This window comes from Rhipicephalus sanguineus, chromosome 6 (genome assembly GCF_013339695.2).
Source record: "Rhipicephalus sanguineus isolate Rsan-2018 chromosome 6, BIME_Rsan_1.4, whole genome shotgun sequence".
Lineage (NCBI taxonomy): Eukaryota > Metazoa > Arthropoda > Arachnida > Ixodida > Ixodidae > Rhipicephalus > Rhipicephalus sanguineus.
The window spans coordinates 22,670,222-22,742,310 of record NC_051181.1 but is presented as its reverse complement, the minus strand read 5'-3'; positions in this window follow the sequence as shown (position 1 = coordinate 22,742,310).

Below are 72,089 nucleotides of genomic sequence, written 5' to 3'. Positions count from 1 at the left end.
TTTTATAGACATGGTCATCGTTCTCACCTGGATGGTTTACAGACGTGACTGTGATGCACTGGGCGTTCCTACCAAGCAGTGGATGGACCTCCTGAAGTTCAAGGTCTACATCGGTACATGTTTTCTGAAGCAGGACAAGGACACTGTAATGAAAAAAAGGGAAAGGCCGTCCTCATCTGTGGAATCGCACCTTGAGTGCAAGAACAAAAGAGGGCCTATGAAACCTGTGCCAGTCGCTATAGTGTCCGCACGGATGTACGGGTCACTGGCCAACTGTCGAAACCACACGCCAGCGGTGCAAGCGGCCAGGATGCAAGGGGCAAACCTTTTTCAAATGCACAAAGTGCGACGTTCACGTGTGCTTGAACAAGAATGCTAACTGCTTTGTGGATTTTCACCAGCCATGAAACAAGATGCTGCTACTAAATCCTGGGTAGAGGATACGTTTTGCTGAAGATTTTTGATTGCACGATTCAGTTTCTGTGAAATAAATGTTTGCCAGAGACGCCAAGCTCCGTCGCCTTGGTCATACTCGGTTTATTGTTGCGGCGATGACATAGTTGCGTTGCTTTGAACGCATCTCTCGATTGGGCCACAATTTGACTTGAGTGCCTGTTGTCGGGGATTCGCGACAAACCTGAACGTATGCGATAAAGTTGCATTTCAGATAATATAATTTCCGAATGAAGTAAGGATTGCTATTGAAACTGAAAAATGAAAAACAAATTTTGTTCTTCAGCGCTTTCATAGTTCAGGCATTAAAGGATTAAGCATTTACCTAAGACGACTGGAAGGCGAAAGCCATCTTATTCTCCTCAATCGCTGTGTCGTTCCTTCCCCGCCACTCTCCGAAAACTTTCTGTACCTAACAGGGCTTTCCATTAATTGCCTCCATGATCGCAGCCACCTCACCTAGTTTTGCACTGCCTGCGTGATGTGGCCAGCGTAGACCAAGCTACGATGTCGTGCGATAACGTTATCACGTGATGACACGTGACGTTACGATGACTTCATTCTCGTGTTTGATAAGGCATTTAAGGCTGTTGCAATAATAGACATGCGATATTGGTTGGTTTGTCAAACTTTAATTATAGTCCTGAGAGACGCTACTAGCGCGCAGTGACTCCTTGGGACGGGCAGGCTAAGCCTGATGGCCGCATCATGGGCTGTTGGGATTCTGATCACACACACACACACACACACACACACACACATATATATATATATATATATATATATATATATATATATATATATATTAATAATGTTGATTGAATGTCTTGTGCTGCGTCCTTAAGCACACACAGCCTACAGCTAGTATATCCTACAGCTAGTGGGGTATAGTACTCTTGGTTAACATTTTTGATAATTCATTCTGAAACACAGGTGCGCACCGCTACCAGACATGCATCTCCAAAGTTGGGCCTATAAGTAATCCGGGAGTGGCGTAGTGAACTTGTTCTAACGTCTGCGTATTCTTCTAGTTCGAGACGCTGCATGCAAAATTGGCCGAAGTTGTGTCGTAATGTGGCAGTATGAAGTTTATGAATGGGCAAATCATGCGGGAAAACATTCTGGGGACTCTTGAGTTTCGCCTTCAAGAGCAGAACGCGACAGCATAATCGGACCCCGTTCGCATCGCCTTCTCAATCGCTACATCACTTCTCTATGGGTCTCAGCCGTGCCGCAAGCAAGGTACGTCTGTGCGCGTAACCTAGGCTCTTCGAAACTATCTCAGAATGCCTTCATTAGGGTGGCTTGTTGGGCAAGTTGGTACATAGTTCTCCGTGAGGAAATACCGGCAGCACCAAAGAAAGCAGAAGAAACTGAGCCAAGAAAAAAGAGACAGGGACAGGTAGGATGCTGGACTAACATCATCATCATCATCATCATCATCATCATCAGCCTGTCTACGCCCACTGCAGGGCAAAGGCCTCTCCCATGATCCGCCAATCAACCCGGTCCTGTGCTTTCTGCTGCCACGTTACACCTGCAAACTCACCTAATTTTCTGTCTCTGGACTAACAACTAACTTTAATTCGATGAAGACGCGAACAACAAACCGATATGAGCATGCGCAGCAACACCGTGAATCACTGAAAGGCAACCTATCACCTAGAATGCCTTGCTTGCTTCCCTGCTTACTTACTGCAAGCACAGTTGCGAATCGGTCACTACGCCACAACTCTTCTTTTATTTTATTGCGATAGCAATTATATGGACACTCTCGGCCGATTTTTGTCGTCGCCGCCATGCCCCGGATATTTATATATATGTATGTATAAATAAAAGCCACAAATAAAAATAATTTAGAAGAAAAGAATTCCGAAGCGCTCGACTGTGGTGTCGAACCTGCGACCCCTTGCTCCGCAGCTTGCTGCCTCAGACAACTACGCCATGCCTCACTCGTTCTCCAGGCTACTAATGACAGAATACAAGCGCACGCGCCCTTGGGTGAAACGCACGGGACGCCACACGTGGCGAAATTTAAATTATGCGAGACGCGGGCTATGCTGCATCGTCATCCGCGCTGCGTTTGCGTCCTATTGCTGGCGACTCACTCTAGTTTTCCATTTTGGGGTTGTAGCGCCACGCCACTCGTGGCTAGTCGGCCAGGGGGAAAGAAGAGCGTCCCGTGACTCGTGGTAGCGCGATCTAGTGGGAGCGCTTTGGCTCCTCTAGACTTATGCCACAGGAGGAAAGAACAAGATGGCTGAACCGAAATCGCAGTATATATGTTACCAGAATCATGAGGCTAAAATTACAGCGCATACGAACAAGACACCCGCGAAGAAAAGAAACGTAGAACATAAGCGCTGACTATTAACTGCTTTATTCTTTCATAACCAACCCATATATAAGCCCAAGGCAAACATACCGTACATGCGCACACAACAATACCTCTAAAATAAAACGTGTAGCACGGATGATAGTGTATTAGATACACGGAGACATGAAATTATATTCAGATGGGTGCAGGGACAAAGAAGTAAACAAGAAGTAAGAAGGACAAAGAAGTGCCTTTGCGCTGTAATTTTAGCCTCAGGAATATGTACGAACTAGAGCGCAATCAATATTTATCTTAGTGACCAGAATCGATGCCCGAAGGGAACGCGAGCCGTGGCTTCACGTGGCACTGCCAAACGCCGTTTCTATTTCCTGCTCTTGAGGTCGTGCGCTGTGCGGTTTTGTTTGCCGCGCAAAAGAAGGCGCTGCAAGGTCTTGGGACAACGCGAGCGCAAGAGCCCGAGAGTGAATTGCCTACTGCTCATGCTTCCTGGCGGCTCGCATATTTCTTGATTCCCCAACTCTAAAACTGTCTAGTGTGTCGCCGGAGTGGGGATGTGCGCCTTCGCCTTGTACTTTGACATACAGGGCGTGGTCGACCATGCTCGCGCGATTATCTCTCGCGGGGGAGTTTTGCATGTCGTGCGCTTTCACCGCAAAGTTTGCGCTGAAGCTATACACCACACGAACGTCACATTGCTCTCTGAAGCGGCCGCGTTTGCGAAAGGAGTGATCGGATAGCTAGAAGAGCCAAAGTGGGGGTTAGTTGAAGTAACACCTCTGACAGTTCGCGGTCGTCCTATGTATACCTGTGCGTTCTTTTCGTGCCTTCTTTGTGTTTGAGCAGTGCGCTGCAAATGTCGAGCTGTGACAGTTATTAGTTCGCACTCGCCTTGTGTTTTTTTCTTTTGCTGCGTCCTTTGTGCTTGAGCAGCGCGCAGCAAGTTTCTAGCTGCTTGCCGCTCTTCCTGTGACATTCCAATTTCTTGCTATCGCATTCATCGCTTCGCCCTTGAGGCAAAACTGTGACTTTTTGCGAATTAGCAGAGTACCCAGTATGCGTTCGTAAGGCAATACGAACACTTGCGCATCTGACCACTTTGTTGATTCTGTTGCTGCTGATGATGATCAATTATGCCTGATCGCTCTGTCATAAGCACAACTTTAAACCGCCCATTCGTTGCGCAACTCATACGTTTCGACGGCTGGTAAATTCTACGCTTCCGCCACGCTATGTTACAAGCGTCAGTGACACTCCTCGCACTACTCAACATTCATAGAGTGTTTCTTTCCGAAGAAATTTCGAGGGGGTGTGGCCCTGTGGTAGAACACCTGCTTGCCACGCAGAACGCCTGGGCTTGATTCCCATTTGACGGCTGGTAAATTCTACGCTTCCGCCACGCTATGTTACAAACGTCAGTGACACTCCTCGCAATACTCAACATTCATAGAGTGTTTCTTTCCGAAGAAATTTCGAGGGGGTGTGGCCCTGTGGTAGAGCACCTGCTTGCCACGCAGAACGCCTGGGCTTGATTCCCATTTGAATAACCGAAGAATTTCTTGTTATTTACTTACTTGCATTTATTTCGATTTTTCGCTCACGAACAAGGCTGATTTTTCACTCAGAACCAGTGACGCCGACATCGGTATTTCTGGGAAACGAGCTCTTTAAGGCTATCGCGTTAAAATGAACACATTAGTATCGGTTACTACCTTTCTTTTTCTTACGAACTTTATTTTCCTACATATGGTTAGTAACAGTTACTAAATGCTGCTAGCACGGTGTTAGAATAGTCTAGGTGGAGCGACGGCGCGTTGAAATAAGGAGAAATCGGGGACCTCTTTCTCTTTCTTGCCGAAAGGAGGCGCGCGCGGGACGGTGGCCACCTGGCTGTACCCAGCGCTAACCTGATGCTTCTAACGTTCGGTGTTTTAACGTGTTTAGCAATATCGCCAGGCCCTGTGGGCATTGTGTGGCATTGTAATATCATACACATATGTGAAATATAAAGATTTAGTAGTCTTTTATGCATGACAGTTCGGCATGAGGCGTGAGGCTCATAAACACCACCTTCGGCCTCGGCAACACCGTGGCCTAGGCGATCGTGCCCGCATTTTGTCTACAAAAGTAAATCTGCAGTTGCGTAACGCGTGTTGAATTCACCCTTCATTTGCCCTCGAAAGATTAATTGATGTATTTACGGTCAGCATCATATAAAGAGCAGGTATCATGCAGGGGCATTTCGCATATGAGATCAAGTGACCCTAGAGAACCTTTTACTACGAACCGCTTATTTTCAAATGCCGTAAACATTTGCGAGAAGACGAATGCTTTAATGTAATGGAATAGAATAACTCTATTTAGGTCTTTCGGGGCGTGCACTAGCACGTGATGCGCCGCTCCCACGTCGGAAAATACGGGATTGAAAGAGAATGCAATAAAGTGGGCGCAGCTTGTGACCGATGGCTACGAAGCCGCCCTTTGATATATTCAAAATAAATAGAGTGCAATATATATACGTTATGGTGCGCCAAGAATTTTATTCCAATATTGGCAGGATCTACGAATTTTACACATTTTTGCCTGAAAAAGCTGCTTTAGCTGGAGTATTGTATGGTGCGGCTAAATGAGACGAAAGAATGGCACTCAAAAGAGTTGGTGGTAGTAAAAAGAGAAAACACTATCCTTTGGAGCAGCGAAGAGGGAAACTTTCTCCGTGCACGATTTGTAGCCCGAGCTGCATCGCGGCACAAAGCACTCCTTGCCCATTTGGACAATATAAGTTGTGTAAATAAGGACACGATGAAAAGGATAAGCTATTTCAAATAGGCTAGCATTTGGGGTTTCGACTGGCGAACGTATTTGCACGAATGGGGCCCACTCTGGTTTGGCGTGTTAGTTTTAACGGTTCAGACAGTGACGTCACGGAATATGGTGTCACTCTCAATTCCTATCATTGCCGAAAGGAAAAACTGGAAAGCAAATGGTTAGGATGCGGAAAGGGAACGAGCACGACCATTTCACGTTTGTTCATCAAGAGCAGGGCACAAAGTTCTACTTCTGCTACTGCAACAAACAGCATGTCTGCGACGAATAACGAGAGGCACAATAAGAATGGCACATGGTGAGTTATGATAGATTGGTCGTTAAACGGACATTAACCTTCATTGCCACGCGCCAGCCAGCACGTGCAAACATTGGAAAGGCGGCTGCTTGGATCCATCCAATATGGTGCATGCCCAACGAAAACCCGTGAGAGGAATTTCTAACCTACCATTGTCAAATGCGTTGCTTTCTTCCGACATTAGTGAAACCGCACCGCTCCACCCCCTCGCCCCCGGTTTCGCACCCACTACTCCATAAATCACAATATTTGTGAAGTTGGGAAGCACTTACAACGCCATTATTCGTCATTGTGTGCAGAAGCGAGGTTCCAGCTACACATATGTAAGGCATTAGGTGCACTTTGTTTACGTGACGACTGATGACGATGAAGAATTGTGGCTCTGCCCTTTGTAATGGGTTGGAAGCTTTAAACGGCTCACCAGTTACGTAATTCGCATTGTGTGACGCCCGGTCGCTATTTCACTCTCCCACCATGCAATATAACATACGTTGACGTGAGAAAGAGAGACAGAGAGAGGGGGGAAGAACTTTATTGAGACCCTGAGGAAATGAATGATGGGCTTATGGGCTTCCTTGGCAACCAATGCAAGTGCTCTTGCGAGGAACCCACTACGCTATAAATCATCATAATTTCTCTGAAGTAGGGAAGCAGCCACTATGCCATTTTTCGTCATTCAACGGAGAGCCGTGGTACCCGCTAAAAACATGTAATGCATTAGGCGCACATTGTTGGTGTTGTGCCTGATGACGATGAAGAATTATTGCAGAGCCCCTTGGATGCTTCCAACCCATTAGGGTTGGAAGCATCCAACAGCCCACTCGTTGCACAATACGCATTGTGTGACGCCTGGTTACAGAATTCGCATTCTGTGGTGCGTGGTTGTTATTTCACTCTTCTACCACACTAAATAACATATGTTAATGTGGCCTTCTGGACATGAAACCTCTATAGCGTCTTTTTGCAAGGCAGTTCCAAGCACCGGCAGGGCTCTGAAAAAAGAAGAACCGTGAAACTGTTTGCCATAGATAAAGATGTACTAATCCCAACCCACCCTCACTAACTGGTCTGAAAATGTTGTCACGACGCATGGGCTGAAAAGTCGAAGACCATATGAAAGTAGCAAAAATTCGATGAAAGCGTTGTATATAAAATCTTGCGCAATGGATAAGTTGCAATACGTAGTAAAGCTTTGTTGCTAGGAAAGTATTGCAAGCTTCATCTCTCCCAAATATTGAAAGTCGATGGGGAACAAATGTCTGGGCCTGTCGTTCAAGCTTAGGAACGCGCTCCTTCCAGTAATGCGCACTGAATCTATACGCGTCCAGTGGTACACCGAGGTATTTTGGCGGGATTCGTGTCCAAATAATGCCTGCGAACTGACTCGCAGTTCGGTTCCTTAAAGCTCGGTTCCTTAAAGCTCGCTTTTCCATGGAATACCTGTACACAGTCTCGCGCAAGGTACTATATAAGGATTTACTAACTATGCTCTTCGCGCCTCCGTTGTACCGTTCATTGTACTCCGATCTTTCAGGCCATGATGTGTTGAAACGTGTGCGCAAAATGTATATTCCTCCTAATTCAAAAACATTTTTCTATACACTCCACTCTGAAACACTTCCGGTTGAAAAGAAAAGGTATTTTATTGCGATAGCAATTATATGGACAGTCTCGGCTGGAAAATGTCCGTCCCCGTCGCCGTCATTCACCGTATATGTATAAGTATCCATATATATAGAAAAGCCATAAAGAAAAATAATTCAGAAATTCTTTCCGACGCGCGGAATCGAACGGGCGACCTTCCGATTTGCAGCCCGCCGCATTAGACGTTAGGCCACGACAGCACCGTCTTTCAGCCTGCTTTCTTAGTGGCTACATAGATGGCGCGACGTGCGCGCGCCGCTCCTGCGATCGCCGTTGCTCTTCGCTCTACAGGGCGTGGTCGCTTTCGTGCGCTTATCTGGAGGAAAGAAGGGGTGGCCGGTGGGGTGCTTCGCTTCGCTCGCTGCAGCGGCCGCGTTTGCGAAAGGAGCGCGCTGTTCAAACAGAAATAAGTAACAACTGTGACAATTAGTTCGCGCTCGTCTTGTGTGTACCTGTTCGTTCGTTTCGTGCGTCCTGCTTTATGTTTGAGCAGTGCGCTTCAAAGTGTCAAGCTGTGACGCATTAGTTCGCGCTCGTCCTGTGTGCGTTCTTTTCGTGCGTCCTTTGGGCTCGAGCGACGCGCTGGCAATTTTGAGCTGCTTTCCATTCTTCGCGTTACATTACAGTTTATTGCTATCGCATTCATTGCTTCGCCGTTGCGGCGAAACTGTGACTTTTTTGTTTCTTCTGTTAACTGCCGTCTATGTGATGTGCCGGAAACAATAGAACATTGCTTTATTAGCTGCAAAGACGCTATTCGGTTCTGGGATGTCCTTCAGAGAGCACTGAAGAAAAGTTTTTCCGTCAATTCTCACACCATACGTTATCTTATACCAACATCGCTTGATGAAGTGCCATATGATATGTTTTTCCTCATGGGTATGCATACCTTATAGAAGACCCGTATGCAGGACCGTAACGCAGAACCCACCATTTCTTCAAGCATGCACTTCATTCGCATGACTATTCAGCTAAAGGATATTTATGACGACCTGGACTTTAGACCGGACTGGTACCCCCTCTTGGTGAGGTGCTCGGCCTCACCACCTTTCCAGTATAACACGATGTGAATAACTCTCACCGTTCTACTGCACGTTGTGTTAGCCATCGAGTGTGCACTTAGTAACGCTTGAGCGCCTATTGTCGCAAGGTGTTTCTTCTCGGGACATGAAAACCTCTATAGCGTCTTTAGCAAGGCAGTTACGAGCACCGGCTGGCTCCTGAGGACAACTCTGGGCTCCCACGCAGAGGGCCCAGGTTCGAACCCCGTTCCATCCTGGAATTTTTTTCTTATTTCGTTTTTTTTTCCTATTTCGAGCGATAGTGCTTACGGATACCGGCGACGGCGGCGGACAAGTACGGCGCCAAAAACGGCCGTTGAAATGACCTCATAACAGCTTTCGCTGTAAAACGGACACCACAAGAAAAGAAGACGAGAACACAGCGCTACTCTCAACTGACATGGTTAATTGCGTCACTCGACTCTTTATAGCAACCAGATACCGGTAGGGCGTGCGCCGTGCACCCTACGCGCACAACCACCACACATTGGACACCTGAGCGCAATCATGAAAGCGAATCCAAAAAACAAAATTCAGAGAAAAATAAGGTAATGGAAGGCACACTAATGCGCTGCGACCCCAATGATTGAATGAAAGAAGCTTTCTGATAATTCTCGGGCGGTGGTCTCACGACTCTTCTTTAAGATAGTGGTTAGTCTAAACAAGGCTTGACAATTGCATTTTTTGCAGTGTTCAGCTAAATGTGAGCCTGTACCAGTCGGCAGGGATCGCTCTTGTTCCCTTAGGGCCCTCATTCACACAGCGGCCTGACTGACCTACATACACTTTGCCACAAGAGAGTGGAATCTTGTAGACCACCCCTACACTGCACTCGACAAACTTCTGGTGTCTCTTTTCACATGGCGGCTTTTTGTTTTCTTACCGGTATCTGGTTGCTATAAAGAGTGGAGTGACGTACTAAACCATATCAGTTGAGAGTAGCGCTGTGTTCGGTCTTCTTTCTTGTGGTGTCGTTTTTTGCGCTAAAAAAAGCAATATGGATTCTCACCAACTAGCCCGCCAACGCATTCTGTTGACCTGTAAACTCATTATCGCTGTTCGCAGAAGCTATATTTCCTATGTGTTTCTATCTGTTGGCTACCGCCACTGAATTTTCTTGATGTTGTGCATTTACTTTCAAATCAGAGTGATATGTGCGGTTTTCCTGATAAAAAATGAATGGTCAGCAGTTGAAGATTTGTCGCAATTCGCAAATGCAGCTTTTGTAAGCAAAGCGGCCCCCGTTTAAGCGGTTGACCTGAAGTTTCGATAGACCCAGCGCAGCGTGTTGGAAAAAAAATGCGAAGCGCGTCTCCGTGTTCGGCGGGAGGCTGTGCGGCGGAGGCGGCGCGTCGGTACACCTAACCTATTCTAACACCGTGGCTGCTAGTAACGGCAAAGCTAGCAACAGTTACGACTTGCCGTTATTAACGGCACTAACAGGGTAGTAACATATGTGACAAGTGGTTACTACCCGAAAGTTAGGAAGTACTACTACCCTTTTTGAAATGTAACGCATGTCTTAGCGAACGTCTGCGACTTTACGAGCATCTATCTATCTATCTATCTATCTATCTATCTATCTATCTATCTATCTATCTATCTATCTATCTATCTATCTATCTATCTATCTATCTATCTATCTATCTATCTATCTATCTATCTATCTAGCCGCCTACGACTCTGTGCTCTCTGACCGTTTTGTTAATGGGAGGTATACCAAAATTGGCTCAACATGACTGTATGACGAACATAAATGATAGGTCATAACATTAAAATCATGACATGCATGTCATGAACGGCGAACGGCATGATATACATGCCACGGCCTCGGCGCTCTCGCGGCCATTTCGTTAACTTGATATATACCAAGATTGGTAGGCGTCACAAGATTGCCTGACAAACATAACTGACAGGTCCTATCGTGCAAATCATGACACGCATGTTATGTACAGCATGATTTACAGGACATGGTCTCGGGGTGCTCGCGACCGTATATTTATATGCATATATACCAAAATTGGTACGACGAAACGTTTCTGTGTGGTGAACATAAATAACAGGTGGTAACATGAAATCATGACAAACGTGTCATGTACGCTATGACATATATGCCCTGCTTATGGTGAGCTTGCGGCCGTTTCGCTATCTTGACATGTACCAGTTTGGTATTGCGTGACGTGACTGTAATGAAGAGCATAAATCACAGGTGGTAACATGAAAATCATGACATTCATGTCCTGTAAACATGATTTACATGCCACGCTCATGGTCGCTCCGGCAGTTTCCCTACTTGATATACACCAAAACTGGTAGTGCGTGACGTGACTGTATGACGAACATAAATGACATGTACTAACATCTAGCACGCAAATGAGAAAGTGCATGTCATGTGCGGCAATACTTTAACACGAAACTGTCTTGGTGCGCTCCGGCCGTTTCGTTAACTGGATATACACCAAAATTGTTGTGGCATGAAATGAGTGCGTGAATGAACATAACGACAGGTTTGCATTCCATATACATCAATATATTGCTGCATTCTTTCATTATGTTAAAGATTGTACATGCAGGAATGCATGAAAAACATACAAAAAAAACTACACGTCATGACATAAATGACTTCATTTGCCTCAAGTCAAACAAGGCGATGTATGTAGCTCTATGTTGGTAGCTTCGCATTAGATCGAGGCGCCCTGTAGGGTCTCTCTAGTAAGCTAGCCAACACATGGCGTGGTGGTCGCTCACAACATTGAAGGGCCTGTCGTTGATGTAGGGGCGCAACTTGGATGTAGCCCAGATGATGGCAAGACACTCCTTTGCTGTTGTTGAATAGTTGGCTTCCGCCTTGATAGCAATCGGCTAGCATAACTAATGGCCCTTTCCAGTCCGTCAGTCCTCTGCACAAGGACTGCGCCGAGTCCATCGCTGTTTGCGTCGGTGTGTATTTCCGTATCGGCGTATTCGTCAAAACGTGCGAGTATCGAAGGCGTCTGCAGGCGTCGTTTCAGTTATTGAAATGCTTCGACCTGCATCGTTCCCCACTTGAATTCCACGTCGGTCTTCGGGAGGTGAATTAGTGGCTCGGCGATCCTTGGAAATTCCTTGACGAAGCGTCTTATAGGCGCACAAACCCAGAAATCGGCGTACGGCCCTTCTTGTCGGTGGGCATCGGGAAGGCAGCGATGGCAGCTGTTTTCCGCGGGTCCGGGCGAACTCCCATACTTGCCTAATGACGTGGCCCAAGAACAAGAGCTCCTCGTACGCAAAGTGGCACTTTTCTGGCTTCAGGGTGAGTCCGAAGGTCTTGATTGCTTGCTACGCCTGTGTCGTGTTTTCTTCCTTAGTCCTCGTCCATTTTTAGCGCTGTTTTTTCCTTCACAATGATGAATCACCAAATAGCCCAAGTTTCTCTTCTAGTCCGATTGCTTGAAGTACAGCTTCAAGGCACCGGGAGGTGTTCATCGGCAAGCACGAGGCACGTCTGCCAATTGAAGCCACCCAGGAATGGATCCCTCTGGCATGTGAACTTTACTTCTGGTATAAACTTTACGTGCGCCCCGTTTTGGAATTCGGTTGCGTTCTTTTTTGCGGATGTGCCACTTACAAATGAAGACCTCTAATATTGTTAGAAAGGCAAGCGCTGCGCCTGTGTCTTGGGCTACAGAGATGGGTTGCTAATAAGAGGCTGTTTTGGAAGTTCGAATCATGCCAATTGATGCAAGATTTAAAGAGCTTGCTTTACAGACGTTGTTAATGCTCTAAGAAACGCCTCTCTTCCGTTCCCAGACAGTTTTTACGCGATAGCGTTAAAGAGCTCGTTTGGAAGAAATTCCAATGTCGGCGTCGGTGTCAGCTGTCGTTGGTTGTGAGCGAAAAATCGTCTTGTCCGTGACCGAAAAATCGAGAATGATGCAAATAACATAAATAATAAAAACATGGTTGATCCCTCCGTCATAAGAATCGGAATAACACGAAAAGTAAAGCATGTCCTTACAGAAGTAACTGATGTGTTTACTGTACATTGATATAAGAGAGTTTGCACGATGTATATGCTGTCTGGCAGCGTTTAACGTGTATGCACCCACTTTGATGATTGGTGCTACATCTCCATCCCGACGACTAACATCCATGTTAAATGATTAAAGAAACCCTTGCGGTAGCTGTAGTAGTTAACGGTGAAAGCGTAATCAGATAACGAGGTGTGATAGCCAGAAGAGCGTCGCATATTGGACGCAGAACTTGGACGCCATCCCGCGGCATGTTAAAATGTGATTGAACACCACGGCCGGACTAGAGGTAAACGCAAAGCGCGTCGTGCCGTCCCGGTAGCCCAGCCGCGATTTTTCTCGGGGCGAGCGCGTGAGCGCGGAACGCGGTGTTACGGCCAGGTGAGGCAGGCGCGCGTCGCAGAGCTATTTTAAAGACGATAGTCTTTCTTGGAGAACTTAAACGCCGAAATTTTGGTCTGTCTTCCTGTCTGTCTTTCTGTTTGTCAGCACGTCCCTCGATTCAGCCACCCGGCCAAAGTTGAACCACTTGCCCAAGGGCCAGCCACCTTGAACGGATGACTAGGTTCACACTTGTGTACATTGTTGATCAAAAAGCAAATATTACGCATATCTGAGGCGCAACATCACTAGTTAAGTATTAGGTGCTGTGTTCCTTAATAGAAAATACATAGATACGTAATTCTAGAGACCCTAGTTTCTTAAGCTGCGCTGAAAATGCGACCTGCGCTGAACTTGTCTTCCTCCGTGCCCTCGCACGAGTCATTGTTGTGTTTCGGTTGCGGTTCCGTATTGCACTGTATGAATGCATGGGGCGCACCTCTGGCATTCCTGGTTTTACCCAGGCGACGTGTAAATAAAAGAGTGTGTGGAGAGCAGTCGTTGAGTGCGGACGTTCCTTCTGCTTCGGCGCTTCCCGCAAAACCGCGTGTTCGGGCTGGCTGGCGTCCCCGCCGGGTCGCGTTGGTCACCGCCGGTCCTTCGCCTGCTGCTGCGCCGGGACTACCAGCCCGCAACACAGCACTCATGTTTCCCGACCGTATTGCCAGATGGGCTCCTATCTCACGCAGCGCCTCTTCTATCGTCTTTAGACGGACATTTGCAGCCAAGCACGCAGATACGCGGCAATTTTTGGTTTGCATTAGCGTGATGCATGAGCGATGGCTCGACCTTTGACGACGCTTGGGCGAATTCGCCACCTCGCAGGTGTCCTTAAGTACATTGGGAAAAATATGCACTTCTACTTGAAAACGCGCCGATGAACACGGACGTGTAAACGCGGTTGCAGGATTCTAATCGCGGAGGGCCACATAATGACGAATTACTTTCAGAGGTAATGACGTTGGAAATGTTGGTAATGATTGGTTGATTTTCTCATTTGCGAGAGTAATATGTGTAACGCTCCTCGAAATAAACCTTGTTGGAAAGTTAAGCGTCCATCGTGTTCGTACCTCCTCTTGTCCAATGGTCAAATTTTGCGCTACGTGATCAGTTATGATTACTTTACTTTACCCGCTCTCAGAGGGCAAAACCACCCGCCGACCGGGAGAGTGGTAGTTATAAAAGGCTACGTTTGTGAAGGCTCTAGACTCTGTGACCGTTGGCGCAGTGGATAAGGTGCCCGGTATCTGTTGTTGTGGACCAGCGGTCGTGGGTCGATCGATGCCCGTCGACCGGAACTTTTTTTCTTTGCCATCTGATCATGTACCATTTTTCGCCGTCATTTCCGTGACGGCAATACGTCACTCAATTTCTTGGTGTTGGACCCCGGTAAAAACACTTTCGTTGTTAAAATATTCGAGGTTCAAGCGAGAATCGAACTCCAGGGCCGTCTGTGTGGCAAGCAGGGTTTCTAATACAGCCCGAGGCTATTTCTTTTTGTTTGTTATAGAGAAGGAACCGATTGCACTTAGAGTGATATTATAAGAAATAAATTCAGGCATATGAAACAACAATGCAACCACAGAAAACCAGTCATGTTGGCGTCACTAGAACGTTCATAACTCCCCGATATTGAACCACTTGTTCCTGGCATATTTGTTTTTGTTGATCGCGGAGGCTCGGGCATTTCTGTCAATCAGTCTTGCACTCCAGAGAATATGCAGACCAACGAGAAATATAAGGTCATAGGGTAGTGTCCTGTCCTTTGTCACATCACAGTACTTAATGTTTACTGTTTTGATCTCAAAGTCTTCTTTCAGTGTTCGCTGCAGAACATCGCAAAAGAAGACTGCATCACAAGAGTCAATGAAACAATGATCAATAGACTCCGGCTTTTTTGCACAATCGGCAATTTACGTCCCAGGGAACAAGAAGTCTTTGAGTAACTTGCCATGTCTTCACAGAAAGAGTGTGTGTTTCCCGAAACAAAGAGTTCATTTTTTAATATGCACGCCATTTCATGAAACTGTTCAGGGAAAAAACGCTGTATGAATAACGGAGAAAGATGCAAATAAAATAAATAAAAATGTTCGGGGTCGAGTGAGAATCGAATTCAGGGCGTCTGCGTGGCAAGCAGGGTTTCCACCACAGAGCCACTCTATAATGAAACTGCTTCGGAAAAAAAAGAAATATATGAATGTCACGTAGTGGAACGAGTATCCCTAATGCATGTAATATTGCGTGGCAAAAGCGTAGAATCGCGCCAGGCGTCAAAACATGTGAATTGCGCAACGAGTGGGCCTTTTGAAGTCCCACCTACTACAAAGCGCTCAGATATATTTAATCATCAGCTGCAAAAAGCATCACTGAAATAAACGGCTACGTATAATCGCGTGTTGCATAGTGGTCCCTTTGCTGACTCACAAAAGAAATAATTATGGCGCTGTGGGCACTTAACCACTATACTTTCAGTATACTATACTATACTATACTATACTATACCACTATACTTTGAAACGGCCAATGTTATGCGCACAGTCGTTCGTTTCCTCACGGCACGCTGGAGGCAAGCACCAAGAACCGAAGCCAGGCTAGCAATTGAGAAGGCAATGTGCACGGGGCCCGAGTCAGGTATCGCATTTTACTTTTGGAGGCAAAGCTCCAGCGTCCTCCAAGTTTGTTTTTATTGCGATAGCAATTATATGGACAGTCTCGGCTGATTTTTGCCGTCACCGTCGCCGCCGTCACGCATCGTATATATATATATATATATATATATATATATATATATATATATATATATATACCAAAGCCACAAAGAAAAATAATTCAGAAAAATTTTCCGACGCGCGGAATCGAACGGGCGACCTCCCGCTTTCCAGCGCGTGGCGTTAGACGGTTAGGCCACCAACAGCACCGTCTTTCAGCCTGCTTACGGCGAGCTATTTATATACACCACATACATCAGCATGCTTTCTTAGTTACCACATAGATGGCGCGATGTGCTCAGGTGGCGCGCTTTAAAGATCGTCGTCCCGTTCCTGCGAACGCCGTTGCTCTTCGACCTACAGGGCATGGTCGCCTTCGTGCGCTTATCTCGAGGAAGGAAGGGGGCGGCTGGCGGAGGGGGTGTGGAGCGGGGGGTTGTATGTCTTGTGCTTTCCCCGCGATGTCCGCGCTGAAGTCACAGAGCGTACGTAGGTCGCTTCCCTCGCTGCAGCGGCCGCGTTTGCGAAAGGAGCGCGCTGTTCAAACAGAAATAAGTAACAACTGGGACAGTTAGTTCGCGCTCGTCCTGTGTGTACCTGTTCGTTCGTTTCGTGCGTCCTGCTTTATGTTTGAGCAGTGCGCTTTCAGTGTCGAGCTGTGACACATGATAGTTCGCGCTCGTCCTGTGTGCGTTCTTTTTTTGCGTCCTTTGGGCTCGAGCGACGCGCTGGTAATTTTTTTATCACATATCCCTTTCCTTTCTTCAAGCAACCTCGGCCACGTTATCGAAGGCCTCAAATCATTTCTTCGAGTCTCTGTTATCGGACCTACAAGTGTCTCTGTGGAGTTCAACTTCCCGAAAGTCATGTTAGTTTCAGCTCAATTGAGTGTTCGATGATATTTTCCCTAGAAATGCTAAGTTACTTCCAAAGCACATTCTCGGAGGTCTACTTCAGGATAATCTCGGTCAATTTTCTGCTCACTTTGTAATTTCTACGGACGCAACGCAGTATCTTCCGAAGGCCAGAGCCAGCATATTTTTGTCAGCCTAATTGATCTTTTGCTCTGCGAATGCCTTACTTCACCCGAATATTTCTTGCAGAATTCATGGCAATCACATTGGCACTTAAAAAACTCAATTCTCAGAAATGAAAAGTTATCATTATTACACATGCCTTGTCTCTTTGTACACATTTAACGTCCGCGAAGCAATCACATCTCGGGATACTTTCGGCTCTCGTGCCATGTAGCCTATCAGAAGTTTGTGTGGGTCCCTGGGCATGCTGGAATTTTTGCTAAATGTAGCAAGTGAATCGCTCTCTACGGCGGCTTTGGAAGATCCGATGTTTCAGGTAGTACCACATTTTTTTTCAGTGCAGGTAAGCTAAGCAAATGCCTGTTATTTAAAAAAGGCACAGTTTCGCCGCAACGGCGAAACAATGAATGCGATAGCAATAAACTGGAATGTAACGCGACGAACGGAAAGCAGCTGGAAATTGCCAGCGCTTCGCTCGAGCCCAAAGGACGCACGAAAAGAACGCACACAGGACGAGCGCGAACTATCATGCGTCACAGCTCGACACTTGAAGCGCACTGCTCAAAGATCAAGCAGGGTGCACGAAACAAACGAACAGGTACACACAGGGCGAGGGCGAGCGCGAACTAACTGTCACAGTTGTTACTTATTTCTGTTTGAACAGCGCGCTCCTTTCGCAAACGCGGCCGCTGCAGCGACCGAAGTGACCTTCCTACGCTCTGTGACTTCAGCGCGGACATCGCGGGGAAAGCACAAGACATACAACCCCCCGCTGCACCCCCCCCGCCCAGCGGCCCCCTTCTTTCCTCGAGATAAGCGCACGAAGGCGACCACGCCCTGTAGAGCGAAGAGCAACGGCGTTTGCAGGAGCGGGGCGACAACCTTTAAAGCGCGCCACGCGTGCGCTTCGCGCTCTCTAAGTGGTGTCTAAGAAAGCATGCTGAAGTAAATGGTGTATATAAATAGCTCGCCATTAGCAGGCTGAAAGACGGTGCTATTCGTGGCCTAACCGCCTAACGCCGCGCGCTATGAAGCGAGAGGTCGCCCGCTCAATTCCGCGCGGCGGAAAACAGTTGTTCTCAATTATTTTTCTTTGTGGCTTATATATATATATATATATATACTGTGGATGACGGCGGCGACAGCAAAAGCCAGCCGAGCCGAGACTGGCCATATATCGCAATAAAAAAAACAAAGAAACAGCTCTCATACAATCTGAGGAGTTCCGGCACTTGCACTTCTCATTCGACCACTACCAAGCATCTTTCACGTCAATGTGAGGTGACCCTTGCAAGCTTTCGCTGTAGTGTTTCCCGGTTAAATTATTGCCTTCAGAAATCTAGCTTCCCATTAAAGGGACCGAGAACTCATTTTTCTCGACCCAGTTTTTTACGGCGCAACAGGAAGCTCACCCTTCGTAGCGTTGGTAGCTGCAGTGGTTTATCCGAAAAGCACGTAGTTATTTTATAATCAGTATTTTTTGACCTGAAAGGCCCCAAACACGCATGGAGGCTTGCTCCAGCAACGCTGAGAATTGATAGCGATGCCGCTAGCCCTTGTGAAAGCTGTCGTTGTTCTGCTTTCGCAGGAGTTACTGTATAACTATGCTTAACCACCTTTATTTTGAGCTTTCCAACCATTTTTGAAAATAGCAAGCTGTTACAATGAGATGTGTGGCTTCATACACCTTCCCGGTATTTGTACAGCGTTGTGTGCGCCTGCGCCCAAGGTTGCCTGCGTCTGTGTCATGGATGGCTTGTCCCGGCGTCGTTACTCTGTCGATACACGAGCCAAGCCAAGTAATCGAAAACGTAACTGTGCATATGCACGGCCGCACCGAGTAGTAGCGCGCGTCATTTCTGAGACGAAATGTAGGTAGCAAAACTATGCCGCTCCAAAATCTTAGCGACCTGGAAACTGCGTGCACGGTTGCATGAGCACGCTGAAAAGTTGCTGAAGACGCGCTGACTAGCATGGGATCATTACGTCACGCGAACGCAGCGCCACTTTAGTGCATACTACTAACGCAGGCCTATATGTACATTATTATGGAGTAATACCTTTTAATACAAAGAAACGAACAATATTTCAATACTAACAAAAAAATCGCCGACCGCGTACAGCAATCAACGGTCACGTGGCCGTCTTCATCGGATAATTCATGTTTTTGCCGCCAGAGGCGCCACAGGTCATTTTTCACGACTTTAAATGAAGGAATAAAAATATAAATCCATCTCTCACGAAAAAAACCGGGCTGGTTTGAGTCAGTGTAACGGACAATCTTTACATCGGTGGAGTCAACTCTTTTCATATTCTGGGCAGTTGTCGGTCCCTTTAACTAACTAACCTCTGTGCAGTTTGCAATGAACCGGAAACGATAGATCACTTTTGCGCTCATGCCGCCGTTTTGCCTCATTCCGCAGAAAGTTTCTTGCAATGCCGACTGGTAGGCCGGGATTAATATTTAATACTTCTAACCTGTTGTCGGTTGAGCCAATGAGTTTGGTGCCAGCCGCAGTGCAATCCAAACTGCCCTACATAAATTCATTCAGGCAACCGTAAGGTTCCGCTGCTGGTGCTACCGACCGCTGGACACACTGTTTTTTTTATTTTTTGCTATCTTTCATCTATGTTTTTTTTTTATCCTGTTATCTCTTTCACTTTTTATTTACATCGCGTTTCTTCGTTCCCTTTATCTTTAATGTTACATAGCTCTTACACTTCCCTTAATAATTGACATTGTGGCCAATCCCCCTCATGGGAATGAGCCAGTTTGCCCTAGGCGACAAAACAAAACAAAAAATTCCAGCAGCTTGCACTAAGACGCGCAAAGCTGGTCACAGCAAAGCACGGACCCGTCGCCGCTCGTACTCCCAGCCGACTGACACGTCTAGCTTCGAGATGCGAGGCTTCCTCCTTGGGAAGTACGCAGTCAGACTATGTACTATAGAGCGGAGGTTGAGAGCAATGCCTCCGTCGGTGGGCATGGCATAGCTACTGCGCATGCGCGGCTTGGCCAGATTGTGCGGCATCTGGTCGCGTGACGACGTGATGCATGCTTCCGCTTTCTTTCTATCTTTTTTTCTTGCTCTCTACTTCTTCGTCCCTCTTTCTTTGATTTTCTCTCTGCGTTTCTTTATTTTTCATTCTGCATTTCTCTCTATTTCCCTCTTATTGATTCTTTCTGTGCTAATACTTACTCTGTCCTCTGCTCTTTTCCCTCCTCCTCACATCATACTTCTCCTCCTCACGCTCACTTCTTTTTCCCACCTCCTTGCTGCACTATACTACACCGGGCTCTGCTAGCGTGCCTGGAGAGCATTGTGGTTAGGACGCTCGCCTTCGGATCGAGGGTACGCGGGTTCTAATCCAACCTAGTGAAAAAACTTTTTTTCGGGAAGAATTTTCTCCTTCTCTTTCTTTATGTCTCTCCGTCCGTCTCTCTCTCTCTGTACTCGTTCTCACGTAAGCCGCACAGTGGCACATACAAGCAAAGATGCCGATAGTTTTCTGCGATCGACTCACAAGGAACGATTTGCTAAACAGCTTGGCTGTTAAAAATTCATGGAACACGGAGTGTCGCTGGAACCAACATTTTGACAAGCGGGCTGGCCTTCTCCAAGGCTGGCACCGCTTACCTTAGCGCGTCCATGCACACGTGCACGTGCGGAGGTAGGCAGTGCCAGCCTTGGAGAAGGCAAGTGCGCTTGCAGCGACACCTCGCGTTCAAAGTATCTGTCATCTCAGTAAAAAACGTCGACGTGCAGCTTTGAACAATTAATGTTGGTCCCGTATGGCAGACGGTGACTGTTTTGCCTTGAGGGCGTTCAAATCGTTAGTTAGGCCTCTCATAAATTTAATTAGATTGGTTTGGGTTCCAGGTCATGCGGGTCTATTTCTGAACGAAATGACGTATTACCGACAACGAAATTCATTATATGTGCTACATTTAAGAGTGAAATTATGTTAAGGGATTTTCGGGCACTGTCACTAACAAACATCTTATAATTTGAGTACTTGAAACATCATTGGAATCGCGAAATTTGTCCAATACGAGCAATTGAATTCGCAATTACCAGACTATATATATGTTGCCAAATTCGAGACCTAAATCTTTATTTACACAGAGGTGGTCTCGCATCTACCCATAATTGCTCCTTTGCAGCGAAAGCTGTTATGAGACCACAACAACAGTCGATTTTGGTGGCGTAGTTGTCTGCCCCCGCCGCCGGTGTCCGTAAACGCTATTGCGCAAAATACGAAAGAGTGAAATTAGAAAAAAAAAAACATCCAGGATCGGACGGGAGTTGCACCCGGGCCTTCTGCATAGAAGTCGAGTATTATTGGCAGCGAGATCGAGCAGAGTCGGCACCTAGCGGCGAGCGGACGAAACCCCGCGGTGTACATGCCTCCTTGCGTCGTCTGCTAGCCACACCGTGTTCGCATGTGTGCGTAGGTCGTGCACGTTCTCAAATTACAGCTTATTCTTTTGTGATAGCACAGTATGAAATGCTTGTACGTATGCCTACACGATATACATAAGCATTTCGCGTTACGAGACTTATATGCACTTTAATAAGTGAGTACACGCCCGTGTCGGTATGGCGCTAGGTCTAACCATCGTACCGTCCATTCGCCAAAATCATTTCAATGTGGGTACAGCTTTCTCGTTCAAGCACGTCACATAGTTCATTCGGCGTCGTCCTAAACGAAAAAAGAAGTACTAAATGTCGAGGTGTGAATGCAGAATTTTAGCGGCACCATCTCGTGATGTGTTGGCGATTTGGAAATTCTTGCGATACCACGAAGCATGAACTAGCGTCTGCAGAGGATGGTAGCGGTAAAAAAGACCTGACGCCACGCATTTCTACAGCAATACACGTATTCATGCAAGCCGAAAAGCAGAGTGCGCAAAGTTCTACTTCATCTAATTACGCAAAAATACAGGTTCTCTTTCTTTGTAGCCGCTAGAGCAACAAGTAAATACTTCAATGGCTCAGTCGCGCAACACAGTTTATATTGTGGTATAGGCAAAGCACAATTTAAACACGTGCAAATGAAGCAAGAAAAAAAATCACAGCATATCCACGGAGTGAATGATGATGAGTGGGCGAAGCTGCGGAGGTTCATCGGTAAACCGTGAATCTTCCGTAAATTCTGCCCAGTACATCATCACTGACGTGAGAAACACTCGCTCAGGCGCGTTTATACTAAAGGTCCGATGAGAGTTATGACGACTTGCAGCTCACTTTAATTTTACATGTACACTGTGCCTCCAATTTTCATTGTTTAATCACGCACAGGAGAAATCGCACACGCGCACTACCTTGGAGGTCAAAATCCAGTGCCTATATATGGCAGCCTGGTGGTCAGTGAACGGTTGTGCAGCGCGAGCGGTCGGTTTTTTCAATCAAGACGCTGCCGCGACGCTGCCTGCGTCAACGCCGCTGCGCCGCGAGGCAAGATGGGGGGGGGGGGGGACCCTGCAGAGGAGAGGAGAAAGAGGGGGAAGCGTAGGAGACTTATTGGAGAGGGCGATACATATCACGTACTGTCGCAGCGCATTGTCTTTAGGGAGCCTTCATGTGTGCACGCCCCCTCCGTTTTTAAGACTGGTTATGGGAGAGGGGAAGGGGAAGTGGAGAGGGGGAATGGGAGAGGATGAGTGGAGAGGGAAATGGAGAGGGGTAGAGGACATGAGGAATGGTGAGGGGGAGTGGAGAGGAGGTGTGTGGAGAGGTATGCGCATGCGCAGTAAGGGTGGTCACGCCGCACACCACCACCACCACAGGACAGATACTGCCGTTTACTGCCGGCTGCCGGGAGATACGCCGGACAACGGAGACGTGACAAGGTTAGACTAAGAGGAGCTACGCCCCTAAAACACCGAGCACAGGGCAAAACACGAAAGTGAGTGAAGGGCAGTACCCCATTGACTGGCAGATTGCACTTCTCTCACATGTAATAGGTACGTTAGGACGGTTGCGTGCATTGATGTGGCAATGGAGGACACATACACCACCATTAGGCTGCAGTCAACGCGCTTTACTCGCCGAAAATGGACTAAAACCTCATACGGCGAAGCGCCGCTGCGTAATTTGTATACGCGCCGCCGACCGCCTATCCACACAAACGCGGCGACGGTGCTGCCACCTATAGCCCGATCTCGCGGCGAATACCACCGAGCCACGTTGGTGCTTAAAATTCCTTCGCAGAAAGACCCTCTACAGACGTCTTGTCTGGCTGGGAATTACGTTAACATTATGTAGGTATGCGTCGTAGAGTAGTGAAATAACAACCAGACGTCACACAATGCGAAAAGCGTAACGAATGGGTCGTTTAATGCGTCTAACCCGTTACAAAGGACTCAGCCATAATGCTTCATCCTCATCAGCATCAACTAAGTGCACATAATGCCTTATAGATGTACTGATTTATGGCGTAGTGGGTGCTTCGCAAGTGTGTTCGTGTGATCTTTCGCCTTTTCGTCTTCCTTGTTGCGCCGTTCTGAAGCCATGCATCTGTACCAACTCGCCCAATTGTCCGTGCTACTCAACGTGTACTTGTATTAGTTGCCCCAAGAGAGTTTACAACGGCCTATACACCAGAGCACGCCTGTCTCGCACCCAGGCTGCTGGCGAGCCGATCGTATACTCTCGCACCCAGACGCCGGGCTTTCCGGAATGCCAAGGCGCGCGCGGGTTGCACCAAGGAAACTGGGCAAGCTGCAGTTATGAGGCTTTAAAGTGCGGAAAAGCACCCGTTCACGCCACTTAAGCGTATAAAAGCTCGTCTGGGCACTACTGCGTCGTCTTTGAATGCCAAAACAAGCATCGCAACAGGAGGATATTACCTAGCGCTGTCTGCGACGATCACGACGCGCCATAGAAATAGTGCCGGTGCGGTGTTTTCAGCTTCGCCGCGAATGGATAACTGTGATTGCAAGCAGAAAAACTAGGATCCGAGTGAAAATGCGCGAGTAAGTACACTAACTGCGTGTATTCTGCAGTGTGATGCCCACCTATTTCATCTTACGAACCTATTTTGCGTGGCACGCAGCTGGGTTGAAGGCAGGCGCGAGCTTTGTGCGGGGGTGCACTTCATACCTTTGAGCGTTTCCTTTGACGAAAACGTAGTGCAAGGTAGTGCTTTAAAGCACAAGCAATCAGCATGCTTTTCCACTTTCAACGTAGTATCAAGCTTTAGTGCTTTTGATGGCATCCACGCCTTCAAGAATTAGTCTTCAAAAGGTAATAAATGGTAGGTTGTTCCTCAACAGCTGGCCATAATTTCGTGCTTTCATTTCACTGTTTGATGTCCCCAAATTTATTTGGACATGAGGCATCCATCTGCACATAATACATATATTGGCACGTAAGTAAACAGTACTCGCGCCAGTGTCCTTTACGTCGCAGGCATAGCGCTAGCTCAAGCACCTAAATTTTTAGCATATTTAAACAGCACACACCTAATAAAAGGCTGCTGAATTCCGCCCATTTCAATATCGGCTTAACTAAGAGTAGCACAGTTTCGCTTGTAAATCATCATCGTTACAAGATTAAAATCGCGAAAATATAGCTTCCAAAAGGGATCGATGAACGATACTGCAGGTGATACTCTCTGATAGCACGCTTCTGTGAGCAAGACGCATTATTGTAAGAGCGATCGTGAAACAAAAATTATGTTCCGCGAACCTACCCGTAAAGCGTACTCTAATTATTACGCGATGCATGTTGAAATGATGAGCTTTCATGAAACTTTGTGAACAACTTGTAATATGGGACAACAAAACATCGTTTAACTCTTTCGCGAGCGGCACTGCAATTACAATTCACGCGTACTAGAGCGAGGACGTTTTTTTACAAATGTAACAGCGTACGTACCTGACAAGTTGCTTCCGCAGCCTGATCAGTACGTACTGTATACACTGTGGACTTGCACGAGCAAGGTGTTCTTGATGTTCCAATAAAAGCAGCGAAAATGTCCAGGCTAGAAAAGACGCGAAACATGCTCTCCGACGGGCTGAGTTTCGGGAGTTTCACGTTTGCTCCGTGTAGCGTCTGCTGGCATGGCAGCCCGCGCATGTTGTTTCGTCGCGTGTGCGATAGATGGCGCGATGCGCGAGGGAAATATGGCACTCCGCATGGAATTCGCTGTGTTCTGGTCTATAGAAAGTCCATTGTTCCAGCTTTCGCCGTGATTGTGCTGCGTGTTCCGCGCAGGTCTGGCAACTTCAGGGGCAATAGAGCAATGTCACTTTTATTTTTGTACTAGGCATTCTTCTTTGTGAAAAATCATCTAAGATACCGTGTTCCGAGTGTTTAGATTAGATTTAAAGGTATCGCATTTACTTTCTTTGTGAGTTTCGTGCCACGGACACAGCGACAGGAAGGTTGCCGATGCCTAACAGGTGTTCCTTAAAAGGTGAGTTGATTTATGCTATCGATTGACTGCTTAATCGTTATTTTTCTGTCTTTCTGATTTCCTTATTCTTGTTGTAAATTATTCTGTTCCTTATTTTTATGCCCATTTTCCTATTCATCTAGATTTAATATTTCAAGTTTTCTTCGTTTTTATTTTTCCGGCTTATTTTATCGATAAATTATAACGTAATATATGCTAAGGACCTCCTTAAAACTACGCGGCTCTTGAGGAAGCCCCGGTGTCCACTAGTTCAAGGTTCTACTCTACTCTTCTCCGTATACACGCAATGAATACATTCTGAGCAGGTATGAACCCAAGCAAAATTTGCGAGCATCAAACAGTGAAGCGAAAGTTATTAAGTGCAGAGATATCGCCCAATTGCGTGCGTGCTAGAACCGTCTCTCTGCTTACGCACTTTCTCAGTCGATTTATTTGCGCGGTTACGTTCAAGGATTGAGTGAAATAGTTTGTTCGATGGTGCTTTATCATCCATCTTTCCGACCCTCACGTTGCACGGGCGCTGGAGGATTCTATGCGGGCTGAGTGTAAGGCCCGCGTATTTCACATTTTTGTTGTTCTTGATCTGTGAAGTTGTGTCGTCGTTACGAGCCAAATTAATTGAACCTAACCACGCCGTTTTTTTTCGTAGGCGGCCCATTCGAATGTTGCGATTCTGTCACACTTTCGTTTTACTGTTCTTCACTTTTCCCCTCGGTGTGTATGCGCCAATTCTTCTAGGCCACCGGCACAAGAATCATCATTGAAGCTGATCACGCACGAGCTGCTCGAGCTCCGTCAGCTGATTGCTGCGCAAGCATTTTTTTTTTTTTTTTTTGCAGGTGCCATTAGAAGAGAACGTGCGGTCCGGCCTTCTCGTCTACAGCGTTCCTGACGCTACCTCTTTGCGACTCCGTCCAGTCCACGGCTGCCACCCTCTGCCCCTTCGTTCTTCCACTAGTGAAACTTTCATTACCGAGCAGACATGGGTGAGTGACAAAATGCCCTTTTTTCATAGACAGCTGCTACCATCTGAGATTTAACTCTAATGGCAACATTGTTACATACAGTACGTAGTGCGCCGAGAGTGGGAATACTAATCGGGGCCTGCAATATTTCTCGTTTAAATGAGGCTTCAGAAATGCAGATTTGTCGCTTTGACGTGCGCTTTGCGTGGGCTTGGCGCTGGCGCGAAAGCTATTCTCTCTTAAAGGGACCGAAAACCGCTCAGAACACGAACTGAGATAATCCCACTAATAGAAAGATTGCCTATTGTATTGTCTAAAACGAACCCTGTATTTCTTATTAAACGCGGATTTATATTTTTATTAGGGGTGGGCGAATATTCGAGTTTCGAATTCGAATTCGAATCGAGTAATACCTAATCGAATAATTCGATTCCACTTTCGCATAGCTAGTATTCGACGTTTTGAATAATTCGACAGGACGAATATCTAAAACGCGACAAAGGCCAACGGTGCAACTTGGTGAGGGGGGGGGTGCCTAAAACTGGCGCTAACGCCTGTACAGTACGCGTTTCGTTAAAACTTTCAACACGTATACTTCTTGCGTAGCTCGGTCGCGTATGTCGCAAGAGCCGTGAAACATCTCGAATTTCTCCCTCGAAACGCTTGGGGATTGGCTTGACATGTGAAAGTTTGTTCACGCTGTGCAGCTGCCATTGCCGCAATGCACCACTCGTTCAGAAACTCCCATCGTTCCGGGACGCAGTTAAAGCGCTTCTGTGAACGGGCAGCCGAAGATTTTTCGGCCTGGAGCACTCATGACGATGAAGCACAGCATTACCGTTCTTTCTTTCAATTTTCAATAAAATCCTTTGTATTTGATATTCGATTCGCTACTTGATATTTTTGGCCATTATTCGGCACTATTCGATTCGAGATTAAATTTCGCTATTCGCACACCCCTAATTTTTATTTCTTCACTCAAAATTACTTTTGGCGCCTCTCGCGGCAAGAAAGTGAACGTGCACATCTATCACGTGACCTTTCACTGGTGTACGCTGTTATTTGTCTCTATTTTAGTGTTGAAGTACAGCACACTCTATTATAATAATTTCTAACTTAAACCTTGCATATCTGCATTCGTTTGCACTGAGCAGTACAGTGGCGCCAACTTCACTTGACCTATGACCCGACTCTCACGAGCGGCAGGATGAACGTTCGAAAAGCGGCAGCAAGGGACGACAGAAGCTTGCGATGAAAAATCCGTGAACAGAGGGCGGGTGCTCGAGCCGACGTTTCGACAAGTGGACTTGTCTTCTTCGAGGCTGGAACCGATTTTGGATGAACGTTGTTAGCTTAGAGTCACTGGAAAATTTTGAGAGTATCGCATCTGTTTTCCGCGCGCCACCGCCGACGCGATTGGCTTACTGGCATCACGTGACCTCTCCCCACCATATCCCTTCCTGTCGCTTTGGGTGTGCGCGCGTTGAGCACACAGCGTGGCCGAACGTGTACGTAGCAGTGCCTAGAAGAACTTCGTCGCTTTTCCAACGCGTCGTACAGATGCGAGGAAGTATACCTTAGCAGCAACCGAACGTGATCTGGGAATCTCGTTTATTTTTGCCTTCAGTGCGGGAAAAACATCAAAGAACGACGTCCGACGTGGCTGCATGGAGTGAAAGAATTGTGAAAGGCAAGAACGGCAATGCGGCTCGGCTGCTTGCGCGAGGAGCGGGGAAAGCACCAAGGAAAAGAAAGAAGAAGCAGACAATAGAACAGCTGGCCCAGGAACGGGTGCTGTGTCCGTCTCTGTTCATTACAATGGCGCAGCCGTCCGACGGACCTCTGCTTGACGACCTGCAGTCGCACACAGTGCTACGGAGCGGACGCACAGTTTCGCGTTCAGCGGCTTCCGCTATAGCGGCTTCGGGCTCCGAGCCCAACCCCGCCCCTGGACCAACTGACTCGTCTACAGGCGTCACCACAGCTCCGGTCTTCGACTTCACTGCCTTGCAGGTGGACGCTACCTCAGTCCCAAGGGACGCTGTCCATGCTCCCTCGGACTTTATTTCGCACACCGCCGCCCATGCGACCTCCGCATCGACGCCAGAGGTCAACACTCCTACTTCAAATGCGGTCTGCAGCGACTTCGCCGTGCTCACGCGGGCAGTCTCTACCATCATGAAGTCCGTGGCAGACACCAACGCATGCATTACAAGAGCCTTGGCACGTACAACACTGCCTCCGCCATCTCTGACTGAACTTCCCGAATTTCGAGGATTTCAAGACAACCCAACGATCTGGCTGCAGACCATCGATGCCTTGGCCCGCCAACATTCTTGGCCTGACGACGTCAAAATGTCTTTCGCCGAGAACCGACTATGCGACTCGGCCAAAGCTTGGCATCGGTACGACGGACATAACCACACCACTTGGACCTCATGGAGTGCAGCCCTAGTGTGACATCACGTGGCAGTCTCCAGCTGCGCGCCAGTACGTGGTCGACGGAATGTGGGACGCCACTCATGCGGCCATCCTGTCCTCTCAGTTGCCTGAGATCTCACCCACCGTCTTCGCTCACAAGGCCGCGGAAGTGCAGCAGAGTACCCGACGCCGTCTTACGTTCGGCACGCCACAGCAGGCCGGACAGTCCCCACCCACCTCCGCGCGACGGGGTTGCTTTTTGTGCGGACGTATTGGGCACAACGCCAAGGAGTGCCGCCAATCGTCCCAACCCCGGATTCAGTACCAAGCATTTCAAACCCCAGTGTTACCAGTGCATGTTGAAGGGATCGGCGACTTGTCAGCGCTTGTTGATACCGGCGCTGAACGAACGGCACTGCACCGACGTCACGCTCCCGACGCCATTTCCCCATGGACGCAGCCTCCACTCCGCGGACTGGGAGGCAGCGTGATGCCAGTGGGCATGCTCGACGTCTCTGTCCGGACGACAGCGGGGACAAAGTTTCTGCCAGCCATTCCTGTCTTCGAGGATCTACCTGCCGACATGATTCTGGGCACAGACTTCCTGCTGTCGGACGACATCCAGATCACCATCGATCGTGGCCATGTAGAGCTCCGGCCTTCGTCAACCGAGGCTGCGGCGCCGGCCCTGCCAACGCCGAGAGGTGAGCCGCCGAGTCCGCTTACCTTAAGTACTATACTGACTCGGCATAACGCAATATTCGCCGACACTACGGCAGATCTCCCGGGTACTAAGATGCTTTTGCATCGAATACCAACGGGGGACCACTCTCCGATATGCGTGCCGTTGAGAAGATACGCTGAGAAGGAGCGCGCCGTTATCGCAGATCAAGTACGCGAAATGCTCTCCGCAGGCATAATTAGGCCTTCATCAAGTCCGTGGGCAGCACCTGTCGTGCTCGTACGAAAGAAAAACGGGTCCATGCGGTTCTGCGTAGACTACAGGCAGCTCAACAAGTGTACGACGCCCGACTCGTACCCATTGCCTCGCATCGACGACGCCATCGATACAGTTCGCCACTGCAGATTCTTCTCCTCACTCGACTTACGCGCAGGCTACTGGCAGATTAGCGTCGCAGAAGAGGATAAGTGCAAGACCGCCTTTCGCACTCCGTCAGGCCTATATGAATTCAATCGCATGCCGTTTGGGCTCAGAACGGCCCCTAGCACATTTCAGCGCGCGATGAATTCCGTACTAGGCTCACTGAAGAACCGAGCCTGCGTGGTCTATTTAGATGACATCCTCGTCGTCGGCACCACAGAGGATGAACACCTTCGCAATTTAAACGAAGTGCTACACAAGCTCTACGAGGCGGGGTTCCGCTTAAACCGAGAGAAGTGCCAGTTTGGTCTGTCTAAGATAGCGTACCTTGGACATCAGATTTCTCCCGACGGCATACAGCCACTCCCGGAGCGCATCGCAGCAGTGTCGGAATTTCCCACACCAGCCAGCTTGAAGCAAGTGCAGTCGTTTATGGGCATGGCATCTTACCTGCGGAGGTTTATTCCCCACTTCGCTTCGATTGCGGCTCCCCTGAGCGATCTCCTCAAAAAGGACGTCCAGTTTGAATGGGGCGCCGCGCAAGAAACTGCTTTCCGGACGATAAAGCGAAAGCTCACTGCCTGTCCTGTATTGAGTCACTTCAATGATGACTGGGCCACTGAAGTGCACACCGACGCTAGCCAAGTCGGTCTAGGGGCAGTGCTAGTCCAGCGTGATCCAGAAGACGTCGAGCACATCGTCGCTTATGCCAGCCGGAAACTCTCCGAGACCGAGCGCCACTATCACTCCAATGAGCTGGAATGTCTGGCAGTGGTGTGGAGCGTGGACGATAAATTCCGCCATTATCTGTTCGGACGCAGGTTCACCGTGGTAACCGATAATGCCGCGTTGACTTGGATGTTTTCCAAGCAACAGCTCAAGCATAAGTTTGCTCGGTGGATTATCACGCTCCAAGAGTATGACTTTGACGTGCGTCATCGCGCTGGGGTCTTGAACAACATCGCCGATGCCTTGTCACGCAACCCACTCATGCGCGTTGAAGGAAGCAAGCAAAATCACATCTATTTTGCCCAAGTAAACGTGCGCAAAACCCAAGAAGAGGACGAGGACTTGGCGCCAATCATTGCATCTGTAACGGGCACGGAAACAAATCCGTTGTTTGCAATACGCAATGATGTACTGTGCCGTCGTCAGTGGCACCACGACCTCTCGGAAGAACGCTACCTCTTGGCTGTTCCGAAATGTCTGCGTACCGAAATACTACGGGCCATTCATGATGATCCCGAAGGAGGGCACATTGGACAACGAGCCACGCTTCGCAAGCTGCAAGAACGCTTCTGGTGGCCGAAAATGCAGAGTAATGTGCGCTCTTACGTAGCCAGTTGCGAAGAGTGTCAACGGTTTAAACGACTGCCGGGGTGTCAGCCTGGACTGTTAACACCAGTGCAGATACCCGATCAGATATTTCATACGGTGGGCATCGATTACATGGGGCCGCTACCCACCACCACTGCTGGAAACCGCTACATCATTGTAGCTGTGGACTATCTGTCCAAATACGTAGAAGTGGCAGCCGTGCCATCTCTTGCCTCCGTTCATTTAGTCAATTTCTTGCAGCGCAGATTTGAATGGAGGCATGGCTTGCCAAAAAAACTTATATCTGACCGTGCCACAACATTTCGTAGCCGGGAACTGCGAACGTATCTTTCCAAGGCGGGTGTACAGCACCATTACGCATCAGCGTTCCATCCGCAGACGAACGGCCTTACTGAGCGTACTAATCAAAGTATTCAGGCAAGACTCGCTCCGTACACCAAAGTCGACAAGAAAGGAGAGGCTGATTGGGACGTGCACCTTCGGGCTGCTGGCTATGCAGTTAACACGGCGCTGCAGACGTCTACCGGTGCGACACCGTACGAAATCGTATACGGAAAGCTGCCCCAGCTGAAAGCGGTCCTCAGCCTAGACGCTCCTGTTAGCGTCACACGCCATGACAGCCGTACAGACGCCTGTCAGAAGATCAGAGCTGCGGCCAGGAAAAGAGCCGCACGAGCACAAGAAAAACAAAAGCGCTATTATGACCGCCGCCGGCGCCCTGCACCGGAATATAAAATTGGAGACGAAGTGTGGGTGCAAAGGGGCGGCAGCTGCCCGGGCAAGAAGTTACTACCGAAGTTCGAGGGGCCCTTCACGATCACCGAACGGTTAGGACAAAATACCTGGCGCGTTACCACCTCAAATCCAAGCTTTGAACTCGATCGGCGGAAAAGGAACAACTTCGCAGTGCATGTGTCACGCTTCAAGAAACGAGTGCGTCCCTTGGACTGAACTGTTGTTTCTTTTTGTTTGCCAGGTCCGCAGCGTGGCCGAGTGTGAAAGGCAAGAACGGCAATGCGGCTCGGCTGCTTGCGCGAGGAGCGGGGAAAGCACCAAGGAAAAGAAAGAAGAAGCAGACAATAGAACAGCTGGCCCAGGAACGGGTGCTGTGTCCGTCTCTGTTCATTACAGAATATAGAATTCACCCCCTCGAAGAGCACTCGTTTCTGCAGTTACCCACGCGGAGTTTCCTGGAAAAGCTCTCGTGCGACAGGATATTTCATCTTTTCGGTTCGCTCTGTTCAGCGATTGAAAGAAACGTGCTACATACTTTTGAACTTGCTTGCATCTTTACATCTCTATTTGTTGAAAAGATTGCACATGTATTTCGAGTAAACGTGTCACTTACAAGGATGAGGTTAGGCGGCTGCATTCAGCTGACTATCCTAACTATGTCGATGTATCCGTTGCCGAAACCCTCCTTCAAAAGTTGAAGGGCACAAAGAAAGCAGGCAGCGGATGGTCAAAAGACCTATGGTGGTACCTTATGTTCATAAGGTAGTGCACAATCTTAAGAACGCGGCTAACAGGTACAATGTGCCTGCAGTTTTTTCTGCGCCACGTAAGTTGGCTGGCCTATGTCTACGTATCTCTAAACCACAGAAGGCTCCACTTGTGGGAAAAAAGACGCTTCGAACTATGCGGATTGCTGGGTGGGCGTGGTGTATGAAATCCCACCTAGTTGTGGTCGGTTTACATCGGCCAAACTGGTCGGTGTTTGAACGTCAGTGTTAGGGAACATGAGCTGTCACTTCAAAATGATTCGGCAGCACATTTGCCTGCACATTGTTATTCCTGTTCTTGTAAGGCGACGTTTTTAAGCGTTTCTGTTCTTGCCCAAAGCTTAGATGTTCTCGCCCGGGAATTAATGGAAGCTTTTTGGGTAAAGAAGAAATGCGACTTGTGTGTAAGTGACACATGATTGGTTTTGCGCATGTCTGAGTTCCAATTTTGCTCGTCGTTGCTTGATTAGACATGCCTTTCTATTGACCTCGTGTATTTCTTTTGTGTGCATTGACTAGCTGACGCAGTGTGGTGTGCGCATGTGTGGTGTGCGCATGTGTGGTGCGGCATATATATTTTCTGCGTTTCCTCTGAGAATAAATCAGTTGCGAGTGACGTTCTTTCCCTGTGCTTCTTCGTCCTTCTTACGGTGGTTTAGGCGTCTAGTTCTTTACCTCGTTAGGAATTAATACCAAGGCCAGCACCGCGTTGTGCTGGCCTTGGTATTAATTCACAGCAGCGGTGCCTTGAGTATTCTGGCTTTCACCTGCTCTATGTTGCGCACAGAGACAGCTTTTGTGTACTTCACGAAGCAAGCAAACGATCAGCTGGAGCAGATCAATTCCCGTGCAATACAGATTTAGAAAATGCGCCACCGGAGAGCTGTAAAGCGGCAAAGCAGAAAACACGGCAAGAAAGCTACATGGTCTGTGCCACAAAGGCCACATGGTATGTCGTGTGGGATAGCCTGGAAAGCGGGAAAAAGTATAGCTTTAGATTTATGATGGAGGCTAATTGAAGGGTGCTTGTGCTGCGGGGACGTTGACGGTGCTCTAAGCACTCAGCACTGCCTCATAGGAGCTACTTTTTTAGGCCCAGTATTATTGAACCGCATAAGTTCATGCAAAATAGATGACTCGCTGAGTCGCCAGTAATGTTACATCTTGTGTGTAGCCATCGTTTCCGTCAGTGTTTCGAGAGAGGTTCTTCCAGGATTGCAAAAAGCGGACAACTCCTATTATAGACAGTATTAATGCCTGACTAAAAGGGAAGCATTAAGTACCTAAAGATCACGCAGCGCAAAAAGCACATGGACGTTAAATGCTGTTTCCTCACACCAATACGTTTTAAATACCATAGTCCCCTCCCAAAGCAACCACTGAAGTTAGATAAAGCCGGAAATGAGATTGTGGCAGGGAAAAAGGCTTTAAGGATAAAAGTACGGAATCTCGAAGCACGACATACAGAAATCCTTAACTCAGCTAAAAACCCAAAACGCTTCAGCTTGCACGTATGATGCGAGTTCGCATCATACTGCCACACACGCTCCTTTCCTTCTATGTTTTTGTTACCGGCCCATGCACGTGTAGCTGCTGCCTTGCGCAAACCGCGCCAGAATGTCTGGGAACATGCGAGATTGTTGTGGAATCATCTATTTTGGCTTGAGCGCGCAAACGCGACAGCTGAATTTATTCACGAACTAACGCGGCCACCAGCGATGAGGCTGGATTGTTTGATGCCGCATGTACAAATGCCGACGTGGCTTGCCGCGGATGTTTTTCGACGGCCGACGCTCTGTTCGCCAGTATCAGTGTACAATGTGTATGTTGCAGTTATACTTTGCTTTCCCCGGCCACAAGTTCGGCCAAATAAAGAGTTTCAGCTTGGACGCTCTGACTGCTGCATTCGTCGTCGTCACGACCCCGTGACATCTGGTGCAGGTGCTCCCCGGTCAATGTACCGAACGCCCCCTACAGCCGTGAGCCAAGCCCGCGTCGCGAAGTAGACACCAACACCATCAGCGACAGAAGCGCCAACCGCAGACCGAAAGGACTACCCTACCGGACAAGTAAAAAGCCACGGCGACAAAGACCGCAGCGTCCCCTGCCAGGATAGTGATGCAGGCCGCCCAGGGAGCCGAGATTCCGTCGGTTGCCATGTGAAGAGCGCGAAAACTGGCTGAAGACGTTCGAGAGGGTCTAAACGCTTAACAACTGCGCAACGTGTACTTTTACCTGGAAGAAGCAGCAAGGATGTCGCTCGAGATACAGAAGTTCACACTTCGAACTAGGGACCTCTATTTGCAGGGTTTTTTGCGAGACGTTCACGAGCGTTGTCCAAAAGCAAAGGACCGCAACCTTTCTGGAGACACGGTGCAACTCCCGAATGAAAACGTGACCATCTTCGCGGAAGAAGTGACCCGGCTGTTCCGGCACGTTGTCCCCAACATGCCTGAAGAGAAGAAGCTTCCTTTCCTCATGCGAAGAGTAAAGGAATAGCTCTTCGCTGGACTTATAAAAAATCCACCGAATACCGTCCGGGAATTTCTCTCGGAGGCAACAATATTAGAAAAGACGCTGGAAATGCGCATCTGGCAATTCAATCGCCGTTCGACGCCAAGCTACGCAGACATTCAATCACTCCGCTCAGACGGTCTCCGCGAGACCATAAGGGCCGAAGTACGCGAGGAGCTTCGTCTAATGTTCCCATCGTCCCTACCTCAAGTTTCCTCGATCGCAGTTCTTGTTGGAGAGGAAATCCAGCAGTCGTTGGGTGGTACCCTTAAACCGCCGCCGCTGCAGGCCGGCGCAACGCCCCCCTCCGCGCCCACATCAAGACGCCGCGCAGCCGCAGCAGTTCCGCCGCCTGGCACCACCGTGGCTACGAACAACGTCATACGGCCCGCCAGCCGGTGAGGAATACGCGCCGAGAAAGACCGACATTTGGCGCGCCCCCGACCACCGCAAACTCTTCTACTATTGCGGAAATACCTACTGCCGCTGCCAGTACCGACAGATGGCATTGCGTGGGTTCGCCATTGACGCGCCGCGTCCACAGCGAGGCGAACAGCCACGCGGCTTCGCCGACTACCTCGCAGGAGCGCAGTGGACACCTGGACAACCTTCCCGTTCGCCGTCGCCAGGCCGCTATGTCTCGCCGCAAGTGCCGCCAGTATACTGGCACAACCTGGGGCCGGTCGCCTAGTCCGTATCCGGAAAACTAAGCGCAGCAACCGATGGAGGTGCGGTTGCTGTACGACGAAACATCGAAGACCCTCTGCCGCCGACGACGACGCCCCGACGAACTCTAAAGAAAAATCCGAAAGCCGAACGGAGCCCTGACGTCGAAACTTCGCGGCCGGAAGAAGACCTGACGACGCAACGTGGAATCATCGTAGCAAACCGATGTAGCCGTGACCCGACGCCGCGACCAAACCACAACGCAAGGCGACGAACTAGAGACCTCGACATATTATTCGACGGCCACAACGTCACCGCTCTCGTCGACGCAGGAGCTGACTATTCCGTCGTCAGTGGACCGTTCACCAAAAAGTTGGAGAAAATTAGGACTGCTTGGCAAGGCCACGGAATACGGACCGCTGGATGCCACCTAATAACGCCGGCTGGAGTCTGCACCGCAAGGATCACAATTAATAACCGGTCTTGTCGTGCGAGCTTCGTAATCTTACATTGCTCCAGGAATGCGATACATGGTATGGACTTCCTTAGTCACCACTGCGCCGTCATAGATCTGAGGTCTGAGTCAATAACACTAGCTTCAGAAAAAGCCCTGCCGTCCCACACGACACCAGGACACCACGCATTGAATGCCATTGAAGAGCACGTCAGCTTTCCGCCTCTCTCCAGCGTCGTCATTTCTGTCGGCACCGAAAAACTAGCAGATCTTGAAGGCGTCATCGAGGATGATTGGCACCGCCTTCTGAACCGTCACGAAACAGCGCATCATAACTGAAGAAAGTGCCCGACCAATCCGTCAGAGCCCGTACCGAATTTCGGCGCGAGAACGCGAGGTCGTTAAGAAATAGGTCGAGGAAATGCTACGCGACTACATCCTCCAGCCGTCCTAAGAGTCCGTGGGCGTCACATGTGGTGTTAGTGAGAAAGAAGGATGGAACCCTTCGTTTCTGCGTCGACTATAGTCGCCTAAAGAGTCACGAAGAAGGACGTCTGCCCTCTCCCACGGATAGACGACGCCCTAGATCGACTCCACAACGCGAAGTACATTTCGTCGATGGATCTCAAGACCGGCTACTGGCAAATCGATGTCGACGAGCGAGATCAAGAAAAGACTGCCTAAAAACACCAGGCGGCCTGTTCGAGTTCATGGTGAGGCCTTCAACGAACACCTTCGGCGCCTTGAAGGTATACATGAAGCAATCAAGATCTCCGGACTCAACTTGAAGCCTGAAAAGTGCCACTTCGCGTACGAGGAGCTCTTGTGTTTGGGTCACGCAATCAGCAAGGATTGTGTTCGCCCAGACCCGCGGAAAACAGCTGCCATTGCTGCCTTCCCGCCACCCATCGACTAGAAGGCCGTACGCCAATTTCTCTGCTTGAGCGCCTACTACAGACGCTTCGTTAAGGAATGTTCACGAATCGCCGAGCCGCTAACGCACCTCATGAACACCGACGTGCCCTTCAAGTGGGAAACGGCGCAAATAGAAGCGTTGCAAGAACTGAAACGTCGTCAGATGCCTCCGATACTAGCATACGCCGATGCGGAAATCCACACCGATGCAAGCAGCGTAGTACTCGGCGCCATCCTTGTGCAGAAGATGACTGGCTGGAAATGGTAATCAGTTATGCTAGCCGGTCACTATCAAAGGTAGAAATCAACTATTCCACAAAAGAAAAGAAGTGCCTGGCCATCATCTGGGCTACATGCAAGTTTTGCCCCTGCCTTTACGGCAGGTCCGTCAAAGTTGTGAGCGACCACCACGCCTTCTGTTGGCTAGCTAACTTGAAGGACCCTTCAGGTCGCCTCGCACGTTGCAGCCCAAGACTTCAAGAATTCGACATTACCTTTTTTTCAAGTCCGGAAGAAAACACTCCGATGCCGACTGCCTGTCTCTTCCCCCCTCGACCCACCGCCGCAGGACGATCACCATGATGAGTGCTTCTTAGGAACCACAAGTGAAGACGACGTCGGCGAATGACCGCGAGCCGACTCCGAACTCAGGATTCTTGTGGAATATCTCGTGGGCAGGACCACCGTTGTTCCGAAGGCATTCAAACGAGGACTGGCGTCGTTTTTCTTGCGAAACGGTGTTCCCCTAAAGAACTTCTCACCCCTTCGAGCCAACTACCTTCTTGTGATGCCTTCATCATTGAAACCAGAGGTCCTTCAGGCCCTACACGACGACCCTATGGCTGGACACCTCGGAGTTTCTCGCACGCTCGCAAGAATACAGGAAAAGTACTACCGGCCGCGCCTTGCCGCAGACGTCGCCCGCTACCATGCCGAGACTATCAGCGACGAAAGACGCCGCCGATAAGACCAGCAGGCTTCCTGCAGCCGATCGCACCACATCGCCGACCATTACAGCAAATCGATGTGCACCTACTGGGGCCGTTCCCTACGTTGGCCTGCAGAAATAGATGAATCATCGTAACTACCGACTACCTCACCCGCTTTGCAGAAACAAGAGCCTTTCCTAGAGGCAGTTTCGCTGAGGTAGCAAAGTTCTGCATTGAAGCTATCGTCCTACGTCATGGCGCCCTAGAGGTCCTCATCACCGACAGAGGTACAGCCGTTACTGCGGAGCTAACTAAGGCAATCTTGAGTTACAGCCAGACATGCCACCACCGGACCACCGCCTACCACCAACAGACCAATGGCGTCACCAGGCGTCTAAACAAGACCATCGCCGAAATGCTGGCCATATACGTCGCCGTCGAGCAAAAGACGTGGGATGCCATCCTTCCGTAAGTGACCTTCGCATACAACACAGCAGTACAAGAAACGACGCAGCTGTCGCCGTAAACGTTGGTCTACGGAAGGAGCCCTGCAACGACGCTCGAAGCAATGCTGCCACTTACCACCGACGAACACAAAAAGCTGGACAGCTCGCCCGCCTGCGTATCAAGAACCAGCAGAGGGCCGACAGCCGTCGCTACAATCTTCGGCGATGCCACGTAGAATACCAGCCCGGTGACCTTGTGTGGGTCTGGACATTGATATGCCTACGTGGACTCAGTGAAAAACTTCTTCGGCAATACTTCGGGCCATACAAGGTGCTTCGACGTGTCGCCGCTCTGGGCTACGAGGCTATTCCGGACGGCATTACGAACTTTCAACGGCGCCGTGCACGACCTGAAGTCGTCCATGTCGTGTGCCTTAAGCTGTTTTATGCGCTTTAGCGAACCTGAGGACTGCGTTTTTTGCTTTAATATTGTGCGTTTTTTCTTGTACTTATTGCTTATTGCACTTTCTTGCATTATTATTGTTTCCTTTGTGTGCATTTCCCCCCTTCAATGTTCTGTTATAACCATCGGGACGATGCCTTTTCAGAGGGGGAAAGCCACACGCGCTCCTTTCTATGTCTTCCGATACCGGCGCATTGCACGTGTTGCTGCTGCCTTGCACGAACCACGCCAACACGTCTGGGAACATTCGAGATTGTTTTCGAATCATCTGTTGGGGTTGAGCGCGCAAATGTGAGCAGCTCAGTTTATTTTTGAACAGACGTGCCCACCAGCAATAAGGCTCAAATGTTCGATGCCGCATGTGTGCTGACATGCCTTGCCGCGGATCGGTTTTTCGATGGCCGACGCTCAGTTCTCTACTATCAGTGTACAGTGTGTATTGCTGCAGTTTGACTTTCCTTTTCCAGGCCACAAGCTCGGCCAAATAAAGGGTTTCATCTTTAACATGCCGACTGCTGGCTTCGTCGACGTCACAACCCAGTGACAATAATTTCAATATTTTTTACGCTATATTACAGTCTCCCGTCAGAAAATGGATGAATTTTGAGGGAAGAGTTCACACATCAGTAATGTATGCTTGAGTTGTCTTGTAGCTTACAGGATTGCAACAATGTTCTTTATTTTTTCACTTCTAAGCTCAAAGGTACACTAGAGAGGACACCAATTGTTCTAAGATTATTAAATTACTCTTTTACAATTCTCAAATTACCGCGCTTGCCTTGAGAACACGCTTGGAAAGTGAGAAAACGCGTAAAAAGAAATTCGGCTTTCGCCGTCACTTTGAAATTCCCAGGCCAAACGCCAGGACGTCAAAGATTTTGAAGATTTTGACGGCACCTAATAAGGCTTATGTAGCTCCTAATTTAAAATTGAAGTAGATTGACCTGCGAGGGGGCTTAATAGACTTAATATACTAAGTTCGAGAACATTTCGTTGCGCCGATGTTGACAAAATGCGACAAATACACTTAGAAATTATTGATCTTAGGCGCGCAGATTTCGGCTCAATGTTTAAAAATGCTATTTTGACCTAGATTTCATCCTCTATGAATAATCTTATGATGGTGAGATTAACGATATTAGAGCTCCCAGAGTGCACTTTATCAATCTCAGCCGATTCATTACTTCACATTTAGTTTTCTTTAACATCTAAAATATTGGAAAACGGTACAGCGCACCACTGCAAAAAAAAAAAAAACGTATTTTTACGAAGAGCTGTGCTTTGACTTGTTTTCTTCGTCCAATGAACACGCTGTTTACTTTTCCTCTTTATGAGAAAATTTCGCCAACGAGGCCAAATGAGCACGCTGCACCTTGTTGTTTTGAGATTTTCATCGGTACATTAGTACAATTAAGATATGCTTAGTGTATTCGAGAGACGAACCTTTTCGTCTTCTTTAAGCATTATTAAGATCATGTAAGGAATCGCTAGGTATCTTTCTCGGATACCCTCACTCTTTGGTTGGAGGGCATGGGTAGGCAACCTACCCACCCCACGTGAACGTTAGTGGTTCGACTGTGACCGGCGATAGGTCCACGCCTGATCGAACGCGGGCTAGGGGCAAGAGCCGGGAGACAGAGTGCGTACAACTCCATTCAAGAGTACATACAAGACAGAGTACATAAATGACCAATTTAATACAACACTCCAAAAGCACGCCATGCAAACAACAATACACGGACTACGCGCGGCAAGCCTCGCTGCATTTACGCGACGCGAAACGCGCACCACGTGGTGACTAACACCCAAAATACTCTGTGTTTTCCACTTCCCCAGAATACTGGGGAAGTGGAAAGATGGAAGTGGGAGGGGAAATGGGAGAGGGTAAGGGAGGGAGGGAGAGAGGGAAAGTGGGAGAGGAGGTGTGTGGAGAGGGTTCACGCATGCGCAGAAAGAGTGGTCACGCCGCACACCACCACCACCACCGGTTTGAACTCCGCCGTAAGATGCTTCGCATCTAATAAACAAGCAATGGATGTAACACGATTAAGAAAGTCCCGGCGAGAGAGAGAAGAGGGCCGTCGCACGTGGCGCTCATCTGGCGTGGGTGCATCATCGAAGGTTCGAGCTGGTGGGCTGCGGGCTGCTGCTTCTCTCTCTTACGCCGCTGGTCGAGGTTGAGCAGGTGCTCAAGTTCCACGCCGCTGCAGAAGATTGTTCGAACTCGAGCCGCGGGTTCGACTGCGATGTCAGGCTGCCGGCCACCGTTGGCCTGAGCGCCCGTCCACACGCTTCTACGGTTCAACGAACTCTGCCTGCTACTGCCGCACCGCGGCAGCATCACCGCTCCCCCTCTCCCTCGGCCCTGTCTGCTGTGAGTTACCGGAAGTGGTCTTGGGTGCACGAAAAAGCGGTAGTTTACTGGACGGTCGTGTCCAGCGGGCGCATTTTGTGACAGATCACCGCTAGGTATGCCAGGGAAGAGGATTTCTCTTGAACTGTCTATTGAGGAACACATTCGCATTCTAGGTATTTGCCTAGACATGGCAACTTATAAACTGGCAGGATTGGTGCTATCAGTATAAGGCGCTTTTATAGTGTGTATAAGGGAAGAACGGACAAAGCAATGTCGTTTTATCGTAACATAAGCTGAAGACCTGCAAGAATAAGTTTGTTGATGCTGGTTTATTGCGAACGAAACGGCGCACAAGAAACGTGGTCGAAGGAAGATTAGACACGTGTCGAGTGCGGAGTGTCATCCACACTCTTGCTGCGCAGCGGTGTTTACTGAGCTGTTTTTATTGGTTGTGCTAGCTGGGGACCACCAGAAAGGTGGAAGCAGAGATTCATAAGAAATATTTACACATTACTGTGCTTTGCGATCATGCGTTTCTTCTTTTTATTTTACATGCAGCCGACCAGTCACAGATGTCGTCGGTGTCCGAGGTGTCGTCGATGTCCTGTAAGTAATATATTGCGTCGAATCACCATATATAGCTGAATATAATTTCTTATACTGCGTAGGACAAGTTGCCGTTGTGTTATGCACGTATTAGGTGTAGTTTGCCGGACACCATGTAGCCTAAGGCAAGATTAACGTTTGAAACATACTTTATGAGGTATGTTTCGAAGCATGATCATGGCCCAGTACTGCTTCAGACAAATATTAGGCGTTTGAGTATATACCTATATATAATAAAGACCTTGATGTTTTAATTTCACAGCTGTGGCCCCGGAGCCGGCTACCGACGACAAAGGTATTGTGAGCCTTCTTTAAACGTTGATATATTTCCCAAATAGATGCTGACATGATTACTAATTATTGTAACTTTATTTTTTTTCAGGGGTGTAAGTGACCTGTTTATTACTTCTAGCGCAGAAGTGAGCGGACAGTTGCAAGACCATCGGGCTAAGCTTTTTTTGGAATATGTTCCAATTCATTAATTTGTTTTTAACGAACAAGCAGGGCTAGAACAAGAGGAAGATGAGAGGACACGTGGCGCTAACTAAAAACCATATTTTATTGCTTTTGAATGTCAATAGAGTATTTTAGCTTGACGTTTTTACGCTCCGCTCAGCAGCTAAGCGGAGCGGGGGTTGCGAGTGCGCATGCGTCCTTCGCTAGCCGTAAGCGGGCTAGCGGAGCGAGGCCCACGCTCCGCTTACAGGGAGCCTAAGCGGAGCGCGGACCGTCGCTGTCGTTCCCGCTAGCGAGGGGTGTCGATGTCCGCGCCCTCCCTCACGAGTGCTTCGACTTCCCGCATGTTCCAAGATGGCTGCCTGCAGTGCTCAACGTGCTTCCCACGTGCAAGGCGGCTTCACGTTCGTCTGCGCAGCGCAACCCGCGAAAACGCTTTAGAATAGACGAACATTTGTGCTTACTTCGAGTCGCCGAACTAAGGAAAGTGACACGAAGTAGACAAACGGCACAGCTGACGAAAACATAGCTGCCGTGTTGGCGTCCAAACGGATTGGAGTGGATCTGGAATACAACATCGCTTACAATCGCGTGGCTATCTTGAAGTCGGCGCTTTTTTTTTTTCTGATGAAACGGACTGGTAACGCATTGTAAGCACACGTGTGAATAGTGCGTGAACACGTGAGTAATACATATTTGTTTTACTTTTGTAAAAGAGACAAAACTGTTTTTCGTTTTAATTAATGAGGCTCAACTGGCCAGAGGCGTTGTGACTGCGAAAGGTCCGCTCGGCAGCACAGAACGGATAACTAAATCGAAAAAAATAGTCCGCCACTCCGCTACAGCTTAGCGGGCCTACTCGAAGCGGAGCGGACCGTAAAACGTAAACTAAAAACTCTAATATATGCAGGAAAAAACAATCAGTGCATATATAGGGGAAGAGGATATCGCTTTAAAAAAGCCAAATCAACAGTATTGAAAGATGCATTACTTCATTTTTGCGAAGCGATAGCGAAGCAACGCTGGCACAACTTGCTCCCCTTTTCTGGATGCAAAAAGGCTCAAAGATTTCACGTTGGTGTTGCTCTGCATACGTGCCTTGTATTTCACAATCTTTAAAACTGGCTCGCAATCAGTGATCTACAAGATCACTGCTCACGGACCCTTTTAGCGAGTCTCAGTCTTTCATTGATACTTTGGCCGCTTTGGCCGATGGAGCACCGCCAGCAAATGAGGAGAATCTTATATACGTCGTTGCCTCTGCATCCAACAAATTGTTGCGCGTGATTCTGTTTTCAAAGTGTTTTTGCTTGTTCACCAACCATTATTCCTCTTGCAGGTGCTAGATAACTTATGACGTGCGCTGAAGACGGTATGGTCCGGCTTTAAGTTGTGTGATACTTTATGAACGTGCGGAATGACCACGGTACTTCCATGTGGGTCCTCTTCTTTCGTTTTTTTTTTTTGTGATTTAAAAGTTGCAATCACTTGCTCAGAAACATTAGAAAGCAAGGTAAAAATAAACCTGCTTTAAGTAGCCTCTGCAATTGCACTTCAAAACTTGCATTCACTTGGTGGCAACAAGACCGCGAAAGAGCTGCAAACAAACAAGATCTTGGGGCGCCACGCTTTACCAATTGAGAACGTGAAGACGTGTAGGAAGTATACCTTTTAACGAAAAGGGTTCATACTGCCATCACACGTGGTCATTGCTGAAATCTATTTGTATGTCTAGAAATTTGAAACTAGTAGTAGTGGGCAATTCAGTTATCAAGTTTAGCTGTTTCACTTGTGAACAAAATCCGTCATAGTTGCAACACGATGTCGATCGTCAACGTCAACGCGAAATCTTTGAGGCTTTTTGCATCCAGAAAAGGGCAGAATGTTGTGTCAGCCCAGTTTCTTTATCGCTTCGCAAAAACGAATTCATGGATCTTTCAAAACTGTCAATTGGCATTGTTACAGCGATATCCCGTTCACCGATAAGCATACTGATTGTGTTTTTTCTTGTAAATACTGGCGTGAAAACGCAATAAATTATGCTTTCTTAGTCAGCGTCTTATATATCTCCGCAAGTTTCGGTCTTGTAGGGCTGTTTCCTCCTTCAAATTCAGTATGTACCAACCAGTCCAATAGAAGACGCTAACACATTAATTTAACCGTTGCTGGTTCATTTATTTAGAGAATAAGAGCTGCCATGAATATCTGAGGTACAGCCGCGGTCACGTCTGTGTAGAGCGCGCGAGCAGTCGATTTTCGCTCTGCGGGGCGACACCTTGAGGCCGTTTCGGGCTCTGACGTGGTCAGCCTGACTACTAGGCTGCGCATGCTCCTGACACACCATGTAAGAGCCCGAAACTACCTCAAGGTGTCGCCCCGCAGAGGAAAAAATCGGCTGCTCGCGCGCTCTACACAGACGTGACTGCGGCTGTACACGCTGCTAGGACATAAATACTTTAACGGGACCGACAATAAATTTTTATGGTACCTGTTATCTTTATCGCAACGGAAAGGTTACCGGTGAAAATGTCTAATCATGGAATGGCAACGCGGAAAAATTTCGTGAAACACTTATAATCGCTTTTTTTATGTGCGGCAAATATAAAGTCTTATACAAACAACACAGGCTGCAAACAGTGGGAGGTGACCGCGAGAGCGGTTATGCGCGGCGGTTTGCTGCGCATGCGCGTACTCCGCTTCGCATGCCCCGCTGCTCGGCATGTTCCACTAGTTGCCGCGAAGGCAGCGCCGCTTGTCCGAGTGCCGCTCCTTTTACCTCGTCAGCAGCGCAGAAGGGAGCTGGGATGAATATTAAATGTACACTAACTTTGAGCACTGATAATGGTGCGCGTGAAAGTGTCAACCTACGTACAGCAAAGTAAACGACTCCATAATCCCGCTTCAAGGCTCTTACGCTACGCTGCGCGACCTAGCGTTCTTTATTGTTTTTGCTACTGTCAAGTGCTATTTAAAAATACAAGTCATATTCAGATCGTGAAAAGAATGCTTGAATATGTCACTATGATTCAGAGTCCTTCCATTTCCACCAGTTTCTATTACACGTTCTGTACAACGGTTGGCCCCTTTAGGCTCAACGACACAACGCTTTCTCAATCAGCTCTTATTGTCGAATGACACCATACAAATGTGAATCACTTTTTATTTATAATAACCTAGGTGCATGTTCAGAGCAGTTGTCTCCAGATTTAGCGATCTGTATGCGCACCAGAGCTGGGTAATGATAACAGGAAAAGTATTCTGTAGTACAGATAGCGAAACACGTGGTTTGGAAGCCTAAAATACTGATGAGCGTCCTTCGTTGTCGTTGTGTTTGAGCAACCGAACGCGCTGCAAGTGTCGAGCTGATACCGTTGTTAGTTCGTGGTCATCCTTTGCGTGTTCTTTTCGCGAGTCCTTTGCGCTTGATGGGCGCGCTGCAAGTATCGAGCTGCTTGGTATTCTTCTTGTCACTTTGTAATTTGTTGCTATCGCATTCATTGGTTCGCCTTTTTGGCAAACTGTGATCTTTTTAGAACATCCATTATTTGCGATGCACGTAATGAGTGTTCTGCGTGTTAAGGTGTTTACTTCACGGCAGTCAGCGGCAATACGCAGTGGCGACAGTCAAGGCAAAAGCACGCACTCCGAGCGCGAGCGGCGTTCTCTCAGGAAGGAGCCGATGAGGACGACCCACTAGAAGCCGCTGGAGAGCGCAACCCATTGCAAAGTACCAAGGCTTCGACACAATAGCCCCGGGTACGAAAAGGGAGCCGCCCGGCTACCTAGCAGCTCGTGACTATGAGTGGGGTCAAGTAGGCCTTGAGGCGCTCCACGTTCACAATATCGGGCCCTCGACGGCGCATGTCCGAAGATGGCTCATGATGGCTCATTGGGTTCGATCACGTAGTTGACCGGAGGTGTGCGGTCCACGACACGGTAGGGGCCTTCGTATTTTGGCAATAGTTTTGTAGAAAGGCCATTTGCAGTGGTAGGGACCGAGAGCCATACGAGCGCTCCAGAAGGAATGTGGGCTCAGAAGTCGTGGTGCCACCGCGAATGCTCTTCTGTCGCGCTTGTTCTTGCGTCCGTAGAGGTCTTGGCAAGCTCGCAACAGTCTTCAACAAGCTGGCTGTGGCAGAAATAGGGTGCACCACTCAGATGGTTCCGCCTTGTATGAATATACGGGTACATATGGGGTAAGATTATGAAAAAAATTACGGGAAAAGAGTAGGAGGAAAGCAGAAAGGCCGTGCGTTCTTTCATAGTATGCGCTAAAATGACCCCATAGATTTTAACCAACTCTCCCAGCAACAGGTCTTACTCTTGTATGGAAGTATCGTGTCGATGGTGTATGATGGATGCCTTCCGCACACTAAGAAGTGTGGTGAAAAACCAGTAGTGCTCTGAGGGGCGGTATTGTATGCGTAGGTGACGAAGGGTAGAATGACATTCCAATTTGCGTGATCGGCGGCGGACGTACATTGAGAGCATGTCACCGAGCGTACCGTTAAAGCGCTCGGTTAGGCCATTCGTATGCCGGTGGTAAGCAGTAGTTTTGCGGTGAACAGCATGGCACTCTTTGAGTATGGCTTCGACCATTTCTGACAAGAAGACACGGCCTCGATCGCGGAGAAGCTCCTGGGGTGGACCGTGACGCAGTATGAATCGGTGTAGCAGGAAGAAGGCAACATCGCGCTCTGTAGCCGCTGGGAGGGCTGTGGTTTCGGCGTATCGCGTGAGATGGTCAACAGCGACGATAGCCCAGCGGTTACCAGCCGACGTCAGAGGAAGTGGTCCATACAAATCAATGCCCACGCGCCCAAATGGACGGTTAGGGCAAGGTAGTGGTTGCAGACATGCTGGTGACCCGCGCGTTGCAGGTTTTCGGCGTTAGCAATCGAGGCAGGAGCGAACGAACTTCTGCACGTAGCGGTACATCCCTCGCAAGAAGTATCGTTGTCGAATGCTATGGTAAGTTTTGGATACCCCAAAGTGCGCGCATTGCGGATCAGAGCGGAAGGACTCGCATATTTCAGAACGAAGACTGTGGGGTATTACGAGCAACCACTGGCGGCCGTCATCATTGTAATTGCGTCATTGCAGTAGGTCGTCACGAATGGCGAAATGGTGGGCTTGACGACGCAACGCGCGAGTAGATGGTGTTGCCGACGGATCAGTGAGCAAGTCTATGAGCGAGGCGATCCCTTTGTCCTTGCGCTGTACGGTAGCGATGGTGTGAATGTCGATGGAAGAAACGGCAATGCAAGATACTGAGCAGCTGACGCTGTCGTCAGGCAAGGGGGAGCGCGAGAGGGCGTCGGCGTCAGCATGCTAGCGTCCGTTACGGTACAGCACGCGGATGTCGTAGTCTTGGAGGCGAAGTGCCCAGCGGGCGAGACGGCCTGAGCGATCTTTGAATGACGAAAACCAGCATAGTGCATGATGGTCGGTGATGACATGAATGGGCGACCATACAAATAAGGTCGATACAATATCGCCAGGCATTTCCTTTCAGTGACGGTGTAATTGGTCTCGGCTTTAGTGAGCGTACGCTAACTATGCATATGCCACGACATATTCAGGGAACCCTGGTTTGTGCTGCGCAAGGACAGCGCCGAGGCCTACATCGCTGGCGTCCGTGTGTACATTCGTTGGAGCCGTAGGGTCGTAGTGGCGTAGTATAGGAGGAGACGTCAACAAACGACGTAACTTTCCGAACTCGGTCGTCGCGCTCCGACGACCACGAATTTAGGGGCCCGTTACTTCAAAGGAGCTTCGTCAGCGGCGATATGATCGTGGCAAAGTTTCGTATGAAGCGTCGAAAGTACGAACACAGTCCTACGACACTGCGCAGTTCTTTCACGGATGTAGGTTTGGGAAATTCGGCCACAGCCCGAAGCTTGGTCGGATCGGGAAGGATTCCGTCCTTGGACACGACGTAGCCTAGGATTGTCAGCTTCCGTGCTCTAAATCGGCACTTTTTCAGATTGAGTTGGAGGCCGGCGTTGCTCAAACGCGTCAAAACATGCCACAGACGTTGGAGATGTGTGGAGAAGTCCGGAGCAAAAACCATGACGTCGTCCCGGTAACACATGCACGTGTGCCATTTCAAGTTGCGAAGAACGGTGTCCATCATGCGCTCGAAGGTTGAGGGCACATTACAAAGACAAAACGGCATGACGAACTCGTACAAGCCGTCGGGCGTGACAAAGCTGTCTTCGGTCGAGCGTCATCCGCCATGGGTACTTGCCAGTACCCCAAGCGCAAATCAAGAGATGAAAAGAATTCTGCTCCTTGCAGGCTGTCGATCGCGTCGTCGATTCGCGGCAGCGGATAAACATCCTTGCGAGTGATCTTGTTCAGTCGTTGTTAGTCCACACAACCGTCCATCTTCGCAGCGAGAACAACGGGAGACGCCCATGGGCTGTCCGAGGGCTGAATAACGTCGCGTCGAAGCATATCGTCGACTTGCTCAATAATGACACGACGTTCTGCGGGAGACACGCGATATGGACGTTGCCGCAGTGGTGGTTGGGCGCCAGTGTGGATGCGATGCGTAACAGCGGAAGTGCGGCCGAGAGCAGTTTGCCGAAATCGAAAGAAGACCGCAATTCTTCCAGCAGGCACAGAAGTTGGGAACGCTGGACCGATGTGAGGTTGTCAGCAATGGAGGACCTAAACGCATCAGCAGGTGAGGAATCGGACGTGGAAACAGCACTGAGCGTACGGGAACTGGGACAGTGCGTGTCATCGTGTGCGTCCATAACTTGTGCGTCTTCGAGGGGTTCCACTCTGTCGAGACATTCCCCTCGCACCAGCGTGACAATGTATGGACATGGGTTGTTAAAGGAACCCTGAAACGGTTTTTAGTTTTGTCAGCGTTTAGGCAGGGGCATCCCAAATCATTCGCACCAGAAATTAAGCGACGCACCGTGTACCAAGACCGCTACGGAATTTATATATATACCCTCCTCCTGACCACTGCCTTGCACCCTCAACTCACAGACACCCTGGCATCGCCGGCGATCGCAGCGCCCTCATGAGCGCACTCGACCGTTTGAGCTTCGCCCAGTCATGGCCTCACATATTGCGCGTCGACGGGTTGCGCGCCATCTCGGAGGCCCACAAAGACGAAGCTCGCGGAGTGGTTGATATCTGCTGGACAGGTGCCCCCACACTACCAGCAGATCTTATTTTATTCTCCTGTACGGCGACAATCTGCAAAAGGAAACGGAGAAACAAAAATCATTCGAGAACGATCACCGAGAAGCGTAAACTCGGGCAATGTAGTTGTGTCTTCAGGGGTGAAGTTACAGCCACAAAAACGCGGATCGTGGCGTTGAAAGGAAAGCGTCAGCGCGACGCTCATTGCAGCGACGAGCTGAAGCGATTCCGCTCGCCAGATGCCTCACAAACACTGCACGATTCCGTAGCTTTACAAGTCACCAATTGCGAGAAATTGCTAGATATGTGGTACACAACACAGTTTGGGCAATTCATTGTGTTCAAGAAAAGAAACCTCGAGATAAACACTGTCGCTCAGCTCACATCAACACGGAGCATGTTGTAACGTAGGCAGATGACGCTCGCTGCCCACAGGAGGTTCAGTGACGTGGACTTGACATATCCAATCAGATCAGCCGCCTGCCTGACGTCGCTCTTCCACGACGACGCCAACTGGAAATGGGCGGTTTGAAAATGCGTTTGGCTAAGCCACTGTGATCGGTGCCGAGTCGCAGCTTTAAAGCCTTGTAATGATTTATACAGTTTACGCACAGAGCTTAAATTGGTTTGTAAATGATCCTTAGGACTTGCTCTACCGCTTAATGTGTTCGTACAAATCATCAAAACCGTTTCAGCGTCCCTTTAACGATAATTTCGGTGCTGCCCTGAGTCACTTGCACGGTCGCGCAAGGGTACCAGCAAGCCTCTCCTTGTGCAAACGTGGACAGATGGCGAAATGAGTGCAATCGTGTCGGAGAGATCGGTGCAGTCGACTCACAGCGCCGTCGACGAGTTTGGAGGTACTTTGGTATCGTCTTTGACGAGGATCTTGCTCGATACCGATGAAGTGTCTGCCGGCGTCAAATCTGAACACGGGGAGAGTTCAATTTCGGCTGGTGCGCAATGAATTACGGCGTCGTGGCGGGAGAGAAAATCCCATCCCAGGATGACGTCGTGAGAGCATGCAGCAATTATAATGAACTCGACGTCGTGCAGAAGGTCCTGAATGACGACGCGAACTGCGCATATTGCTGTAGGATGAATACTCTGGGAGCTGGCTGTAAGGAGAGACATACCAAAAAGTGGCGTCCTCACTTTTCGTAGTAATCGGCACACTTTTTTGTCGATAACGGATACGGCGGCTCCAGTGTCGACAAGGGCAGATGCGCGAACACCGTTTACAAACACGTCTATCACGTTCGATGCGCTTGTCTGAGGGCCTTCGTAGTTCGAAAGCGTCGCAGCCCTTGCCTCGTGGACTGCGACGAATGGTTTTCCTGGTCGCGTGCGACCAGACGTGGGCGATTCGGCGACAGTGTGCGACGTCGTGGAGACGGAGAGCGCCGAGTAGATGTAGCTTGGCGTGACGTCGGTGACAGAGGCGTAGGTGGGGCATAAATTGTGCGGTTCGAGTGGCTGCTGGCGTGCGACACGACTTGAGGCGGCTGGACGCGATTGCAATAACGCGCCACGTGGCCGGCGTAACCGCATGCGAAGCCTCTGGGGCGGTTTTCAGGTGTGCGCCATCGGTTCGCTGGAGCAGGGCCCGCCCATGGCGCAGGACCTGATTGACGGGGTGGCGACTGATATGACTGCATCGTGGGCTGCAATCGTGGCCTCTGCATGACGTCGGCGTAGGTAGCCGGCACAGCCGCTTCCAAGGACTGAGGTCTAGTGGCGGCTTCGGCGTAACTGTGTGGGGCAGCCGTACACTCTAAGCACGGTAACGTTTACTAAAGCTGCACATTTTCACAAATTTGTGTACTTATAAAATAGAAGTTATCTAGTAACCTTTAGTACCCGTTCATAGTATCGAGCATTCTCACGTAAAAATAGAGGTTACGTTGTACAGTACACGGTATACTGTTTACACAAAACGGCTTGCAGGAGATTTATACGGCCACATCACGTAAAAATAGAGGTTACGTTGTACAGTACACGGTATACTGTTTACACAAAACGGCTTGCAGGAGATTTTATACGGCCACATCACGTAAAAATAGAGGTTACGTTGTACAGTACACGGTATAGTGTTCACACAAAACGGCTTGCAGGAGATTTTATACGGCCACCGCTCTGCGCCTCTTCTTTCCTTCACTCTTCTTTCTTCGACGCATTCCAGGAGGTTACGCTCATCACATGCTTGGATCAGCCAGTTGTGCCACAGCAACGGAAGCACAGCCTTCCACTCTTTCGCACTTCGTGCTGCGCATGCCTCGAGTTTTTTTCCGCGCTTCCTTGTGCGGTTTTAATACACCGTCCATATACGTACGCTAAGAAATGCGAACCTTTGCGGAAGGTGTCACATGGAAGGTGCTTCTCGGAACACACGCGATGGCGCATTGTAAAAATCAAGTGCATGACTGCTTATACAACGTGACACTTGCGGTGACCGAGGCCAAACGCGTCGCCTTCGCTCATTAGAAGAGGCAGCTAACAAAACATTCGCATATTCGAGGCGACTTGGAGTTAGCATGCACTACAGTAATGATCAGCCGCGATTATTATTAAAATGTGGTCGGCCCGTCAATATCAGTGAGGACCGGAGATTTTATAACAGTACCATGATATAAGTGTCGGGCAATCATCTCTTGGTTAACTTCTATGCAGTTTAAGCAGGTTGGCCTGATTATAACACATCAATTATTTTTTCCTGCCTGTGCAATTTCATTGACTGTATGATTCGTGCTTATCAAACTATGTGTTATCTGATAATAAATACCAGCCGTCTATTTGTTATAGGGCTATTTGCATTTTGTTCACCTTCAAATATGGGATCAGCATTGGTAACGTGGATACTGACAAAATGGGAAGTTGACAAAGCAGGGAAGCTGCTGAAGGCGGTAAAGAAGTGCGCGGAGAACTAACACTGCTCCTCACGGCGTAGAGTATATTCAAAATTGATATACAGACCACTCGCCATACGCCACGTTAAGTCAGTTTTACGTACTTCTCGCAAACCCAAAGATATGTCTGAAATCATCGCGTAATAAGTAGCTGGCTGGTACGTTTGTGCATATTATATACGAATGCTGACTGATATTATCAGAAAAACACGCAGTAAATGTAAATGTATGCATACGCAAAACATACAATAATACCAAGAGCGCATATCAAGAGCCGGAACGCGGTTTTCTCGAGAGATGCAAATTGTAATGCTTAAGCATTTACGTAATTGGATCAAGAGAGGATACTTGTCTGATACACATGGCACAACTCATGATTAAGAATATCTGTCAATCACCTGCTCTTCTTAATTATCGTTTTAGTGACAGACCGCATTTGAACGACGCGATGCTTGTGGGCGAAGGTGTGACGTTATGATGCATGCAAGCTCTAAGCCAACTCCAAAGGAAATTGTTTTGTGTTTTTTCTTGCGATTAGGGAAGCGTACATCTCTCGCCACGGACACCGAAATTGTCGTGCTCTAAGCAGACATGCATGTACCAGAATTATTGCAAAGCTCCAGCGTGTGTATTCAGGAAAGGGCAGGCCATATGACACCTCCGTGAAAGTTCTGATCACTCTGTGTACATATTTGTACGCTGCATGATAAAGCCGCAGAAAGAAGTACGAAAGATTAGGCGTGCACGGAAAGAAACACTAAAGGAAGAGCCACGCTTCTCTTGCTAGACGACACTTGGCTGGGCCGATCATGCGCGTAGCGAGTAGTCCGAAATGAGTCGCAGAAAGAAGATCGAAAGAAAAAAGAGGCACATACCCTTTGTTAGGCGACACCTGGGTCGGTGGACCACGAGTAGAGCGGTCATACTGAGTGGATCCCCCTGCAAATAATACGTGATTAGCTTCGTGCTACTTCTTAAGTACACTAATGTGTGCGGCATACCATAACTGCTGGCACTTTGCACATAAGCAGAACAGATGAAACCCAGAGAGCAGCCAAAAGAGGGGGATTGTCAGTCCTTTACTTTTGTCGCTCGGGTTTTGCGAGCTCACAAGAAATTTTCTGAAGAAAAAAAAAACATGCACTAATCAAAAAGAATCCACATTTCATTGCTTTATACCTCCAAAGCAGAATACGTCAAAGTTAGCGTGACAGTCATTAATACACATAAGTTTATTGATTTATAGCTTCAGGGACTTGTCTAGCTGATAGAAGGCCGCCGGTATTCAAACGTTTCTCCTTGTTTTCGAGTGTGGTTAGTACAAATTTACAGAAGCAGGTGGTCGGGATCTGCAGTCAAACCCTCTCTTGCTGCACGCACCATCATGTTTCATCAGTCAATATGTCAGTTGCTGATTCTGCAACCTCCCTGCTGGACAGTGGGTGCTAAAAGGAGAGGACCGTTATTTCACACTGTTCCAACGGTTACTGCCACTTTGTACACAACTGCCGATAGCATGTAATGTGAGACACATACTACACGCCCCCCCCCCCCAAAAAAAAAGAAGGGTGTCACTTTACCAATCCATAGGCGTTCCTCAAATCTAGTATCCTGTGCAATACGTTTATCGGAAAACCAAAATCTTATTTGAAAACGCACGTTAATGCCAAGTGTAATTTACTTCTCTTTAGCACAAGAGTCAGCAGTACAAAAATGTACGTGACAGTTTAGTAACAGAAACACGACAGCAGGTGATTAGAAACAGAAATATTACAATTTACATTTTTCAGTGACCATACTTGGCATTTCACGTGGAGCTTGAATATACTCGTACCTAATTGTTTTCCTCGAGGGGCATATTCCACTTGAAAGTTCATAACCTCGGCTGCACCAAACGTAAGGCATATCGGCGTCTGGAAGTTTCCAAGCTGCCTGATAGGAGATCCTCCCAGCATGCCTTGGGATGGATGTATGCTGTAAACAGTTCCAACGCAACACATTGAATATGGCGGGAAAAAAAAGGAAAGAACAAACATTTGTGCTGTCTACGTACCTTTCGACATTCCGCCTTTGACAGTTATATCACATGTACACTGATTCGTCTTTTTTAACCACAATGACACGTTGCTTTCACCCTAGAACAGAACGAGAACAAAAAAAAAAAGTTATCTTAGTGTCAGAGAACAAGCTCTCATCGCCAAAGAACTAAGAACATCCAAAAGACATACCAACCACAACAACCATGTCCCCCTTTGGACTCCTACTTTGCACGATTGCTGGCATTCGTGCTATCTGAAAAATCGTTAAGCCACAGCGTATCATTTATTGCGCAACATATGATTCTTAGCTGCCCCGTTTTCATAGCGACGCAGTTAGACGTAATCGAGCGACGCAGAGCAAATACTTCCGGTAACAATGCGTAAAAGCATGACATAATTTATTTTTCTGACTCGACCCAACTCTAACAGTAGCGTAGGCATGAGCATGAATTATCTGAATTTTGAATGCCGTACATTGTGATCTGTATGAGTGCAACTATGGAACGAAGTTGACTTCAGCATATATTTGTGTCAGGTTTAAAGTTAGATCAAGACGCAGAAGTTTGAACTCTGATGGATGCCCGTCTGGTTGGGATGATACAGGGTGACGTTAGAAAACCCGAGGCACTGAGCCGACTAAAGCAAAAATCATACACACACACGCACGCACGCACGCACACATGCACACACACGCACGCACACACATACACAGACGCGCACGCGCGCACACACGCGAGCAAACACACACACACACACGCACGCGCGAGCGCGTACGCGAGCACACACACACACACACACACACACACACACACACACACACACACACACACACGCGCGCGCGCGCGCACGAGCACACACGCGAGCAAACACACACATATGCACGCACGAGCGCATACGCGAGCACACACACACACGCGCGCACGAGCACACAAGCGAGCAAACACACACGCACGCGCGAGCACAGACGCACGCGCCAGCACACACACACACACGCGCACGAGCACAAACGCGAGCACACACACAGACAACACACGCACGCACGCGCACACACACACGCGCACATGCACTCACACACACACACGCTTACGTAAGAACGCACACAAGAACGCGCCGGCTCCCACACGGTAGCCTTGTTCACAAGTAAAATGAAAAACATGTGTCCGAGCAGTTCGCTTTAAATACGCTTCGACTCGAGATAAAGACGTCGTGACAGTCATTTTAGGGGCGAAGCTCCTTAAGGCGCCACCCGTTCGTCCCTCGTAGTCGTAGTAGTCGTAGTGCGTAACCAGTCTTAACGCTAGTACCAGATCTTGACCTCCAAGGTGGTGCCGGTGGGAGATTTTTCCTGTGTGTTGTTGAACAATAAAAAATTCGCAGCGTGCGCGTTAACTAAAAGCCGAATTCTTCTCTCATTCCCCATTAGCAGCTATTGGCATGTTCCAGTAGGAAACGCTAGTAGAAATAGAAGTGTAAGTGTTAGCTAAAAGCCGACTTCTTCTGTCGCTCATTCCCATTAGCAGCCATTGTTTACCTCCAAGGTAGTGCCTGGTGAGATTTCTCCTGTGGGTGATTAAACGATAACAATTTGTTCAAAACGCCGTTGATTGATGAAATAAACCAACGAAAGACGCCAGATGTTTTCTAAAAGCAAAACGATAGAACGCCAGATGTTTCTAAAGCAACACGAAAAGACGCCAGCTGCTTAACGAAAGACGCCAGATGTTTTCTAAAGCAATGGTTTTCTAAACAATGAAATTTCACAGCGTACATGTAAAATTAAGGTGAGCTGCAAGTCGTCATTACTCATCGAACCTTAGTATAAACGCGCCCGATCTCACGTCGGTGCTGATGTACTGGGCAGAATTCACGGAAGATTCACGGTTTACCGATGAACCTCCGCAGCTTCGCCCACTCATCATCATTCATTCCGTGGATATGCTGCGATTTTTTAGGGGCGAAGCTCCTTAAGGCGGCACCCGTTCGTCTCTCGTAGGTCGTCGTCGTCGTCGTAGTAGTAGTAGTAGTAGTAGTAGTCGTAGTCCGTAACAAGTCTTACGCTTTGACCTCCAAGGGGATGCCGGTGGGAGATTTTTCCTGTGCGTTGTTGAACAATAAAAAATTCGCAGCGTGCGCGTTAACTAAAAGCCGAATTCTTCTGTCTCTCATTCCCCATTAGCAGCCATTGGCATGTTCCAGTAGGAAACGTTAGTAGAAGTAGAAGTGTAAGTGTTAGCTAAAAGCCGACTTCTTCTGTCTCTCATTCCCATTAGCAGCCATTGTTTAGCTCCGAGGTAGTGCCTGGTGAGATTTCTCCTGTGCGTGATTAAACAATAAAATTTTGTTCAAAACGCCGTTGATTGATGAAATAAACCAACGAAAGACGCCAGATGTTTTGTAAAAGCAGAACGAAAGAACGCCAGATGTTTCTAAAGCAAAACGAAAAGACGCCAGCTGCTTAACGAAAGACGCCAGATTTTTCTAAAGCAATGGTTTTCTAAACAATGAAAATTCACAGCGTACATGTAAAATTAAAGTGAGCTGCAAGTCGTCATAACTCATCGAACCTTTAGTATAAACGCGCCCGATCTCACGTCGGTGATGATGTACTGGGCAGAATTCACGGAAGATTCACGGTTTACCGATGAACCTCCGCAGCTTCGCCCACTCATCATCATTCACTCCGTGGATATGCTGCGATTTTTTAGGGGCGAAGCTCCTTAAGGCGGCACCCGTTCGTCTCTCGTAGTCGTCGTCGTCGTCGTCGTAGAAGTAGTAGTAGTAGCCGTAGTCCGTAACAAGTCTTACGCTTTTACCTCCAAGGTGGTGCCGGTGGGAGATTTTTTCCTGTGCGTTGTTGAACAATAAAAAACTCGCAGCGTGCGCGTTAACTAAAAGCCGAATTCTTCTGTCTCTCATTCCCCATTAGCAGCCATTGGCATGTTCCAGTAGGAAACGTTAGTAGAAGTAGAAGTGTAAGTGTTAGCTAAAAGCCGACTTCTTCTGTCTCTCATTCCATTAGCAGCCATTGTTTAGCTCCGAGGTAGTGCCTGGTGAGATTTCTCCTGTGCGTGATTAAACAATAAAAATTTTGTTCAAAACGCCGTTGATTGATGAAATAAACCAACGAAAGACGCCAGATGTTTTGTAAAAGCAGAACGAAAGAACGCCAGATGTTTCTAAAGCAAAACGAAAGACGCCAACTGCTTAACGAAAGACGCCAGATTTTTCTAAAGCAATGGTTTTCTAAACAATGAAAATTCACAGCGTACATGTAAAATTAAAGTGAGCTGCAAGTCGTCATAACTCATCGAACCTTTAGTATAAACGCGCCCGATCTCACGTCGGTGATGATGTACTGGGCAGAATTCACGGAAGATTCACGGTTTACCGATGAACCTCCGCTGCTTCGCCCACTCATCATCATTCACTCCGTGGATATGCTGTGATTTTTCTCTAGCGCGAGCACGTGCCTTCCCCCAGCCGATTGCGTGTCCCCTGAAACGTGCTCAGCCAAAGCACTGGAATAAACAATTCATTTTTTCACGTCATAAACGTCCTTTAGTGCGTGTGTATTAATTGTTTACTTCGGTAGGCGCAGTGCCTCGGGTTTTCTGCATTCATTTACACACGGAAGGATGTTGTGATTCCCTTTAAGACACTTAAAACGCACTCTTAAGGCCATTTCATTGTCTTTCGTGCACTTAAACCCTCCATTCATTTCGGTAGAGCAAAAAAAAAAAATTTAGACACAGACACAAGAGACAGGACGGGCGCTAGACATCAACTGACTTTACTGCAAGGAAACATACCAAAACCCGTTGCACAGGCGCGCACGCGCTAGATCACTCTACGACTGCTTTTTTTATTAATGGGTCTTTAATTTCCTTTGCGCTACCGAAGTGAATGCCAATGATCACAACCCACTAGCCCGCATTACCGCCTTAAACACTCACCCGTCCACTTAAAGCTACCGCAGCAGAGATTTAAGCATGGCGAAAAGTTGAATTAGCCGACACACTGCGTATAGACGCCACGAATTATCATACCGGTGACGAGGACATGACAAACAGCCCAGACTGCCATGGACAGGAGCGAGTTACTGCGCACGCAGTGCTCGTCTTGGCAACGCTGATCTGGGGCACTTTGTTGATGCTGCCTACAGTATTTCACACCGTGATTGCAGCCTCCATCGAGCGTGTTGAAGGTATTAAGACGGCGACAGCAAGAAGGGTTAAACTTCTTTCCTTCATCGCTTCTCACATAAACGTGTATGATAACAAATGATCTTAGTCGGATGTTTGATAATATACGCCAAAATACCCATCTTGTAAAGTGAAACGCAGATCAAATACTGCCAATAACAATGCACTGCATAAAAGCATGACACGATTTATTTTTCTGACACGACCCGTCTCGTACAGTAGCGTAAGCATGAGCATGAATTCAGGTAAACACGTGACATAAACACATATACACAAGCAAATAACGTACTGAAGAGAGAATATTCCTACCTGCAGATCACTTTTACTGCTGTCTTCGGCCAACGAACAACGGATGCAACCCGCTCGACAATTGCCAGTCTCAGGCAAGCGAAGAATCAGCAATGCAGCTCGTTGCAACGGCCGCGCAGCCCACTGAACGTGCCCGTTGCAATGCCTCGTGGCTGGTTTGCGGCTGATCGCGCACATTGATGACTGTCCTTGCTTACTGTATCACCAGTTACACGCCACTCACGTACACAACACGATTAGACCACGCACGTCACCAAAGCGCGGAGCGTAAAATCTGGTTAAATCGATAAAACAAAGAGCAGCACAAACACGACTTCAACAACCGCACCAACCGCCTCGCATTCGAATGCGCTTCCCGACATACACCTCAAGCTGTGTAAAGCCTAGGAGAGATGACGCCGTTCTGGTTCGATAAAACTGAAGCGGCGCCTCGAGGACTCCACATTTGTGCCTCACCGCGAGCTCACACATCTGTCTATGCGGCTTCACTAGAGCGGCCGTCGTACGCTGTTTTCTGAACTCAGCGGCATCTTTTTCTCCCGTGTTGGAGAATTGATGAAGCTTAAGCGTGCTTTAGTGCTACGTTGTCCCGTGACGTTTGCTGTAGTATACGGTCAGTTAATTTAAAGGGGAAAAAAAGAAACTAGACAAGACAGTAGAGAAATTCGAATTATTGTATTGCGAGTCTTGGAAAATATTTTTCTCCCGCCACGGGATGGTTCTTTGACCGCATCGTTAGTGTAATTTTGTCGTTTGTCGCGTGCTCACAGTACTTTAGCGTGTCGCCATATGCGAAGCTTCCCGGGGGCAAATCAATTATTTCTGCGGCTTAAAATCAAAATAGATATAAGAGCAACTTAAGAAGTTATTTAGCACAAACATTTAACCAACATACGATGGTTTTTCGTTCTTGTGCTTTTGCCGATGTCTGTGCAGATTATGTCACTTCTTAAATTACGGGTTTTGGAAGCGGGCTTACCTTATAGAACTCCAGTTTTAATTCATACCCCACCATCGCTTGCCTCAGTATGCCGCAATGTAAAATCGCTGGTTCTGTGATTTGCTTTTCTGCTGTGAAGACCCGTTCTGTGTGTACATCATCCGCTGTTCAGTTGATAAAGCCAGGCTTGAACAAGACGGATCGCGATGTGACACATTGATCAATAAACTTCCACTCCAAAATGTCACGCTACTGTCGATGTAACCTCTATGGGAGAGGGAAATCAAGAAAACACAAAGAAAAATTGCTGTAACAGCCATGTAACTTATAAATTATAAGTAACATGCTGTCCTAAACGTTACCGTGATTAGAGTGTATGTATTACTGGGGACGTCATAGCGACAACTTGGGCGTAACTCAGTGGTGCAGGAGACGGGTGGTGCTGGTGGTACTCAGTCATGACCTCCGCGATTTCCTGCTCAATCGCTTGACGGAGGGGAGGGAGAAGATTGGTTGACGGCTGTTGAACGTACTGAGGTTGAGCAAAGTCCAGCAGAGAGAATTGGCGCGCGATTTCCTCGCGCACCAATGACTTCACCTCTGCGAGCAAAGCGGAGTGGTCGGGTATGGTCGATAAGCCAGCGAGCTCGGCGTCGCAGGATGGAGAGCGACGGGTCATCGATCGCTGCCGGCGCAGCTCCTCGTAGCTTTGGCAGAGCATTATATCCTCGGCCACTGTGCTGGGGTTTTTGGCGAGCAGCATCGTGAAGGCATCGTCGTGGATGCCTTTCATAATGAGCCTCATCTTGTCAGATTCCGACGTGGTGGCGTCGGCTTTCTTTCACAAATCGAGGATGTCTTCAATGTAGCTGGTAAAGGTTTCGCCGGCCTGCTGAGCTCGTTCAAGCAAACACTGTTCGGCCTGCAGCTTACGAAAGGCAGGGCGACCAAACAATTTGATAATGGCCGCCTTGAAGCCGGACCACGCCGTAAAATCGGATGCGTGGTTGTTGTGCCACAGGCCGGCCACATCCGCGAGGTAGAAAACCAAGTTGGTCAATTTTCCTGCTTCATCCCATTTATTGGGGACACTCAGGCGTTCATAAATTGCGAGCCAGTCCTCCACGTCGGTCGCATCTGCGCCAGTGAAGACTGGGGGATCGCGGATACGAGGGAAACCGGGACATGAGGTCGGTGCAGACGGAAGCGTCTGCTGGGCGGCGTCTTGAGGCATGGTAGCTGGTAGGGTACGGGATCGAAGCGCCAGGGGCATCGAATGAGGACCGAAGTTGTGACGGCACAACACTCTCCACCAATTTGTTAAGGTGTTTATTTCACGGCACTCGGTGGCAATACGCAGTGGCGACAGTCAAGGCAAAATCACGAACCCTGAACGCGTGCGGCGTTCTCTCAGGAACGAGCCGATGAGGACGACCCACTAGAAGCCGCTGGAGAGGGCAACCCATTACAAAGTACCAAGGCTTCGCCACATGCGTTGTTTTTGCTACGTATTGTTCAAACGTAATTTGTCGTCTATCATCACGACAGGAGAACGGTGTACATTGCCTGATGTATACAATAACGCACCATTTGCAATTTAGGAAGATTTCCCACTGTGTGAGATTACAATGTAAAAATTACACCATCTCCCGCTAAAGGGGACCATGACGCGATGCGAAGCCGGAGCACTTGCACGATCGCGTTCCGTTGGCGATCGTTGGGCATGCTACCGACCTCGCGTCGTGGAACGCGAAGAGGGACGCTACGCGCGTCGTATCTTCCATCTAGCCTGGCCGTTAATTCTCACAGGGCGAGCGGGGAACGCGGTCGACAGGCGGGTGAGAGGGGGGCAGCGTAGGAGAGGAGAGAGAAGGGGAGGGGACGCGCATGTGCTCGAGCTCACCGCGGCGTTGCGCAGGAGAGAATTTCGGCATGTCTAGCCCGCGTTTCAGAGGAACAATGGAAAGGGGGAGGGGAGAGGGGTATGGGAGAGGGCGACTGGAGAGGAAATGTGGAGAGGGAAAGTGGAGAGGGGAAGGGCAGAGGGTTATGGGAGAGGGGGATAGGAGAGGGAAAGTGAAGAGGGGGAGGGGAGAGGGAAATAGGGGAGGGGAAGAGGAGAGGGTGAGTGGAGAGGAGGTGTGTGGAGAGGGTATGCGCATGCGCAGTGAGGGTGGTCACGCCGCACGCCACCACCACCACCGGATTGAGCTCCGCCTTAAGATACTTCGCATCTAAAAAATTACACCATCTCCCGCTAAAGGGGACCATGAGGCGATGCGAAGCCGGAGCACTTGCACGATCGCGTTCCGTTGGCGTTCGTTGGGCATGCTACCGACCTCACGTCGTGGAACGCGAAGAGGGACGCTACGCGCGTCGTATCTTCCATCTAGCCTGGCCGTTAATTCTCACAGGGCGAGCGGGGAACGCGGTCGACAGGCGGGCGAGAGGGGGGCAGCGTAGGAGAGGAGAGAGAAGGGGAGGGAACGCGCATGCGCTCGAGCTCATCGCGGCGTTGCGCAGGAAAGAATTTCGGCATGTCTAGCCCGCGTTTCAGAGGAAGAGTGGAGAGGGGGAGGCGAGAGGGAATGTGGAGAGGGAAATGGGGAGGGGAAGGGGAGAGGGTGAGTGGAGAGGAGGTGCGTGGAGCGGGTATGCGCATGCGCAGTAAGGGTGGTCACGCCGCACACCACCACCACCGGATTGAGCTCCGCCTTAAGATACTTCGCATCTAAAACACGCATGCGTGGCGATATTCACGTACCTCAAAAAACCCACGAAAGGTATATTACGTTTGATATGAATATGATTGCCAAAAACCAACTATCATAACATAACCGCTCGATTCAAAGCAAGGTGGTCCGGCGGGAACGGTACAGTTGAGAAGTGGTCGAGCCATTCAGCTTCCGTACTTCTAGCTGAAAGTTATCACTTAACCTCTCGTCAAGGACTTCCTTCACATGACAAGCGTTTCTTTAGCATAGCGGCAACGCCGCCTCAGGAGCAGTATAGCTTTTTGTGAAGCGCGTTTGAGTATCGTAGTGTAGCTGCACCAGCAAATAGCTCTTCCTTTTCTATAAAACTGTCTCCCTGTTTGCTTATATCGATCCTTGAGTGTCTGCCCCGATCCTTGAGTGGAGAGGGTTTGGGCATGCGCATTAAGGGTGGTCACGCCACACACCACCACAACCACCGGTTTGAACTCCGCCATAAGATGCTTGTCTGGAGTCAGCTGTGTACAGGAAATTGTCGGGTAACTGCTAAGGCAGTCCGAAGACGCTGTACGCCTTCTAGATGCGATTGATCTTATGGCGGAGTTCAAACCGGTGGTGGTTGTGTGCAGCGTGACCACCCTTACTGCGCATGCGCGAACCCTCTCCACACACCTCCCCCCCCCCCTCCACACCCACTTTCCCATTTCCTCCTCTCCACTTCCCCTCACCCTCTACCCCTCTCCACTCCCCCTATGAAACGCGGGCTCGACATGCCGAAAACGCTGCTTCGCATCGCCTCATGGTCCCCTTTAGCGGGAGATGGGTTTTATTCATAGTTGTTCTTCGGAGCGCGTCTGTTCAAGCACTTTCAGCTCCTAGCTTCATCAGACTTTGTGTCCTTCGTGCCTGTTGGTAAGTTGAAATGCTGAGGGAAAAGAAGGTCATCAGCAAGTGTAAATTTTATGGGAACCAATACAGTTCTCTTGTAAGCGCGAATAAATGCCGGCGACCTACTGAGGCGCTGAACGCTGAACTAGCAAGCTCTTCATGCTTGAATCTGCCAGCTTTTTCAGCGTCATACGAGGCGAATCGCGTGCAGGGTGACGACGAGTATGCTCTAATAGACATCAATATTATTTGTGATGCAATTAGACCAAACTGCGCATGCGAACTGTGCGGTGCAAATGTTGAGCTCAAGGGAATTGCGCCGCATAGTCTTTGCTGTCATTGTTTAGGTTGCAGAGTCATAAGGATTGTGAAATTGGATGTTGTTCCTTCGTTTAATGATGGCAGTATGGCACAAGTCAAAATTCTGAAATAATTGGAATTGAAGCCTGGCCAAAATACAGTTAATTTGCTGCAAAAGTTGACCAAAGTCGACGATACATTGTGGATAGAGCTGCACAACAGCTCACAAGAGATGCATAGCAAGCAAGACGAGAGCCTGCAAAGTGAAAAATTGACTTTGGCAATGATTTCCAAACTTGTAGCTGCTAAATAAAATAGTTGAATGGTGTTTGTGGCAAAGTATGCTCGCTTTTCAGTTCATTTCTAACTTTAAACTAAATTATCTCAAAGCCATGCTTTCTATTACCTAGGTACCATTATTTTATATGTATTCCAAGATAACCAGTTGATTTTTGTGTATTCTGCATAAATGCATACAACTACTGAACGGTGTTTGTCGGAAAGTATGTTCGCTTTTCACTTGTTTTCTGACTTTAAGCTTCATTACTTCAAAGCCATGCTTTTCATTACTTAGGTACCATTGTTTTCTATGTATTCCAATATAACCAGTTCATTTTTTTTGTATTCTGTATAAATGCATACAACTACCGAAGCAGAAATGAAATTATGTACTCGTTTCGCTAAGTCATTCATATTACGTACTATCATTGAATGAAACCATTTGTCGTCGCACGTAGCTAACGAAAAAAAACAATGAAATTTCAGGATCTAATACGCACTGAGCATATTGCTAAACATGGTGTTCAACCTAATTGGTTTCTTTTCACCTTTTTTTCATTGTTTTGTCCAACCTTGTATACAGCTTTTCCAACACTTACAAGTGTACTGCACCGTTCTTATGTTACTTTTATTGCGATAGCAATTATATGGACAGTCTCGGCTGATATTTGCCGTCGCCGCCATCATGCACCGTATATATATATATATATATATATATACATATATATATATATATATATATATAAATATATATATATATATATATATATATATATATAAGCCACAAATAAAATAATTCAGAAAACTTCACGACGCGCGGAATCGAAGATGCGACCTCTCGAAGATGCGACCTCTCGCTTCGCAGCGCGCGGCGTTAGACGGTTAGGCCACGAACAGTACCGTCTTTCAGCCTGCTTACGGCGAGCTATTATATACACCATTTACTTCAGCATGCTATCTTAGTCACCACATAGATGGCACCCCGCTTCTGCGAACGCCGTTGCTCTTCGCCCTACAGGGCGTGGTAGCCTTCGTGCGCTTATCTCAAGGAAAGAAGGGGGCGGCCGGGAGGGTGGATCGGGGGGTTGTATGTCTTGTGCTTTCCCCGCGATGTCTGCGCTGAAGTCACCGAGCGTACGAAGGTCACTTCGCTTGCTGCAGCGGACGCGTTTGCGAAAGGAGCGCGGTGTTCAAACAAAAATAAGTATGAACTTTGACAGTTAGTTCGCCCACGCCCTGTGTGTACCTGTTCGTTCGTTTCGTGCGTCCTGCTTTATGTTTGAGCAGTGCGCTTGAAGTGTCGAGTTGTGACGCATGATAGCTCGTGCGCGGTGTGTGCGTTCTTTGGGCTCGAGCGACGCGCTGGCAATTTCGAGCTGCTTTCCGTTCGTCGCGTTACATTCCAATTTGTTGCTGTCGCATTCATTGCTTCGCCGTTGCGGCGAAACTGACTTTTTTTCCTGTTTCCATTCGTCAACATTCTTTGTTTCTCATTTTACATATCGTATCTGTATTCCTTTTGTAAGTTTCTGTATACTTTTATAGACATTGTGTATTTCATGTACTCTGTCTGAGGCACTTTCTCCTGTTGGTTCAACATATCCGTACTCTGTGAAGGCATTCTGTAACTGTCTACTATGCTTGCACTTTTGTTTTTTTATCACGTATTACCTCTTCTATTTAGTTACTTTAGTTTCTAATTCAAGGTATGTTGTAGTTTCCATTTATTGCTTTTTTATCTCACTCAATGTATATCAGTCAATTGTGAAGATTGTGTTTTCTACCGTTTTTCTCACTCTGCTATTATTCTGAATTTATTGTAATATGTCCTGCTATGTAATACCCTCTTTGAGGGCCTTTATGGATATTTTGAATAAATAAGTAAACAAATACAGTTTCATGTTAGAAATGTACGGAAGAAGACGGAAAAGAAGACGCCAGGGTACCGCTCTGAGAGGGAGAGGAAGAAGAGAAACTTCAATAAACAGTAATGGCGACCATTATGATTCTCGGTGTCGTTACAATTTTGGCGCAGTCAACTGCAGTATCCTGTGCTACGCGCCTGAACAGCTCCGATTTTCCGACAACGATGTACATCGAAGACGCTGCAAGCCGTGCGTCAAGAGGGTGAGCGTTTCATGCTGCATCTGTGATGAAAAGTCGACCTGTTCGCAGGAGCTTTGACTGTTCGGCGACACATCGCCCATTCTCGAAATAATGAGCGAACAGGAACCTAAAGTGGCCATCGCGCATACTGCTGGGCTGCATAGCGAAGGGAGACCGCAGGAAGCCAGACTCACAAAAGAGGAGAGAGCCTTCAATGAGATAAGCAGGTCAGTAAGAAGGAACGATATTTTCAATATACAATCAAGTACAGGAAGAAAGCAGCAAGCGGAAACAACATCTGTAGAATATTATAGTGCAGACAGGCCTCGACCGATCTCTGAAATCACCAATAGAATTAATTAAGCCACAGATCTGCGATGGGCCTTCAGCAATTAGTACTAAGGCCTGGCTTGACTTCGGTGAATACGCGTGCGATCGGAATTTTTCGCAACACAATCGGAATAAATGAACATGTGGTTTTACTTGGGAGGCGTTGCGAAGTACTGGCATGAAATACGAGTAACAGAAAAGTAACATTTGGCTGGAAACATTATTTAGCCGGCATTCAGAAAATGACGAACAGTTTTTGAAGCCACACTTGGGATATTTTGCAACTTTTAGATTGACGACAACCTCGTGTACTCATGGTCAGAAGAGGAGCACTCGTAACACCTTGGAAAAGTGTTACAAGCCATTAGTGACGCGGATCTTATGATAAATGAGTAGAGGAATGAATTCTTCAGTCAAAAGGTGTTTTCCTTGGAAGTGTGTTCGATGGAACTACCAGGAGTACAAAATAGGGGTTCTGGCCAAAGGATCACCAAGCTTACCACGCCACATAATATTCACTCACTCTGAGTTTTGCTAGGACTCGTTGGTCACTTCAGAGGTTTCAATAAATATTTCTCTAAGATGACGAAGTGCCTGACTGGGCTCACGAAGAAAAAAGTGCCTTTTGTTTGGACCAAAGAATGCAAAAGGGCTTATAAAGACCTTGTACAACGTATTTCATCGACCCTGTTCTTACCTTTGCAGACTATAGTTTACGTTTTGAGATTATACAGACGCCTCCACTTACGGCAGTGGTGCTCTCTTGTATATTTTGTATCAAAGAGACGTCAGTTCACCTCCAGCTCAGCAGCTGAGGGTCATAGGATTTTTCTCTCCTACACCTTCAGCCGCACTCAGAAGATTTATTCAACAACTGAGCAAAAGGGTCTCGTCGTTTTAATGGAGGCTGACACGATTAAGTGCACTTTACGGTGTGATGATGTGAATATCACGCGTAACTTTCGTTAGCGTATTCCTCCGGGGTAGAGTAAATCTTGAATATTGCTTGCTGAATCGTAGAAATACAAATTTAACGTTTATTAGGCTACTATAAAAGCGGAGCCAACACTGGAACCACAGTAGTTAATCTAACATGACGCCTGTATCTCAGGAGTACATATGTAGCGTTAATTTCTCCGTTATTAAATGAGATAGCCAGCAGCAGAACCACAATTTCGGTTGCACCGGCATTACGCCTGCATAGGTTGTTTTTCCAAAGCAGTCTATAGACCTGGCGTGGCTCTGTGGTAGAATACGTGACTGCCACGCAGAATGGTTGGGTTCGATTCCTGCTGGGATCCTAACTTTTTATTCTTTGCATTCTTCGGGTCAACGCTGCCGCTGTAGGTTTTTCCTAACGCTCTCGCAATTATACCATTGTCTGTTCTCGCCCTTCCTTGGTAGAACTGTCAATCACCTGTGGCGCATGCCTGTATACCGCGGCCCGTGGTAAACGGGTATGTGTCACACATGTCTGGAGGAAAGGGTTTGATGACAAACGCGGCAGGATTTTCGCGTTATTCATGTCCTGAGCAGACAAACATATTCGTCAAATGCTCTTACCCTCCCATGCCAATTTTTGGTCTACACCAAATTAAGTAGATGAGCATTAGAGCACACAGGTGAAGGCAGCTAGATAGATAGATACGTAGATAAAAACGGTCAAAGTGTATCTGGTTCGTTTCGCATTTAAAACCGGCCTCGGCCCGACGAGCTCGGCTTGCCAAATCGCTCCGAGAAACCCATTGAGGTTGTGCACGCGGATTTTGCGGAATTGAAGAAGAAGAGACCTGGAGTTGTAAGACACAGGTTTTGCTGGTTGAAATAGATCAGTGCATCAGAATGGTAGCGGCGCGTCTTGGACGAGAAGACGTTAACAGCCTTATGGCTTCGCTTCACCGACCGATATTCTCGTAGCTAAGGGTTGTGATATCAGACAATAGACCCGCATTCTAACGAAAGAAGCTTCAGCAGTAGGCATATAAGCGTGAAATTACGCTACGCGGTTGCGCTTCATTTCACCCGGAGGCCAATGTAATGGCTGAAAGAGTTATCCATGACATAAGCAATTCATGTCCATGTATCCAACGTTTAAAGGCGGATGGAGATGCTGCCTAGAAGCGGCTGTGGCTCACCACAACAGAACACACACTACGAGTCTTGTCTGCAGCCGCTACGCTGGTACTCGATATGGACTCCTTCAACGTATACCGTCACTCTAGGAAAGAACGGCAATGTGCGCGCTCCCGAGTAATAGTGTAACCTACGCCTGTGCTCACGCATATACTATCACACTGCGCTCCAGCAATACTGGAGGCAGGAATTTGTAGCTCGAGTCGTGAACGCACGCAGGAATTCCACGTCCCGCTGGCCTCTGGCTCGCTCAACCAAGGCACGACATTCGGCCGTCGACATCGTTGGCTTTCTGCAGCGCGTACTGTAGCAGATTTTTTAAGTCGGTGCTATCGCACTCGAAGCAGTCGGCAGCGAAACACCTTTCGTGTATGTGGAAGCGGCAATACTACGACAACGGGGCCGTCACACGCTAACATGGAGCGAAAGGCAAAGAACGTAACTGACGTAACTGCGTCTAGGGCGACTCCCGATGCCAGCGCGGCCAGTGTTTTCGCTGGTATCAGTAGCAATAACCACGGCCTTCGAGATTGAGCGTCAGCGTGTAATCTCGTAGGCGTCGTCGACGAATCGGTCTTTATCGGCGCTGGTTAGTGTCATGCCGCACTCCTTCACTGCACCGCTCAGAGACGGCGGCACCGTCCCGCCCCGTCTAGCCTCGCCAACAGAGCGCACCGCGCGAGAGATAACGTGTGCGAGATATAAGGCGCGTTTGTGTAGTATCGTTCGTCTACCTCGTTAGCATAGCCGGTAGAGAGCCGTGTGCTTATCGTCACGGACCGAGAGGTCGTAGGCTCGATTGCCGGCGGGTGGAACATTTCCTTGCTCATCCGCTAGCGTCCATTTTGTCAACGTCATATCTGTAAGGAAAATACGTCACTGAATTCTTGGTGGACCCCGACATAAACCACGTTCGTGTTGAAAATTGGAGAAAGAAAGAAAATAAAAAGAGAAAATAAAGATTGCCCCCAAGCTCCGCACTTCCTTGAGGCTTGACACCACTAGCAGAGTGGCTAGAATGGGGAAGAAGTCCGTAAACAGAGGGTGGGTGCTCCAGCAAACGTTTCGACAAGTGGACTCGTCTTCTTCAAGGCTGGAATGATTTCCTTAAAGCCTGTGTGTACATGCTACATACGCTCTCCTGTAATCCAACAAACGACGGGGAGAGAGCAATTACCAAAGTGGGGGTGGGGTAGAGGCCGCCGTGACGAACTGGGGGAATCAGAAAAGAAAAAGGGGTATCCCCCTTTCTTTTCTGTAGCTTAAGATATGTAGCGGGTACCTCGCTATCCGCAGAATGACGAATAATGGTCATAGTGGGTGCTTCCCTACTTCATGAAATTTACGGTGGTTTGTGGTACAGTGGGTACCTTGCCTGTGTACTTATATTAGTTTCGCCAAAAGTCCACAACGGGGCTCTGGAAAGGTCGCCCTTCCAGCTTTCACTGTGTGTAATGGGATTCTTGAGGAAGAGACAAGAATCGTTGCGTCGAAGACAGTAACGTTCTCCAGAAAAAGGCGAGGCTGTTTTCTGTTTTTTCGGTTTATGTGGAAACCAACGAACATGATACACACAGCATTGAACATTAATAGTAAGACGGCACTTTAGAACCTATGAAATCAAAGAAGACACACGAACCAAGTTTAGTCCCCAGCGTGAAGAAACAGTCTCACGGTGAGTTCTTTAAGCCGACGCGGGACACGTCTACGTGGAAAAGATGTCAGCACGCGAATGCCGTTGTCGCAAGAGATCGGTGAAGAGCAGAGCAACGCTCAAGTGGGTGCCCTCGACGGAGATGGCGTGTGACAAAGACCGAGGGCGCCGAAGTCACGCAAGTCTTCACCTCGAACGTGTGGACAAGGGACCACAGCCGTACACTCGGGCCTAAACCCGACGGTGTTACTGGTGGTGGCGGTAGCTGCCGGCTGGCATATGGACTCGCCGACGAAGTTGAGGCCAAGCGAAGCAGGCCACTCCGACCCTTGACCGCTGCCAAGCACTCGGGGCTGCACCCGACCGTGACGCTGACGACCAGCCTCCACACTTCTTCCGCTCGATCGAACACTCCCGTCGCAACTGCCTGGCACACCACGCGCACGCCTCTCGCGCCCACCTTCAGGTACGTCATTCGGCGAGCCGATTTTTTCCACTCGTGGCCTCGTGGCACATTCCATCGTCACCTTCGTCTTGGCGCAAGCCTTCTCGCTGCGCTTCTTCCCATGGTCGCTCTGTCCATATCGGCTCCGTCACACCACAAACGATACTCGCGCTCTTCTACCATCACCCTGTGGCTGCGCTGCGTGTTCTACGCAAACTGGAGGTGTTTCGTCGAAGCAATTCAGCAGCAAGATCTTGCGTGTGACGACCCCACATTGGTTCTCAGAAAAGTTGATGCCATGAACACTTATTCAGGTGCTGGCACTGTGCACGAGTTTCCCTTTGCTATCGGCTGTAAGAAGCTCGTGTTTTCCGACACGGCCATACCGAGCCAGAAAAATCTTGGTTATGTTGCGTGCAAAACAATCCTGTAGGCTGCGAGCAACGAATGCTTGACGAGCTCCTTGTTCCTTCAGACAAGCTAAGAAAGGGCTGGTGATGTTCGCCAAGTACTGCGACAACGGGGCCTCCTTTACCTTTCGGAGGAGGTCATCATTTGTAGACGCCCTTGAAATCACTTTTTCAATGTGGTTTAGTTACCAAGAGTCGCTCGTGCGCTACAGCTCTACGAGCGACAGCTTGGAAGAGCTTGTCTGCTGCTTGCAAAAAAAAACACGTCATATTGCGCTGCGTAGATGGTCCGAGCCTGACCAAGCAGGTGATATTTTTTTCTGCTCATCCGCTTGCACTTCTCATGAAGGCACTAAACAAGGCTAACCCAGGTAGCACCAAACGGATGATTGACGTTTTTTAAACGTTTATCCGAGACGATAAACACGTTTACAAAACGTCACGGAATAGAAGCTAAAGGTCTAGAAAACGTCTTATATCTTGTCTAATATTGGGCTAGAATCCGTTTTTAAAACCATCTAGAAAGCGTTTTTAAGACCGTGTAGAAAACGTTTTTAAGACGATCTAGAAAACGTTTTAAAAACTTCAGAAAAAATCCCATTTTATAAAACGGATTAAAATATCTCAGTGCGTTGTCTTTGAAAGGGCGTTTTCTAAACGTTTTTAAGACGTCACGCAGGACCTCTTTTCTTTTAGCTGTTTTGTTTTGTGCATGCAATTTTATTAGTGCACGTTTTTAGGAAGCCCTCCCTGTTATAGTAATTACGGTTACTTTATCCTGTAATTACTATTACAGAGTGAGAGCTCAGCACATTCACAGACAAAAGTGGTCATGTCATAATTTATTATGTAAAACAGCAACGATTCCTCTACATCATAGAAACGTAAAAACCACGAAATGAGATATAGCATGCGACTAGATAACATTATTCAGAAGCGGCAAAGGAATGCAAAATATCG